Genomic DNA, 71,845 nt, shown 5'->3' on the forward strand with positions numbered 1-71,845 from the left:
GAGGCGGGGAATCAGAGCTGGGGAATCAGAGGTGGGGTATTAGAGTTGGGGAATCAGAGGCGGGGAATCAGATATGGGGAAACAGAGGTGGGGAATCAGAGGCGGGGAAACAGAGGCAGGGAATCAGATATGGGGAATCAGAGGTGGGGAATCAGAGATGGGGAATCAGAGGCGGTGAATCAGAGATGGGGAATCAGAGGCGGGGAATCAGAGGCAGGAAATCAGACACGGGGATTCAGAGGCTGGGAATCAGACGGGGGGAATCAAAGGCGGGGAATCAGAGCTGGGGAATCAGAGGCAGGGAATCAGAGGCGGGGAATCAGATATGGGGAATCAGAGGCTGGGATTCAGAGGCGGGGAATCAGAGGCAGGGAATCAGACACGGGGAATCAGAGGTGGGGAATCAGAGATGGGGAATCAGAGGCGGGGAATCAGAGGCAGGGAATCAGACGCGGGGAATCTGAGGCGGGGAATCAGAGCTGGGGAATCAGAGGTGGGGAATCAGAGTTGGGGAATCAGAGGCAGGGAATCGGATGTGCGGAATCAGAGATGGGGAATCAGATGTGGGGAATCAGAGGAATCAGAGATGGGGAATCAGAGGCAGGGAATCAGAGGCAGGAAATCAGACACGGGGATTCAGAGGCTGGGAATCAGACGGGGGGAATCAAAGGCGGGGAATCAGAGCTGGGGAATCAGAGGCAGGGAATCAGAGTTGGGGATTCAGAGACGGGGAATCAGATATGGGGAAACAGAGGCGGGGAATCAGAGGCGGGCAAACAGAGGCGGGGAATTAGATATGGGGAATCAGAGGTGGGGAATCAGAGGTGGTGAATCAGTGATGGGGAATCACAGGCGGGGAATCAGAGGCAGGGAATAGAACGCAGGGAATCAGACGCAGGTAATCAGAGCTGGGGAATCAGAGGCGGGGAATCATAGTTGGGAATCAGAGGCGGGGAATCAGATATGGGGAAACAGAGGCGTGGAATCAGAGGCGGGGAAACAGAGGCGGGGAATCAGATATGGGGAATCGGATTCGGGGAATCAGAGGCGGGGAATCAGAGCTGGGGAATCAGAGGCGGGGAATCAGAGTTGGGGCATCAGAGGTGGGGAATTAGATATAGGGAAACAGAGGCGGGGAATCAGAGGCGGGGAAGCAGAGGCGGGGAATCAGATATGGGGAATCAGAGGTGGGGAATCAGAGGCAGGGAATCAGATGTGCGGAATCAGAGATGGGGAATCAGAGGCAGGAAATCAGAATCAGAAGCGGGGAATCAGAGGCTGGGAATCAGAGGCCGGGAATCAGATGCTGGGAATAAGAGGCCGGGAATCAGAGGTGGGGAATCAGAGTCCGGGAATCAGAGATGGGGATTCAGAGGCGGGGAATGAGATATGGAGAATCAGAGGCGGGGAATCAGAGGCCGGGAAACAGAGGTGGGGAATCAGATATGGGGAATCAGAGGTGGCGAATCAAAGGCGGTGAATCAGAGATGGGGAATCAGAGGCGGGGAATCAGAGGCAGGGAATCAGATGCGGGGAATCAGAGGCGGGGAATCAGAGCTGGCGAATCAGAGGCGGGGAATCAGAGGTGGGCAATCAGAGGCGGGGAATCAGATATGGGGAATCAGAGGCGGGGAATCAGAGGCGGGGAAACAGAGGCGGGGAATCAAATATAGGGAATCAGAGGTGGGGAATCAGAGGTTGTGAATCAGAGATGGGGAATCAAGGCGGGGAATCAGAGGCAGGGAATCAGACACGGGGAATCAGAGGCGGGGATTCAGAGCTGGGGAATCAGAGGCGGGGAATCAGAGTTGGGGAATCAGAGGCAGGGAATCAGATATGGGGAATCAGAGGCGGGGAATCAGAGGCGGGGAAACAGAGGCGGGGAATCAGATATGGGGAATCAGAGGTGGGGAATCAGGGGCAGGGAATCAGTGGCAGGGAATCAGAGGCGGGGAATCAGAGGCGGGGAATCAGAGGCAGGGAATCAGACACGGGGAATCAGAGGCGGGGAATCAGAGGCGGGGAATCAGAGGCAGGGAATCAGACACGGGGATTCAGAGGCGGGGAATCAGATATGGGGAAACAGAGGCGGGGAATCAGAGACGGGCAAACAGAGGCGGGGAATTAGATATGGGGAAACAGAGGCGGGGAATCAGAGGCAGGGAATCGGACGCCGGGAATCAGAGGCAGGGAATCAGAGCTGGGGAAACGGAGGCGGGGAATCAGATATGGGGAATCAGAGGTGGGGAATCAGGGGCGGGGAATCAGTGGCAGGGAATCAGAGGCCGGGAATAAAAGGCGGGGAATCAGAGCTGGGGAATCAGAGGCGGGGAATCAGAGTTGGGGAATCAGAGGAGGGGAATCAGATATGGGGAAACAGAGGCCGGAAATCAGAGGCAGGGTAACAGAGGCGGGGAATCAGATATGGGGAATCAGAGGTGGGGAATTAGAGTTTGCGAATCAGAGGCGGGGAAACAGAGGTGGGCAATCAGAGGCGGGGAATCAGATATGGGGAATCAGAGGCGGGGAATCAGAGGCGGGGAAACAGAGGCGGGGAATCAAATATAGGGAATCAGAGGTGGGGAATCAGAGGTTGTGAATCAGAAATGGGGAATCAAGGCGGGGAATCAGAGGCAGGGAATCAGACACGGGGAATCAGAGGCGGGGATTCAGAGCTGGGGAATCAGAGGCGGGGAATCAGAGTTGGGGAATCAGAGGCAGGGAATCAGATATGGGGAATCAGAGGCGGGGAATCAGAGGCGGGGAAACAGAGGCGGGGAATCAGATATGGGGAATCAGAGGTGGGGAATCAGGGGCAGGGAATCAGTGGCAGGGAATCAGAGGCGGGGAATCAGAGGCGGGGAATCAGAGGCAGGGAATCAGACACGGGGAATCAGAGGCGGGGAATCAGAGATGGGGAATCAGAGGCGGGGAATCAGATATGGGGAAATAGAGGTGGGGAATCAGATATGGGGAATCAGAGGTGTGGAATCAGAGGTTGGGAATCAGAGGCAGGGAATCAGAGTCGGGGAAACAGAGGCGGGGAATCAGATATGGGGAATCAGAGGTGGCGAATCAAAGGCGGTGAAACAGAGATGGGGAATCAGGGCAGGGAATCAGAGGCAGGGAATCAAACACGGGGAATCAGAGCTGGGGAATCAGAGGCGGGGAATCAGAGTTGGGAATCAGAGGCGGGGAATCAGAGGCGGGGAAACAGAGGCGGGGAATCAGATATGGGGAATCAGAGGTGGGGAATCCGAGGTTGGGAATCAGAGGCAGGGAATCAGAGGCGGGGAATCAGAGGCGGGGAATCAGAGGAAGGGAATCAGATGTGCGGAATCGGAGATGGGGAATCAGAGGCAGGGAATCAGAGGCGGGGAATCAGAGGCGGGGAATCAGAGGCCGGGAATCAGATATGGGAAAACAGAGGCTGGGAATCCGAGGCGGGGAAACAGAGGCGGGGAATCAGATATGGGGAATCAGAGGTGGGGAATCAGAGGTTGGGAATCAGAGGCAGGGAATCAGAGGCTTGGAATCAGATGCAGGGAATCAGATGCGGGGAATCAGAGGCGGGGAATCAGAGCTGGGGAATCAGAGGTGGGGAATCAGATTTGGGGAATCAGAGGCGGGGACTTAGATATTGGGAAACAGAGGCGGGGAATGAGAGGCGGGGAAACCCAGGCGGGGAACCAGATATGGGGAATCAGAGGTGGGGAATCAGAGGCAAGGAATCAGATGTGCGGAATCAGAGATGGGGAATCAGAGGCAGGGAATCAGAATCAGAAGCAGGGAATCAGAGGCCGGGAATCAGAGGCCGGAATCAGATGCTGGGAATCAGAGGCCTGGAATCAGAGGCGGGGAATCAGAGGCAGGGAATCAGATGCGGGGAATCAGAGGCGGGGAATCAGAGGTGGGCAATCAGAGGCGGGGAATCAGATATGGGGAATCAGAGGCGGGGAATCAGAGGCGGGGAAACAGAGGCGGGGAATCAAATATAGGGAATCAGAGGTGGGGAATCAGAGGTTGTGAATCAGAGATGGGGAATCAAGGCGGGGAATCAGAGGCAGGGAATCAGACACGGGGAATCAGAGGCGGGGATTCAGAGCTGGGGAATCAGAGGCGGGGAATCAGAGTTGGGGAATCAGAGGCAGGGAATCAGATATGGGGAATCAGAGGCGGGGAATCAGAGGCGGGGAAACAGAGGCGGGGAATCAGATATGGGGAATCAGAGGTGGGGAATCAGGGGCAGGGAATCAGTGGCAGGGAATCAGAGGCGGGGAATCAGAGGCGGGGAATCAGAGGCAGGGAATCAGACACGGGGAATCAGAGGCGGGGAATCAGAGGCGGGGAATCAGAGGCAGGGAATCAGACACGGGGATTCAGAGGCGGGGAATCAGATATGGGGAAACAGAGGCGGGGAATCAGAGACGGGCAAACAGAGGCGGGGAATTAGATATGGGGAAACAGAGGCGGGGAATCAGAGGCGGGAAAACAGAGGCGGGGAATTAGATATGGGGAATCAGAGGTGGGGAATCAGAGGTGGTGAATCAGAGATGGGGAATCAGAGGCGGGGAATCAGAGGCAGGGAATCGGACGCCGGGAATCAGAGGCGGGGAATCAGAGCTGGGGAATCAGAGGCGGGGAATCAGAGGTGGTGAATCAGAGATGGGGAATAAGAGGCGGGGAATCAGAGGCAGGGAATCGGACGCCGGGAATCAGAGGCAGGGAATCAGAGCTGGGGAAACGGAGGCGGGGAATCAGATATGGGGAATCAGAGGTGGGGAATCAGGGGCGGGGAATCAGTGGCAGGGAATCAGAGGCCGGGAATAAAAGGCGGGGAATCAGAGCTGGGGAATCAGAGGCGGGGAATCAGAGTTGGGGAATCAGAGGAGGGGAATCAGATATGGGGAAACAGAGGCCGGAAATCAGAGGCAGGGTAACAGAGGCGGGGAATCAGATATGGGGAATCAGAGGTGGGGAATTAGAGTTTGCGAATCAGAGGCGGGGAAACAGAGGTGGGCAATCAGAGGCGGGGAATCAGATATGGGGAATCAGAGGCGGGGAATCAGAGGCGGGGAAACAGAGGCGGGGAATCAAATATAGGGAATCAGAGGTGGGGAATCAGAGGTTGTGAATCAGAGATGGGGAATCAAGGCGGGGAATCAGAGGCAGGGAATCAGACACGGGGAATCAGAGGCGGGGATTCAGAGCTGGGGAATCAGAGGCGGGGAATCAGAGTTGGGGAATCAGAGGCAGGGAATCAGATATGGGGAATCAGAGGCGGGGAATCAGAGGCGGGGAAACAGAGGCGGGGAATCAGATATGGGGAATCAGAGGTGGGGAATCAGGGGCAGGGAATCAGTGGCAGGGAATCAGAGGCGGGGAATCAGAGGCGGGGAATCAGAGGCAGGGAATCAGACACGGGGAATCAGAGGCGGGGAATCAGAGATGGGGAATCAGAGGCGGGGAATCAGATATGGGGAATCAGAGGCGGTGAATCAGAGATGGGGAATCAGAGGCGGGGAATCAGAGGCAGGAAATCAGACACGGGGATTCAGAGGCTGGGAATCAGACGGGGGGAATCAAAGGCGGGGAATCAGAGGTGGGGAATCAGAGGTTGTGAATCAGAGATGGGGAATCAAGGCGGGGAATCAGAGGCAGGGAATCAGACACGGGGAATCAGAGGCGGGGATTCAGAGCTGGGGAATCAGAGGCGGGGAATCAGAGTTGGGGAATCAGAGGCAGGGAATCAGATATGGGGAATCAGAGGCGGGGAATCAGAGGCGGGGAAACAGAGGCGGGGAATCAGATATGGGAAATCAGAGGTGGGGAATCAGGGGCAGGGAATCAGTGGCAGGGAATCAGAGGCGGGGAATCAGAGGCGGGGAATCAGAGGCAGGGAATCAGACACGGGGATTCAGAGGCGGGGAATCAGATATGGGGAAACAGAGGCGGGGAATCAGAGACGGGCAAACAGAGGCGGGGAATTAGATATGGGGAAACAGAGGCGGGGAATCAGAGGCGGGAAAACAGAGGCGGGGAATTAGATATGGGGAATCAGAGGTGGGGAATCAGAGGTGGTGAATCAGAGATGGGGAATCAGAGGCGGGGAATCAGAGGCAGGGAATCGGACGCCGGGAATCAGAGGCGGGGAATCAGAGCTGGGGAATCAGAGGCGGGGAATCAGAGGTGGTGAATCAGAGATGGGGAATAAGAGGCGGGGAATCAGAGGCAGGGAATCGGACGCCGGGAATCAGAGGCAGGGAATCAGAGCTGGGGAAACGGAGGCGGGGAATCAGATATGGGGAATCAGAGGTGGGGAATCAGGGGCGGGGAATCAGTGGCAGGGAATCAGAGGCCGGGAATAAAAGGTGGGGAATCAGAGCTGGGGAATCAGAGGCGGGGAATCAGAGTTGGGGAATCAGAGGAGGGGAATCAGATATGGGGAAACAGAGGCCGGAAATCAGAGGCAGGGTAACAGAGGCGGGGAATCAGATATGGGGAATCAGAGGTGGGGAATTAGAGTTTGCGAATCAGAGGCGGGGAAACAGAGGTGGGGAATCAAATATAGGGAATCAGAGGTGTGGAATCAGAGGTTGTGAATCAGAGATGGGGAATCAAGGCGGGGAATCAGAGGCAGGGAATCAGACGCGGGGAATCAGAGGCGGGGATTCAGAGGTTGGGAATCAGAGGCAGGGAATCAGAGGCTTGGAATCAGATGCAGGGAATCAGATGCGGGGAATCAGAGGCGGGGAATCAGAGCTGGGGAATCAGAGGTGGGGAATCAGATTTGGGGAATCAGAGGCGGGGACTTAGATATTGGGAAACAGAGGCGGGGAATGAGAGGCGGGGAAACCCAGGCGGGGAATCAGATATGGGGAATCAGAGGTGGGGAATCAGAGGCAAGGAATCAGATGTGCGGAATCAGAGATGGGGAATCAGAGGCAGGGAATCAGAATCAGAAGCAGGGAATCAGAGGCCGGGAATCAGAGGCCGGAATCAGATGCTGGGAATCAGAGGCCTGGAATCAGAGGCGGGGAATCAGAGGCAGGGAATCAGATGCGGGGAATCAGAGGCGGGGAATCAGAGCTGGGGAATCAGAGGTGGGGTATTAGAGTTGGGGAATCAGAGGCGGGGAATCAGATATGGGGAAACAGAGGTGGGGAATCAGAGGCGGGGAAACAGAGGCAGGGAATCAGATATGGGGAATCAGAGGTGGGAAATCAGAGATGGGGAATCAGAGGCGGTGAATCAGAGATGGGGAATCAGAGGCGGGGAATCAGAGGCAGGAAATCAGACACGGGGATTCAGAGGCTGGGAATCAGACGGGGGGAATCAAAGGCGGGGAATCAGAGCTGGGGAATCAGAGGCAGGGAATCAGAGGCGGGGAATCAGATATGGGGAATCAGAGGCTGGGATTCAGAGGCGTGGAATCAGAGGCAGGGAATCAGACACGGGGAATCAGAGGTGGGGAATCAGAGATGGGGAATCAGAGGCGGGGAATCAGAGGCAGGGAATCAGACGCGGGGAATCTGAGGCGGGTAATCAGAGCTGGGGAATCAGAGGTGGGGAATCAGAGTTGGGGAATCAGAGGCAGGGAATCGGATGTGCGGAATCAGAGATGGGGAATCAGATGTGGGGAATCAGAGGAATCAGAGATGGGGAATCAGAGGCGGGGAATCAGAGGCAGGAAATCAGACACGGGGATTCAGAGGCTGGGAATCAGACGGGGGGAATCAAAGGCGGGGAATCAGAGCTGGGGAATCAGAGGCAGGGAATCAGAGTTGGGGATTCAGAGACGGGGAATCAGATATGGGGAAACAGAGGCGGGGAATCAGAGGCGGGCAAACAGAGGCGGGGAATTAGATATGGGGAATCAGAGGTGGGGAATCAGAGGTGGTGAATCAGTGATGGGGAATCACAGGCGGGGAATCAGAGGCAGGGAATAGAACGCAGGGAATCAGACGCAGGTAATCAGAGCTGGGGAATCAGAGGCGGGGAATCATAGTTGGGAATCAGAGGCGGGGAATCAGATATGGGGAAACAGAGGCGTGGAATCAGAGGCGGGGAAACAGAGGCGGGGAATCAGATATGGGGAATCGGATGCGGGGAATCAGAGGCGGGGAATCAGAGCTGGGGAATCAGAGGCGGGGAATCAGAGTTGGGGCATCAGAGGTGGGGAATTAGATATAGGGAAACAGAGGCGGGGAATCAGAGGCGGGGAAACAGAGGCGGGGAATCAGATATGGGGAATCAGAGGTGGGGAATCAGAGGCAGGGAATCAGATGTGCGGAATCAGAGATGGGGAATCAGAGGCAGGAAATCAGAATCAGAAGCGGGGAATCAGAGGCTGGGAATCAGAGGCCGGGAATCAGATGCTGGGAATAAGAGGCCGGGAATCAGAGGTGGGGAATCAGAGTCCGGGAATCAGAGATGGGGATTCAGAGGCGGGGAATGAGATATGGAGAATCAGAGGCGGGGAATCAGAGGCCGGGAAACAGAGGTGGGGAATCAGATATGGGGAATCAGAGGTGGCGAATCAAAGGCGGTGAATCAGAGATGGGGAATCAGAGGCGGGGAATCAGAGGCAGGGAATCAGATGCGGGGAATCAGAGGCGGGGAATCAGAGCTGGCGAATCAGAGGCGGGGAATCAGAGGTGGGCAATCAGAGGCGCGGAATCAGATATGGGGAATCAGAGGCGGGGAATCAGAGGCGGGGAAACAGAGGCGGGGAATCAAATATAGGGAATCAGAGTTGGGGAATCAGAGGTTGTGAATCAGAGATGGGGAATCAAGGCGGGGAATCAGAGGCAGGGAATCAGACACGGGGAATCAGAGGCGGGGATTCAGAGCTGGGGAATCAGAGGCGGGGAATCAGAGTTGGGGAATCAGAGGCAGGGAATCAGATATGGGGAATCAGAGGCGGGGAATCAGAGGCGGGGAAACAGAGGCGGGGAATCAGATATGGGGAATCAGAGGTGGGGAATCAGGGGCAGGGAATCAGTGGCAGGGAATCAGAGGCGGGGAATCAGAGGCGGGGAATCAGAGGCAGGGAATCAGACACGGGGAATCAGAGGCGGGGAATCAGAGGCGGGGAATCAGAGGCAGGGAATCAGACACGGGGATTCAGAGGCGGGGAATCAGATATGGGGAAACAGAGGCGGGGAATCAGAGACGGGCATACAGAGGCGGGGAATTAGATATGGGGAAACAGAGGCGGGGAATCAGAGGCGGGAAAACAGAGGCGGGGAATTAGATATGGGGAATCAGAGGTGGGGAATCAGAGGTGGTGAATCAGAGATGGGGAATCAGAGGCGGGGAATCAGAGGCAGGGAATCGGACGCCGGGAATCAGAGGCGGGGAATCAGAGCTGGGGAATCAGAGGCGGGGAATCAGAGGTGGTGAATCAGAGATGGGGAATAAGAGGCGGGGAATCAGAGGCAGGGAATCGGACGCCGGGAATCAGAGGCGGGGAATCAGAGCTGGGGAAACGGAGGCGGGGAATCAGATATGGGGAATCAGAGGTGGGGAATCAGGGGCGGGGAATCAGTGGCAGGGAATCAGAGGCCGGGAATAAAAGGCGGGGAATCAGAGCTGGGGAATCAGAGGCGGGGAATCAGAGTTGGGGAATCAGAGGAGGGGAATCAGATATGGGGAAACAGAGGCCGGGAATCAGAGGCAGGGTAACAGAGGCGGGGAATCAGATATGGGGAATCAGAGGTGGGGAATTAGAGTTTGCGATTCAGAGGCGGGGAAACAGAGGTGGGGAATCAAATATAGGGAATCAGAGGTGGGGAATCAGAGGTTGTGAATCAGAGATGGGGAATCAAGGCGGGGAATCAGAGGCAGGGAATCAGACGCGGGGAATCAGAGGCGGGGATTCAGAGCTGGGGAATCAGAGGCGATGAATCAGAGTTGGGGAATCAGAGGCAGGGAATCAGATATGGGGAATCAGAGGCGGGGAATCAGAGGCGGGGAAACAGAGGCGGGGAATCAGATATGGGGAATCAGAATTGGGGAATCAGGGGCAGGGAATCAGTGGCAGGGAATCAGAGGCGGGGAATCAGAGGCGGGGAATCAGAGGCAGGGAATCAGACACGGGGAATCGGAGGCGGGGAATCAGAGATGGGGAATCAGAGGCGGGGAATCAGAGGCAGGGAATCGGACTCCGGGAATCAGAGTCGGGGAATCAGAGCTGGGGAATCAGAGGCGGGGAATCAGAGTTGGGGAATCAGAGGCGGGGAATCAGATATGGGGAAATAGAGGCGGGGAATCAGATATGGGGAATCAGAGGTGTGGAATCAGAGGTTGGGAATCAGAGGCAGGGAATCAGAGTCGGGGAAACAGAGGCGGGGAATCAGATATGGGGAATCAGAGGTGGCGAATCAAAGGCGGTGAAACAGAGATGGGGAATCAGGGCAGGGAATCAGAGGCAGGGAATCAAACACGGGGAATCAGAGCTGGGGAATCAGAGGCGGGGAATCAGAGTTGGGAATCAGAGGCGGGGAATCAGAGGCGGGGAAACAGAGGCGGGGAATCAGATATGGGGAATCAGAGGTGGGGAATCCGAGGTTGGGAATCAGATGTGCGGAATCGGAGATGGGGAATCAGAGGCAGGGAATCAGAGGCGGGGAATCAGAGGCGGGGAATCAGAGGCCGGGAATCAGATATGGGAAAACAGAGGCTGGGAATCCGAGGCGGGGAAACAGAGGCGGGGAATCAGATATGGGGAATCAGAGGTGGGGAATCAGAGGTTGGGAATCAGAGGCAGGGAATCAGAGGCTTGGAATCAGATGCAGGGAATCAGATGCGGGGAATCAGAGGCGGGGAATCAGAGCTGGGGAATCAGAGGTGGGGAATCAGATTTGGGGAATCAGAGGCGGGGACTTAGATATTGGGAAACAGAGGCGGGGAATGAGAGGCGGGGAAACCCAGGGGGGGAATCAGATATGGGGAATCAGAGGTGGGGAATCAGAGGCAAGGAATCAGATGTGCGGAATCAGAGATGGGGAATCAGAGGCAGGGAATCAGAATCAGAAGCAGGGAATCAGAGGCCGGGAATCAGAGGCCGGAATCAGATGCTGGGAATCAGAGGCCTGGAATCAGAGGCGGGGAATCAGAGGCAGGGAATCAGATGCGGGGAATCAGAGGCGGGGAATCAGAGCTGGGGAATCAGAGGTGGGGTATTAGAGTTGGGGAATCAGAGGCGGGGAATCAGATATGGGGAAACAGAGGTGGGGAATCAGAGGCGGGGAAACAGAGGCAGGGAATCAGATATGGGGAATCAGAGGTGGGGAATCAGAGATGGGGAATCAGAGGCGGTGAATCAGAGATGGGGAATCAGAGGTGGGGAATCAGAGGCAGGAAATCAGACACGGGGATTCAGAGGCTGGGAATCAGACGGGGGGAATCAAAGGCGGGGAATCAGAGCTGGGGAATCAGAGGCAGGGAATCAGAGGCGGGGAATCAGATATGGGGAATCAGAGGCTGGGATTCAGAGGCGGGGAATCAGAGGCAGGGAATCAGACACGGGGAATCAGAGGTGGGGAATCAGAGATGGGGAATCAGAGGCGGGGAATCAGAGGCAGGGAATCAGACGCGGGGAATCTGAGGCGGGGAATCAGAGCTGGGGAATCAGAGGTGGGGAATCAGAGTTGGGGAATCAGAAGCAGGGAATCGGATGTGCGGAATCAGAGATGGGGAATCAGATGTGGGGAATCAGAGGAATCAGAGATGGGAATCAGAGGCGGGGAATCAGAGGCAGGAAATCAGACACGGGGATTCAGAGGCTGGGAATCAGACGGGGGGAATCAAAGGCGGGGAATCAGAGCTGGGGAATCAGAGGCAGGGAATCAGAGTTGGGGATTCAGAGACGGGGAATCAGATATGGGGAAACAGAGGCGGGGAATCAGAGGCGGGCAAACAGAGGCGGGGAATTAGATATGGGGAATCAGAGGTGGGGAATCAGAGGTGGTGAATCAGTGATGGGGAATCACAGGCGGGGAATCAGAGGCAGGGAATAGAACGCAGGGAATCAGACGCAGGTAATCAGAGCTGGGGAATCAGAGGCGGGGAATCATAGTTGGGAATCAGAGGCGGGGAATCAGATATGGGGAAACAGAGGCGGGGAATCAGAGGCGGGGAAACAGAGGCGGGGAATCAGATATGGGGAATCGGATGCGGGGAATCAGAGGCGGGGAATCAGAGCTGGGGAATCAGAGGCCGGGAATCAGAGTTGGGGCATCAGAGGTGGGGAATTAGATATAGGGAAACAGAGGCGGGGAATCAGAGGCGGGGAAACAGAGGCGGGGAATCAGATATGGGGAATCAGAGATGGGGAATCAGAGGCAGGGAATCAGAATCAGAAGCGGGGAATCAGAGGCCGGGAATCAGAGGCCGGGAATCAGATGCTGGGAATAAGAGGCCGGGAATCAGAGGTGGGGAATCAGAGTCCGGGAATCAGAGATGGGGATTCAGAGGCGGGGAATGAGATATGGAGAATCAGAGGCGGGGAATCAGAGGCCGGGAAACAGAGGTGGGGAATCAGATATGGGGAATCAGAGGTGGCGAATCAAAGGCGGTGAATCAGAGATGGGGAATCAGAGGCGGGGAATCAGAGGCAGGGAATCAGATGCGGGGAATCAGAGGCGGGGAATCAGAGCTGGCGAATCAGAGGCGGGGAATCAGAGGTGGGCAATCAGAGGCGGGAAATCAGATAATGGGAATCAGAGGCGGGGAATCAGAGGCGGGGAAACAGAGGCGGGGAATCAAATATAGGGAATCAGAGGTGGGGAATCAGAGGTTGTGAATCAGAGATGGGGAATCAAGGCGGGGAATCAGAGGCAGGGAATCAGACACGGGGAATCAGAGGCGGGGATTCAGAGCTGGGGAATCAGAGGCGGGGAATCAGAGTTGGGGAATCAGAGGCAGGGAATCAGATATGGGGAATCAGAGGCGGGGAATCAGAGGCGGGGAAACAGAGGCGGGGAATCAGATATGGGGAATCAGAGGTGGGGAATCAGGGGCAGGGAATCAGTGGCAGGGAATCAGAGGCGGGGAATCAGAGGCGGGGAATCAGAGGCAGGGAATCAGACACGGGGAATCAGAGGCGGGGAATCAGAGATGGGGAATCAGAGGCGGGGAATCAGATATGGGGAAATAGAGGCGGGGAATCAGATATGGGGAATCAGAGGTGTGGAATCAGAGGTTGGGAATCAGAGGCAGGGAATCAGAGTCGGGGAAACAGAGGCGGGGAATCAGATATGGGGAATCAGAGGTGGCGAATCAAAGGCGGTGAAACAGAGATGGGGAATCAGGGCAGGGAATCAGAGGCAGGGAATCAAACACGGGGAATCAGAGCTGGGGAATCAGAGGCGGGGAATCAGAGTTGGGAATCAGAGGCGGGGAATCAGAGGCGGGGAAACAGAGGCGGGGAATCAGATATGGGGAATCAGAGGTGGGGAATCCGAGGTTGGGAATCAGAGGCAGGGAATCAGAGGCGGGGAATCAGAGGCGGGGAATCAGAGGAAGGGAATCAGATGTGCGGAATCGGAGATGGGGAATCAGAGGCAGGGAATCAGAGGCGGGGAATCAGAGGCGGGGAATCAGAGGCCGGGAATCAGATATGGGAAAACAGAGGCTGGGAATCCGAGGCGGGGAAACAGAGGCGGGGAATCAGATATGGGGAATCAGAGGTGGGGAATCAGAGGTTGGGAATCAGAGGCAGGGAATCAGAGGCTTGGAATCAGATGCAGGGAATCAGATGCGGGGAATCAGAGGCGGGGAATCAGAGCTGGGGAATCAGAGGTGGGGAATCAGATTTGGGGAATCAGAGGCGGGGACTTAGATATTGGGAAACAGAGGCGGGGAATGAGAGGCGGGGAAACCCAGGCGGGGAATCAGATATGGGGAATCAGAGGAGGGGAATCAGAGGCAAGGAATCAGATGTGCGGAATCAGAGATGGGGAATCAGAGGCAGGGAATCAGAATCAGAAGCAGGGAATCAGAGGCCGGGAATCAGAGGCCGGAATCAGATGCTGGGAATCAGAGGCCTGGAATCAGAGGCGGGGAATCAGAGGCAGGGAATCAGATGCGGGGAATCAGAGGCGGGGAATCAGAGCTGGGGAATCAGAGGTGGGGTATTAGAGTTGGGGAATCAGAGGCGGGGAATCAGATATGGGGAAACAGAGGTGGGGAATCAGAGGCGGGGAAACAGAGGCAGGGAATCAGATATGGGGAATCAGAGGTGGGGAATCAGAGATGGGGAATCAGAGGCGGTGAATCAGAGATGGGGAATCAGAGGCGGGGAATCAGAGGCAGGAAATCAGACACGGGGATTCAGAGGCTGGGAATCAGACGGGGGGAATCAAAGGCGGGGAATCAGAGCTGGGGAATCAGAGGCAGGGAATCAGAGGATGGGAATCAGATATGGGGAATCAGAGGCTGGGATTCAGAGGCGGGGAATCAGAGGCAGGGAATCAGACACGGGGAATCAGAGGTGGGGAATCAGAGATGGGGAATCAGAGGCGGGGAATCAGAGGCAGGGAATCAGACGCGGGGAATCTGAGGCGGGGAATCAGAGCTGGGGAATCAGAGGTGGGGAATCAGAGTTGGGGAATCAGAGGCAGGGAATCGGATGTGCGGAATCAGAGATGGGGAATCAGATGTGGGGAATCAGAGGAATCAGAGATGGGGAATCAGAGGCGGGGAATCAGAGGCAGGAAATCAGACACGGGGATTCAGAGGCTGGGAATCAGACGGGGGGAATCAAAGGCGGGGAATCAGAGCTGGGGAATCAGAGGCAGGGAATCAGAGTTGGGGATTCAGAGACGGGGAATCAGATATGGGGAAACAGAGGCGGGGAATCAGAGGCGGGCAAACAGAGGCGGGGAATTAGATATGGGGAATCAGAGGTGGGGAATCAGAGGTGGTGAATCAGTGATGGGGAATCACAGGCGGGGAATCAGAGGCAGGGAATAGAACGCAGGGAATCAGACGCAGGTAATCAGAGCTGGGGAATCAGAGGCGGGGAATCATAGTTGGGAATCAGAGGCGGGGAATCAGATATGGGGAAACAGAGGCGGGGAATCAGAGGCGGGGAAACAGAGGCGGGGAATCAGAGTTGGGGCATCAGAGGTGGGGAATTAGATATAGGGAAACAGAGGCGGGGAATCAGAGGCGGGGAAACAGAGGCGGGGAATCAGATATGGGGAATCAGAGGTGGGGAATCAGAGGCAGGGAATCAGATGTGCGGAATCAGAGATGGGGAATCAGAGGCAGTAAATCAGAATCAGAAGCGGGGAATCAGAGGCCGGGAATCAGAGGCCGGGAATCAGATGCTGGGAATAAGAGGCCGGGAATCAGAGGTGGGGAATCAGAGTCCGGGAATCAGAGATGGGGATTCAGAGGCGGGGAATGAGATATGGAGAATCAGAGGCGGGGAATCAGAGGCCGGGAAACAGAGGTGGGGAATCAGATATGGGGAATCAGAGGTGGCGAATCAAAGGCGGTGAATCAGAGATGGGGAATCAGAGGCGGGGAATCAGACGCAGGGAATCAGATGCGGGGAATCAGAGGCGGGGAATCAGAGCTGGGGAATCAGAGGCGGGGAATCAGAGTTGGGGAATCAGAGGCAGGGAATCAGATATGGGGAATCAGAGGCGGGGAATCAGAGGCGGGGAAACAGAGGCGGGGAATCAGATATGGGGAATCAGAGGTGGGGAATCAGGGGCAGGGAATCAGTGGCAGGGAATCAGAGGCGGGGAATCAGAGGCGGGGAATCAGAGGCAGGGAATCAGACACGGGGAATCAGAGGCGGGGAATCAGAAATGGGGAATCAGAGGCGGGGAATCAGAGGCAGGGAATCGGACGCCGGGAATCAGAGTCGGGGAATCAGAGCTGGGGAATCAGAGGCCGGGAATCAGAGTTGGGGAATCAGAGGCGGGGATTCAGATATGGGGAAATAGAGGCGGGGAATCAGATATGGGGAATCAGAGGTGTGGAATCAGAGTTTGGGAATCAGAGGAAGGGAATCAGAGTCGGGGAAACAGAGGCGGGGAATCAGATATGTGGAATCAGAGGTGGCGAATCAAAGGCGGTGAAACAGAGATGGGGAATCAGGGCAGGGAATCAGAGGCAGGGAATCAAACACGGGGAATCAGAGCTGGGGAATCAGAGGCGGGGAATCAGAGTTGGGAATCAGAGGCGGGGAATCAGAGGCAGGAAATCAGACACGGGGATTCAGAGGCTGGGAATCAGACGGGGGGAATCAAAGGCGGGGAATCAGAGCTGGGGAATCAGAGGCAGGGAATCAGAGTTGGGGATTCAGAGACGGGGAATCAGATATGGGGAAACAGAGGCGGGGAATCAGAGGCGGGCAAACAGAGGCGGGGAATTAGATATGGGGAATCAGAGGTGGGGAATCAGAGGTGGTGAATCAGTGATGGGGAATCACAGGCGGGGAATCAGAGGCAGGGAATAGAACGCAGGGAATCAGACGCAGGTAATCAGAGCTGGGGAATCAGAGGCGGGGAATCATAGTTGGGAATCAGAGGCGGGGAATCAGATATGGGGAAACAGAGGCGGGGAATCAGAGGCGGGGAAACAGAGGCGGGGAATCAGATATGGGGAATCGGATGCGGGGAATCAGAGGCGGGGAATCAGAGCTGGGGAATCAGAGGCGGGGAATCAGAGTTGGGGCATCAGAGGTGGGGAATTAGATATAGGGAAACAGAGGCGGGGAATCAGAGGCGGGGAAACAGAGGCGGGGAATCAGATATGGAGAATCAGAGATGGGGAATCAGAGGCAGGGAATCAGAATCAGAAGCGGGGAATCAGAGGCCGGGAATCAGAGGGCGGGAATCAGATGCTGGGAATAAGAGGCCGGGAATCAGAGGTGGGGAATCAGAGTCCGGGAATCAGAGATGGGGATTCAGAGGCGGGGAATGAGATATGGAGAATCAGAGGCGGGGAATCAGAGGCCGGGAAACAGAGGTGGGGAATCAGATATGGGGAATCAGAGGTGGCGAATCAAAGGCGGTGAATCAGAGATGGGGAATCAGAGGCGGGGAATCAGAGGCAGGGAATCAGATGCGGGGAATCAGAGGCGGGGAATCAGAGCTGGCGAATCAGAGGCGGGGAATCAGAGGTGGGCAATCAGAGGCGGGGAATCAGATATGGGGAATCAGAGGCGGGGAATCAGAGGCGGGGAAACAGAGGCGGGGAATCAAATATAGGGAATCAGAGGTGGGGAATCAGAGGTTGTGAATCAGAGATGGGGAATCAAGGCGGGGAATCAGAGGCAGGGAATCAGACACGGGGAATCAGAGGCGGGGATTCAGAGCTGGGGAATCAGAGGCGGGGAATCAGAGTTGGGGAATCAGAGGCAGGGAATCAGATATGGGGAATCAGAGGCGGGGAATCAGAGGCGGGGAAACAGAGGCGGGGAATCAGATATGGGGAATCAGAGGTGGGGAATCAGGGGCAGGGAATCAGTGGCAGGGAATCAGAGGTGGGGAATCAGAGGCGGGGAATGAGAGGCAGGGAATCAGACACGGGGAATCAGAGGCGGGGAATCAGAGATGGGGAATCAGAGGCGGGGAATCAGATATGGGGAAATAGAGGCGGGGAATCAGATATGGGGAATCAGAGGTGTGGAATCAGAGGTTGGGAATCAGAGGCAGGGAATCAGAGTCGGGGAAACAGAGGCGGGGAATCAGATATGGGGAATCAGAGGTGGCGAATCAAAGGCGGTGAAACAGAGATGGGGAATCAGGGCAGGGAATCAGAGGCAGGGAATCAAACACGGGGAATCAGAGCTGGGGAATCAGAGGCGGGGAATCAGAGTTGGGAATCAGAGGCGGGGAATCAGAGGCGGGGAAACAGAGGCGGGGAATCAGATATGGGGAATCAGAGGTGGGGAATCCGAGGTTGGGAATCAGAGGCAGTGAATCAGAGGCGGGGAATCAGAGGCGGGGAATCAGAGGAAGAGAATCAGATGTGCGGAATCGGAGATGGGGAATCAGAGGCAGGGAATCAGAGGCGGGGAATAAGAGGCGGGGAATCAGAGGCCGGGAATCAGATATGGGAAAACAGAGGCTGGGAATCCGAGGCGGGGAAACAGAGGCGGGGAATCAGATATGGGGAATCAGAGGTGGGGAATCAGAGGTTGGGAATCAGAGGCAGGGAATCAGAGGCTTGGAATCAGATGCAGGGAATCAGATGCGGGGAATCAGAGGCGGGGAATCAGAGCTGGGGAATCAGAGGTGGGGAATCAGATTTGGGGAATCAGAGGCGGGGACTTAGATATTGGGAAACAGAGGCGGGGAATGAGAGGCGGGGAAACCCAGGCGGGGAACCAGATATGGGGAATCAGAGGTGGGGAATCAGAGGCAAGGAATCAGATGTGCGGAATCAGAGATGGGGAATCAGAGGCAGGGAATCAGAATCAGAAGCAGGGAATCAGAGGCCGGGAATCAGAGGCCGGAATCAGATGCTGGGAATCAGAGGCCTGGAATCAGAGGCGGGGAATCAGAGGCAGGGAATCAGATGCGGGGAATCAGAGGCGGGGAATCAGAGGTGGGCAATCAGAGGCGGGGAATCAGATATGGGGAATCAGAGGCGGGGAATCAGAGGCGGGGAAACAGAGGCGGGGAATCAAATATAGGGAATCAGAGGTGGGGAATCAGAGGTTGTGAATCAGAGATGGGGAATCAAGGCGGGGAATCAGAGGCAGGGAATCAGACACGGGGAATCAGAGGCGGGGATTCAGAGCTGGGGAATCAGAGGCGGGGAATCAGAGTTGGGGAATCAGAGGCAGGGAATCAGATATGGGGAATCAGAGGCGGGGAATCAGAGGCGGGGAAACAGAGGCGGGGAATCAGATATGGGGAATCAGAGGTGGGGAATCAGGGGCAGGGAATCAGTGGCAGGGAATCAGAGGCGGGGAATCAGAGGCGGGGAATCAGAGGCAGGGAATCAGACACGGGGAATCAGAGGCGGGGAATCAGAGGCGGGGAATCAGAGGCAGGGAATCAGACACGGGGATTCAGAGGCGGGGAATCAGATATGGGGAAACAGAGGCGGGGAATCAGAGACGGGCAAACAGAGGCGGGGAATTAGATATGGGGAAACAGAGGCGGGGAATCAGAGGCGGGAAAACAGAGGCGGGGAATTAGATATGGGGAATCAGAGGTGGGGAATCAGAGGTGGTGAATCAGAGATGGGGAATCAGAGGCGGGGAATCAGAGGCAGGGAATCGGACGCCGGGAATCAGAGGCGGGGAATCAGAGCTGGGGAATCAGAGGCGGGGAATCAGAGGTGGTGAATCAGAGATGGGGAATAAGAGGCGGGGAATCAGAGGCAGGGAATCGGACGCCGGGAATCAGAGGCAGGGAATCAGAGCTGGGGAAACGGAGGCGGGGAATCAGATATGGGGAATCAGAGGTGGGGAATCAGGGGCGGGGAATCAGTGGCAGGGAATCAGAGGCCGGGAATAAAAGGCGGGGAATCAGAGCTGGGGAATCAGAGGCGGGGAATCAGAGTTGGGGAATCAGAGGAGGGGAATCAGATATGGGGAAACAGAGGCCGGAAATCAGAGGCAGGGTAACAGAGGCGGGGAATCAGATATGGGGAATCAGAGGTGGGGAATTAGAGTTTGCGAATCAGAGGCGGGGAAACAGAGGTGGGCAATCAGAGGCGGGGAATCAGATATGGGGAATCAGAGGCGGGGAATCAGAGGCGGGGAAACAGAGGCGGGGAATCAAATATAGGGAATCAGAGGTGGGGAATCAGAGGTTGTGAATCAGAGATGGGGAATCAAGGCGGGGAATCAGAGGCAGGGAATCAGACACGGGGAATCAGAGGCGGGGATTCAGAGCTGGGGAATCAGAGGCGGGGAATCAGAGTTGGGGAATCAGAGGCAGGGAATCAGATATGGGGAATCAGAGGCGGGGAATCAGAGGCGGGGAAACAGAGTCGGGGAATCAGATATGGGGAATCAGAGGTGGGGAATCAGGGGCAGGGAATCAGTGGCAGGGAATCAGAGGCGGGGAATCAGAGGCGGGGAATCAGAGGCAGGGAATCAGACACGGGGAATCAGAGGCGGGGAATCAGAGATGGGGAATCAGAGGCGGGGAATCAGATATGGGGAATCAGAGGCGGTGAATCAGAGATGGGGAATCAGAGGCGGGGAATCAGAGGCAGGAAATCAGACACGGGGATTCAGAGGCTGGGAATCAGACGGGGGGAATCAAAGGCGGGGAATCAGAGGTGGGGAATCAGAGGTTGTGAATCAGAGATGGGGAATCAAGGCGGGGAATCAGAGGCAGGGAATCAGACACGGGGAATCAGAGGCGGGGATTCAGAGCTGGGGAATCAGAGGCGGGGAATCAGAGTTGGGGAATCAGAGGCAGGGAATCAGATATGGGGAATCAGAGGCGGGGAATCAGAGGCGGGGAAACAGAGGCGGGGAATCAGATATGGGAAATCAGAGGTGGGGAATCAGGGGCAGGGAATCAGTGGCAGGGAATCAGAGGCGGGGAATCAGAGGCGTGGAATCAGAGGCAGGGAATCAGACACGGGGATTCAGAGGCGGGGAATCAGATATGGGGAAACAGAGGCGGGGAATCAGAGACGGGCAAACAGAGGCGGGGAATTAGATATGGGGAAACAGAGGCGGGGAATCAGAGGCGGGAAAACAGAGGCGGGGAATTAGATATGGGGAATCAGAGGTGGGGAATCAGAGGTGGTGAATCAGAGATGGGGAATCAGAGGCGGGGAATCAGAGGCAGGGAATCGGACGCCGGGAATCAGAGGCGGGGAATCAGAGCTGGGGAATCAGAGGCGGGGAATCAGAGGTGGTGAATCAGAGATGGGGAATAAGAGGCGGGGAATCAGAGGCAGGGAATCGGACGCCGGGAATCAGAGGCAGGGAATCAGAGCTGGGGAAACGGAGGCGGGGAATCAGATATGGGGAATCAGAGGTGGGGAATCAGGGGCGGGGAATCAGTGGCAGGGAATCAGAGGCCGGGAATAAAAGGTGGGGAATCAGAGCTGGGGAATCAGAGGCGGGGAATCAGAGTTGGGGAATCAGAGGAGGGGAATCAGATATGGGGAAACAGAGGCCGGAAATCAGAGGCAGGGTAACAGAGGCGGGGAATCAGATATGGGGAATCAGAGGTGGGGAATTAGAGTTTGCGAATCAGAGGCGGGGAAACAGAGGTGGGGAATCAAATATAGGGAATCAGAGGTGTGGAATCAGAGGTTGTGAATCAGAGATGGGGAATCAAGGCGGGGAATCAGAGGCAGGGAATCAGACGCGGGGAATCAGAGGCGGGGATTCAGAGGTTGGGAATCAGAGGCAGGGAATCAGAGGCTTGGAATCAGATGCAGGGAATCAGATGCGGGGAATCAGAGGCGGGGAATCAGAGCTGGGGAATCAGAGGTGGGGAATCAGATTTGGGGAATCAGAGGCGGGGACTTAGATATTGGGAAACAGAGGCGGGGAATGAGAGGCGGGGAAACCCAGGCGGGGAATCAGATATGGGGAATCAGAGGTGGGGAATCAGAGGCAAGGAATCAGATGTGCGGAATCAGAGATGGGGAATCAGAGGCAGGGAATCAGAATCAGAAGCAGGGAATCAGAGGCCGGGAATCAGAGGCCGGAATCAGATGCTGGGAATCAGAGGCCTGGAATCAGAGGCGGGGAATCAGAGGCAGGGAATCAGATGCGGGGAATCAGAGGCGGGGAATCAGAGCTGGGGAATCAGAGGTGGGGTATTAGAGTTGGGGAATCAGAGGCGGGGAATCAGATATGGGGAAACAGAGGTGGGGAATCAGAGGCGGGGAAACAGAGGCAGGGAATCAGATATGGGGAATCAGAGGTGGGAAATCAGAGATGGGGAATCAGAGGCGGTGAATCAGAGATGGGGAATCAGAGGCGGGGAATCAGAGGCAGGAAATCAGACACGGGGATTCAGAGGCTGGGAATCAGACGGGGGGAATCAAAGGCGGGGAATCAGAGCTGGGGAATCAGAGGCAGGGAATCAGAGGCGGGGAATCAGATATGGGGAATCAGAGGCTGGGATTCAGAGGCGTGGAATCAGAGGCAGGGAATCAGACACGGGGAATCAGAGGTGGGGAATCAGAGATGGGGAATCAGAGGCGGGGAATCAGAGGCAGGGAATCAGACGCGGGGAATCTGAGGCGGGTAATCAGAGCTGGGGAATCAGAGGTGGGGAATCAGAGTTGGGGAATCAGAGGCAGGGAATCGGATGTGCGGAATCAGAGATGGGGAATCAGATGTGGGGAATCAGAGGAATCAGAGATGGGGAATCAGAGGCGGGGAATCAGAGGCAGGAAATCAGACACGGGGATTCAGAGGCTGGGAATCAGACGGGGGGAATCAAAGGCGGGGAATCAGAGCTGGGGAATCAGAGGCAGGGAATCAGAGTTGGGGATTCAGAGACGGGGAATCAGATATGGGGAAACAGAGGCGGGGAATCAGAGGCGGGCAAACAGAGGCGGGGAATTAGATATGGGGAATCAGAGGTGGGGAATCAGAGGTGGTGAATCAGTGATGGGGAATCACAGGCGGGGAATCAGAGGCAGGGAATAGAACGCAGGGAATCAGACGCAGGTAATCAGAGCTGGGGAATCAGAGGCGGGGAATCATAGTTGGGAATCAGAGGCGGGGAATCAGATATGGGGAAACAGAGGCGTGGAATCAGAGGCGGGGAAACAGAGGCGGGGAATCAGATATGGGGAATCGGATGCGGGGAATCAGAGGCGGGGAATCAGAGCTGGGGAATCAGAGGCGGGGAATCAGAGTTGGGGCATCAGAGGTGGGGAATTAGATATAGGGAAACAGAGGCGGGGAATCAGAGGCGGGGAAACAGAGGCGGGGAATCAGATATGGGGAATCAGAGGTGGGGAATCAGAGGCAGGGAATCAGATGTGCGGAATCAGAGATGGGGAATCAGAGGCAGGAAATCAGAATCAGAAGCGGGGAATCAGAGGCTGGGAATCAGAGGCCGGGAATCAGATGCTGGGAATAAGAGGCCGGGAATCAGAGGTGGGGAATCAGAGTCCGGGAATCAGAGATGGGGATTCAGAGGCGGGGAATGAGATATGGAGAATCAGAGGCGGGGAATCAGAGGCCGGGAAACAGAGGTGGGGAATCAGATATGGGGAATCAGAGGTGGCGAATCAAAGGCGGTGAATCAGAGATGGGGAATCAGAGGCGGGGAATCAGAGGCAGGGAATCAGATGCGGGGAATCAGAGGCGGGGAATCAGAGCTGGCGAATCAGAGGCGGGGAATCAGAGGTGGGCAATCAGAGGCGCGGAATCAGATATGGGGAATCAGAGGCGGGGAATCAGAGGCGGGGAAACAGAGGCGGGGAATCAAATATAGGGAATCAGAGTTGGGGAATCAGAGGTTGTGAATCAGAGATGGGGAATCAAGGCGGGGAATCAGAGGCAGGGAATCAGACACGGGGAATCAGAGGCGGGGATTCAGAGCTGGGGAATCAGAGGCGGGGAATCAGAGTTGGGGAATCAGAGGCAGGGAATCAGATATGGGGAATCAGAGGCGGGGAATCAGAGGCGGGGAAACAGAGGCGGGGAATCAGATATGGGGAATCAGAGGTGGGGAATCAGGGGCAGGGAATCAGTGGCAGGGAATCAGAGGCGGGGAATCAGAGGCGGGGAATCAGAGGCAGGGAATCAGACACGGGGAATCAGAGGCGGGGAATCAGAGGCGGGGAATCAGAGGCAGGGAATCAGACACGGGGATTCAGAGGCGGGGAATCAGATATGGGGAAACAGAGGCGGGGAATCAGAGACGGGCATACAGAGGCGGGGAATTAGATATGGGGAAACAGAGGCGGGGAATCAGAGGCGGGAAAACAGAGGCGGGGAATTAGATATGGGGAATCAGAGGTGGGGAATCAGAGGTGGTGAATCAGAGATGGGGAATCAGAGGCGGGGAATCAGAGGCAGGGAATCGGACGCCGGGAATCAGAGGCGGGGAATCAGAGCTGGGGAATCAGAGGCGGGGAATCAGAGGTGGTGAATCAGAGATGGGGAATAAGAGGCGGGGAATCAGAGGCAGGGAATCGGACGCCGGGAATCAGAGGCGGGGAATCAGAGCTGGGGAAACGGAGGCGGGGAATCAGATATGGGGAATCAGAGGTGGGGAATCAGGGGCGGGGAATCAGTGGCAGGGAATCAGAGGCCGGGAATAAAAGGCGGGGAATCAGAGCTGGGGAATCAGAGGCGGGGAATCAGAGTTGGGGAATCAGAGGAGGGGAATCAGATATGGGGAAACAGAGGCCGGGAATCAGAGGCAGGGTAACAGAGGCGGGGAATCAGATATGGGGAATCAGAGGTGGGGAATTAGAGTTTGCGATTCAGAGGCGGGGAAACAGAGGTGGGGAATCAAATATAGGGAATCAGAGGTGGGGAATCAGAGGTTGTGAATCAGAGATGGGGAATCAAGGCGGGGAATCAGAGGCAGGGAATCAGACGCGGGGAATCAGAGGCGGGGATTCAGAGCTGGGGAATCAGAGGCGATGAATCAGAGTTGGGGAATCAGAGGCAGGGAATCAGATATGGGGAATCAGAGGCGGGGAATCAGAGGCGGGGAAACAGAGGCGGGGAATCAGATATGGGGAATCAGAATTGGGGAATCAGGGGCAGGGAATCAGTGGCAGGGAATCAGAGGCGGGGAATCAGAGGCGGGGAATCAGAGGCAGGGAATCAGACACGGGGAATCGGAGGCGGGGAATCAGAGATGGGGAATCAGAGGCGGGGAATCAGAGGCAGGGAATCGGACTCCGGGAATCAGAGTCGGGGAATCAGAGCTGGGGAATCAGAGGCGGGGAATCAGAGTTGGGGAATCAGAGGCGGGGAATCAGATATGGGGAAATAGAGGCGGGGAATCAGATATGGGGAATCAGAGGTGTGGAATCAGAGGTTGGGAATCAGAGGCAGGGAATCAGAGTCGGGGAAACAGAGGCGGGGAATCAGATATGGGGAATCAGAGGTGGCGAATCAAAGGCGGTGAAACAGAGATGGGGAATCAGGGCAGGGAATCAGAGGCAGGGAATCAAACACGGGGAATCAGAGCTGGGGAATCAGAGGCGAGGAATCAGAGTTGGGAATCAGAGGCGGGGAATCAGAGGCGGGGAAACAGAGGCGGGGAATCAGATATGGGGAATCAGAGGTGGGGAATCCGAGGTTGGGAATCAGATGTGCGGAATCGGAGATGGGGAATCAGAGGCAGGGAATCAGAGGCGGGGAATCAGAGGCGGGGAATCAGAGGCCGGGAATCAGATATGGGAAAACAGAGGCTGGGAATCCGAGGCGGGGAAACAGAGGCGGGGAATCAGATATGGGGAATCAGAGGTGGGGAATCAGAGGTTGGGAATCAGAGGCAGGGAATCAGAGGCTTGGAATCAGATGCAGGGAATCAGATGCGGGGAATCAGAGGCGGGGAATCAGAGCTGGGGAATCAGAGGTGGGGAATCAGATTTGGGGAATCAGAGGCGGGGACTTAGATATTGGGAAACAGAGGCGGGGAATGAGAGGCGGGGAAACCCAGGGGGGGAATCAGATATGGGGAATCAGAGGTGGGGAATCAGAGGCAAGGAATCAGATGTGCGGAATCAGAGATGGGGAATCAGAGGCAGGGAATCAGAATCAGAAGCAGGGAATCAGAGGCCGGGAATCAGAGGCCGGAATCAGATGCTGGGAATCAGAGGCCTGGAATCAGAGGCGGGGAATCAGAGGCAGGGAATCAGATGCGGGGAATCAGAGGCGGGGAATCAGAGCTGGGGAATCAGAGGTGGGGTATTAGAGTTGGGGAATCAGAGGCGGGGAATCAGATATGGGGAAACAGAGGTGGGGAATCAGAGGCGGGGAAACAGAGGCAGGGAATCAGATATGGGGAATCAGAGGTGGGGAATCAGAGATGGGGAATCAGAGGCGGTGAATCAGAGATGGGGAATCAGAGGCGGGGAATCAGAGGCAGGAAATCAGACACGGGGATTCAGAGGCTGGGAATCAGACGGGGGGAATCAAAGGCGGGGAATCAGAGCTGGGGAATCAGAGGCAGGGAATCAGAGGCGGGGAATCAGATATGGGGAATCAGAGGCTGGGATTCAGAGGCGGGGAATCAGAGGCAGGGAATCAGACACGGGGAATCAGAGGTGGGGAATCAGAGATGGGGAATCAGAGGCGGGGAATCAGAGGCAGGGAATCAGACGCGGGGAATCTGAGGCGGGGAATCAGAGCTGGGGAATCAGAGGTGGGGAATCAGAGTTGGGGAATCAGAAGCAGGGAATCGGATGTGCGGAATCAGAGATGGGGAATCAGATGTGGGGAATCAGAGGAATCAGAGATGGGAATCAGAGGCGGGGAATCAGAGGCAGGAAATCAGACACGGGGATTCAGAGGCTGGGAATCAGACGGGGGGAATCAAAGGCGGGGAATCAGAGCTGGGGAATCAGAGGCAGGGAATCAGAGTTGGGGATTCAGAGACGGGGAATCAGATATGGGGAAACAGAGGCGGGGAATCAGAGGCGGGCAAACAGAGGCGGGGAATTAGATATGGGGAATCAGAGGTGGGGAATCAGAGGTGGTGAATCAGTGATGGGGAATCACAGGCGGGGAATCAGAGGCAGGGAATAGAACGCAGGGAATCAGACGCAGGTAATCAGAGCTGGGGAATCAGAGGCGGGGAATCATAGTTGGGAATCAGAGGCGGGGAATCAGATATGGGGAAACAGAGGCGGGGAATCAGAGGCGGGGAAACAGAGGCGGGGAATCAGATATGGGGAATCGGATGCGGGGAATCAGAGGCGGGGAATCAGAGCTGGGGAATCAGAGGCCGGGAATCAGAGTTGGGGCATCAGAGGTGGGGAATTAGATATAGGGAAACAGAGGCGGGGAATCAGAGGCGGGGAAACAGAGGCGGGGAATCAGATATGGGGAATCAGAGATGGGGAATCAGAGGCAGGGAATCAGAATCAGAAGCGGGGAATCAGAGGCCGGGAATCAGAGGCCGGGAATCAGATGCTGGGAATAAGAGGCCGGGAATCAGAGGTGGGGAATCAGAGTCCGGGAATCAGAGATGGGGATTCAGAGGCGGGGAATGAGATATGGAGAATCAGAGGCGGGGAATCAGAGGCCGGGAAACAGAGGTGGGGAATCAGATATGGGGAATCAGAGGTGGCGAATCAAAGGCGGTGAATCAGAGATGGGGAATCAGAGGCGTGGAATCAGAGGCAGGGAATCAGATGCGGGGAATCAGAGGCGGGGAATCAGAGCTGGCGAATCAGAGGCGGGGAATCAGAGGTGGGCAATCAGAGGCGGGGAATCAGATAATGGGAATCAGAGGCGGGGAATCAGTGGCGGGGAAACAGAGGCGGGGAATCAAATATAGGGAATCAGAGGTGGGGAATCAGAGGTTGTGAATCAGAGATGGGGAATCAAGGCGGGGAATCAGAGGCAGGGAATCAGACACGGGGAATCAGAGGCGGGGATTCAGAGCTGGGGAATCAGAGGCGGGGAATCAGAGTTGGGGAATCAGAGGCAGGGAATCAGATATGGGGAATCAGAGGCGGGGAATCAGAGGCGGGGAAACAGAGGCGGGGAATCAGATATGGGGAATCAGAGGTGGGGAATCAGGGGCAGGGAATCAGTGGCAGGGAATCAGAGGCGGGGAATCAGAGGCGGGGAATCAGAGGCAGGGAATCAGACACGGGGAATCAGAGGCGGGGAATCAGAGATGGGGAATCAGAGGCGGGGAATCAGATATGGGGAAATAGAGGCGGGGAATCAGATATGGGGAATCAGAGGTGTGGAATCAGAGGTTGGGAATCAGAGGCAGGGAATCAGAGTCGGGGAAACAGAGGCGGGGAATCAGATATGAGGAATCAGAGGTGGCGAATCAAAGGCGGTGAAACAGAGATGGGGAATCAGGGCAGGGAATCAGAGGCAGGGAATCAAACACGGGGAATCAGAGCTGGGGAATCAGAGGCGGGGAATCAGAGTTGGGAATCAGAGGCGGGGAATCAGAGGCGGGGAAACAGAGGCGGGGAATCAGATATGGGGAATCAGAGGTGGGGAATCCGAGGTTGGGAATCAGAGGCAGGGAATCAGAGGCGGGGAATCAGAGGCGGGGAATCAGAGGAAGGGAATCAGATGTGCGGAATCGGAGATGGGGAATCAGAGGCAGGGAATCAGAGGCGGGGAATCAGAGGCGGGGAATCAGAGGCCGGGAATCAGATATGGGAAAACAGAGGCTGGGAATCCGAGGCGGGGAAACAGAGGCGGGGAATCAGATATGGGGAATCAGAGGTGGGGAATCAGAGGTTGGGAATCAGAGGCAGGGAATCAGAGGCTTGGAATCAGATGCAGGGAATCAGATGCGGGGAATCAGAGGCGGGGAATCAGAGCTGGGGAATCAGAGGTGGGGAATCAGATTTGGGGAATCAGAGGCGGGGACTTAGATATTGGGAAACAGAGGCGGGGAATGAGAGGCGGGGAAACCCAGGCGGGGAATCAGATATGGGGAATCAGAGGAGGGGAATCAGAGGCAAGGAATCAGATGTGCGGAATCAGAGATGGGGAATCAGAGGCAGGGAATCAGAATCAGAAGCAGGGAATCAGAGGCCGGGAATCAGAGGCCGGAATCAGATGCTGGGAATCAGAGGCCTGGAATCAGAGGCGGGGAATCAGAGGCAGGGAATCAGATGCGGGGAATCAGAGGCGGGGAATCAGAGCTGGGGAATCAGAGGTGGGGTATTAGAGTTGGGGAATCAGAGGCGGGGAATCAGATATGGGGAAACAGAGGTGGGGAATCAGAGGCGGGGAAACAGAGGCAGGGAATCAGATATGGGGAATCAGAGGTGGGGAATCAGAGATGGGGAATCAGAGGCGGTGAATCAGAGATGGGGAATCAGAGGCGGGGAATCAGAGGCAGGAAATCAGACACGGGGATTCAGAGGCTGGGAATCAGACGGGGGGAATCAAAGGCGGGGAATCAGAGCTGGGGAATCAGAGGCAGGGAATCAGAGGATGGGAATCAGATATGGGGAATCAGAGGCTGGGATTCAGAGGCGGGGAATCAGAGGCAGGGAATCAGACACGGGGAATCAGAGGTGGGGAATCAGAGATGGGGAATCAGAGGCGGGGAATCAGAGGCAGGGAATCAGACGCGGGGAATCTGAGGCGGGGAATCAGAGCTGGGGAATCAGAGGTGGGGAATCAGAGTTGGGGAATCAGAGGCAGGGAATCGGATGTGCGGAATCAGAGATGGGGAATCAGATGTGGGGAATCAGAGGAATCAGAGATGGGGAATCAGAGGCGGGGAATCAGAGGCAGGAAATCAGACACGGGGATTCAGAGGCTGGGAATCAGACGGGGGGAATCAAAGGCGGGGAATCAGAGCTGGGGAATCAGAGGCAGGGAATCAGAGTTGGGGATTCAGAGACGGGGAATCAGATATGGGGAAACAGAGGCGGGGAATCAGAGGCGGGCAAACAGAGGCGGGGAATTAGATATGGGGAATCAGAGGTGGGGAATCAGAGGTGGTGAATCAGTGATGGGGAATCACAGGCGGGGAATCAGAGGCAGGGAATAGAACGCAGGGAATCAGACGCAGGTAATCAGAGCTGGGGAATCAGAGGCGGGGAATCATAGTTGGGAATCAGAGGCGGGGAATCAGATATGGGGAAACAGAGGCGGGGAATCAGAGGCGGGGAAACAGAGGCGGGGAATCAGAGTTGGGGCATCAGAGGTGGGGAATTAGATATAGGGAAACAGAGGCGGGGAATCAGAGGCGGGGAAACAGAGGCGGGGAATCAGATATGGGGAATCAGAGGTGGGGAATCAGAGGCAGGGAATCAGATGTGCGGAATCAGAGATGGGGAATCAGAGGCAGTAAATCAGAATCAGAAGCGGGGAATCAGAGGCCGGGAATCAGAGGCCGGGAATCAGATGCTGGGAATAAGAGGCCGGGAATCAGAGGTGGGGAATCAGAGTCCGGGAATCAGAGATGGGGATTCAGAGGCGGGGAATGAGATATGGAGAATCAGAGGCGGGGAATCAGAGGCCGGGAAACAGAGGTGGGGAATCAGATATGGGGAATCAGAGGTGGCGAATCAAAGGCGGTGAATCAGAGATGGGGAATCAGAGGCGGGGAATCAGATGCAGGGAATCAGATGCGGGGAATCAGAGGCGGGGAATCAGAGCTGGCGAATCAGAGGCGGGGAATCAGAGGTGGGCAATCAGAGGCGGGGAATCAGATATGGGGAATCAGAGGCGGGGAATCAGAGGCGGGGAAACAGAGGCGGGGAATCAAATATAGGGAATCAGAGGTGGGGAATCAGAGGTTGTGAATCAGAGATGGGGAATCAAGGCGGGGAATCAGAGGCAGGGAATCAGACACGGGGAATCAGAGGCGGGGATTCAGAGCTGGGGAATCAGAGGCGGGGAATCAGAGTTGGGGAATCAGAGGCAGGGAATCAGATATGGGGAATCAGAGGCGGGGAATCAGAGGCGGGGAAACAGAGGCGGGGAATCAGATATGGGGAATCAGAGGTGGGGAATCAGGGGCAGGGAATCAGTGGCAGGGAATCAGAGGCGGGGAATCAGAGGCGGGGAATCAGAGGCAGGGAATCAGACACGGGGAATCAGAGGCGGGGAATCAGAAATGGGGAATCAGAGGCGGGGAATCAGAGGCAGGGAATCGGACGCCGGGAATCAGAGTCGGGGAATCAGAGCTGGGGAATCAGAGGCCGGGAATCAGAGTTGGGGAATCAGAGGCGGGGATTCAGATATGGGGAAATAGAGGCGGGGAATCAGATATGGGGAATCAGAGGTGTGGAATCAGAGTTTGGGAATCAGAGGAAGGGAATCAGAGTCGGGGAAACAGAGGCGGGGAATCAGATATGTGGAATCAGAGGTGGCGAATCAAAGGCGGTGAAACAGAGATGGGGAATCAGGGCAGGGAATCAGAGGCAGGGAATCAAACACGGGGAATCAGAGCTGGGGAATCAGAGGCGGGGAATCAGAGTTGGGAATCAGAGGCGGGGAATCAGAGGCAGGAAATCAGACACGGGGATTCAGAGGCTGGGAATCAGACGGGGGGAATCAAAGGCGGGGAATCAGAGCTGGGGAATCAGAGGCAGGGAATCTGAGTTGGGGATTCAGAGACGGGGAATCAGATATGGGGAAACAGAGGCGGGGAATCAGAGGCGGGCAAACAGAGGCGGGGAATTAGATATGGGGAATCAGAGGTGGGGAATCAGAGGTGGTGAATCAGTGATGGGGAATCACAGGCGGGGAATCAGAGGCAGGGAATAGAACGCAGGGAATCAGACGCAGGTAATCAGAGCTGGGGAATCAGAGGCGGGGAATCATAGTTGGGAATCAGAGGCGGGGAATCAGATATGGGGAAACAGAGGCGGGGAATCAGAGGCGGGGAAACAGAGGCGGGGAATCAGATATGGGGAATCGGATGCGGGGAATCAGAGGCGGGGAATCAGAGCTGGGGAATCAGAGGCGGGGAATCAGAGTTGGGGCATCAGAGGTGGGGAATTAGATATAGGGAAACAGAGGCGGGGAATCAGAGGCGGGGAAACAGAGGCGGGGAATCAGATATGGAGAATCAGAGATGGGGAATCAGAGGCAGGGAATCAGAATCAGAAGCGGGGAATCAGAGGCCGGGAATCAGAGGGCGGGAATCAGATGCTGGGAATAAGAGGCCGGGAATCAGAGGTGGGGAATCAGAGTCCGGGAATCAGAGATGGGGATTCAGAGGCGGGGAATGAGATATGGAGAATCAGAGGCGGGGAATCAGAGGCCGGGAAACAGAGGTGGGGAATCAGATATGGGGAATCAGAGGTGGCGAATCAAAGGCGGTGAATCAGAGATGGGGAATCAGAGGCGGGGAATCAGAGGCAGGGAATCAGATGCGGGGAATCAGAGGCGGGGAATCAGAGCTGGCGAATCAGAGGCGGGGAATCAGAGGTGGGCAATCAGAGGCGGGGAATCAGATATGGGGAATCAGAGGCGGGGAATCAGAGGCGGGGAAACAGAGGCGGGGAATCAAATATAGGGAATCAGAGGTGGGGAATCAGAGGTTGTGAATCAGAGATGGGGAATCAAGGCGGGGAATCAGAGGCAGGGAATCAGACACGGGGAATCAGAGGCGGGGATTCAGAGCTGGGGAATCAGAGGCGGGGAATCAGAGTTGGGGAATCAGAGGCAGGGAATCAGATATGGGGAATCAGAGGCGGGGAATCAGAGGCGGGGAAACAGAGGCGGGGAATCAGATATGGGGAATCAGAGGTGGGGAATCAGGGGCAGGGAATCAGTGGCAGGGAATCAGAGGCGGGGAATCAGAGGCGGGGAATGAGAGGCAGGGAATCAGACACGGGGAATCAGAGGCGGGGAATCAGAGATGGGGAATCAGAGGCGGGGAATCAGATATGGGGAAATAGAGGCGGGGAATCAGATATGGGGAATCAGAGGTGTGGAATCAGAGGTTGGGAATCAGAGGCAGGGAATCAGAGTCGGGGAAACAGAGGCGGGGAATCAGATATGGGGAATCAGAGGTGGCGAATCAAAGGCGGTGAAACAGAGATGGGGAATCAGGGCAGGGAATCAGAGGCAGGGAATCAAACACGGGGAATCAGAGCTGGGGAATCAGAGGCGGGGAATCAGAGTTGGGAATCAGAGGCGGGGAATCAGAGGCGGGGAAACAGAGGCGGGGAATCAGATATGGGGAATCAGAGGTGGGGAATCCGAGGTTGGGAATCAGAGGCAGTGAATCAGAGGCGGGGAATCAGAGGCGGGGAATCAGAGGAAGAGAATCAGATGTGCGGAATCGGAGATGGGGAATCAGAGGCAGGGAATCAGAGGCGGGGAATAAGAGGCGGGGAATCAGAGGCCGGGAATCAGATATGGGAAAACAGAGGCTGGGAATCCGAGGCGGGGAAACAGAGGCGGGGAATCAGATATGGGGAATCAGAGGTGGGGAATCAGAGGTTGGGAATCAGAGGCAGGGAATCAGAGGCTTGGAATCAGATGCAGGGAATCAGATGCGGGGAATCAGAGGCGGGGAATCAGAGCTGGGGAATCAGAGGTGGGGAATCAGATTTGGGGAATCAGAGGCGGGGACTTAGATATTGGGAAACAGAGGCGGGGAATGAGAGGCGGGGAAACCCAGGCGGGGAATCAGATATGGGGAATCAGAGGTGGGGAATCAGAGGCAAGGAATCAGATGTGCGGAATCAGAGATGGGGAATCAGAGGCAGGGAATCAGAATCAGAAGCAGGGAATCAGAGGCCGGGAATCAGAGGCCGGAATCAGATGCTGGGAATCAGAGGCCTGGAATCAGAGGCGGGGAATCAGAGGCAGGGAATCAGATGCGGGGAATCAGAGGCGGGGAATCAGAGCTGGGGAATCAGAGGTGGGGTATTAGAGTTGGGGAATCAGAGGCGGGGAATCAGATATGGGGAAACAGAGGTGGGGAATCAGAGGCGGGGAAACAGAGGCAGGGAATCAGATATGGGGAATCAGAGGTGGGGAATCAGAGATGGGGAATCAGAGGCGGTGAATCAGAGATGGGGAATCAGAGGCGGGGAATCAGAGGCAGGAAATCAGACACGGGGATTCAGAGGCTGGGAATCAGACGGGGGGAATCAAAGGCGGGGAATCAGAGCTGGGGAATCAGAGGCAGGGAATCAGAGGCGGGGAATCAGATATGGGGAATCAGAGGCTGGGATTCAGAGGCGGGTAATCAGAGGCAGGGAATCAGACACGGGGAATCAGAGGTGGGGAATCAGAGATGGGGAATCAGAGGCGGGGAATCAGAGGCAGGGAATCAGACACGGGGAATCAGAGGCGGGGAATCAGAGATGGGGAATCAGAGGCGGGGAATCAGATATGGGGAAATAGAGGCGGGGAATCAGATATGGGGAATCAGAGGTGTGGAATCAGGGGCAGGGAATCAGTGGCAGGGAATCAGAGGCGGGGAATCAGAGGCGGGGAATCAGAGGCAGGGAATCAGACACGGGGAATCAGAGGCGGGGAATCAGAGATGGGGAATCAGAGGCGGGGAATCAGATATGGGGAAATAGAGGCGGGGAATCAGATATGGGGAATCAGAGGTGTGGAATCAGAGGTTGGGAATCAGAGGCAGGGAATCAGAGTCGGGGAAACAGAGGCGGGGAATCAGATATGGGGAATCAGAGGTGGCGAATCAAAGGCGGTGAAACAGAGATGGGGAATCAGGGCAGGGAATCAGAGGCAGGGAATCAAACACGGGGAATCAGAGCTGGGGAATCAGAGGCGGCGAATCAGAGTTGGGAATCAGAGGCGGGGAATCAGAGGCGGGGAAACAGAGGCGGGGAATCAGATATGGGGAATCAGAGGTGGGGAATCCGAGGTTGGGAATCAGAGGCAGGGAATCAGAGGCGGGGAATCAGAGGCGGGGAATCAGAGGAAGGGAATCAGATGTGCGGAATCGGAGATGGGGAATCAGAGGCAGGGAATCAGAGGCGGGGAATCAGAGGCGGGGAATCAGAGGCCGGGAATCAGATATGGGAAAACAGAGGCTGGGAATCCGAGGCGGGGAAACAGAGGCGGGGAATCAGATATGGGGAATCAGAGGTGGGGAATCAGAGGTTGGGAATCAGAGGCAGGGAATCAGAGGCTTGGAATCAGATGCAGGGAATCAGATGCGGGGAATCAGAGGCGGGGAATCAGAGCTGGGGAATCAGAGGTGGGGAATCAGATTTGGGGAATCAGAGGCGGGGACTTAGATATTGGGAAACAGAGGCGGGGAATGAGAGGCGGGGAAACCCAGGCGGGGAATCAGATATGGGGAATCAGAGGAGGGGAATCAGAGGCAAGGAATCAGATGTGCGGAATCAGAGATGGGGAATCAGAGGCAGGGAATCAGAATCAGAAGCAGGGAATCAGAGGCCGGGAATCAGAGGCCGGAATCAGATGCTGGGAATCAGAGGCCTGGAATCAGAGGCGGGGAATCAGAGGCAGGGAATCAGATGCGGGGAATCAGAGGCGGGGAATCAGAGCTGGGGAATCAGAGGTGGGGTATTAGAGTTGGGGAATCAGAGGCGGGGAATCAGATATGGGGAAACAGAGGTGGGGAATCAGAGGCGGGGAAACAGAGGCAGGGAATCAGATATGGGGAATCAGAGGTGGGGAATCAGAGATGGGGAATCAGAGGCGGTGAATCAGAGATGGGGAATCAGAGGCGGGGAATCAGAGGCAGGAAATCAGACACGGGGATTCAGAGGCTGGGAATCAGACGGGGGGAATCAAAGGCGGGGAATCAGAGCTGGGGAATCAGAGGCAGGGAATCAGAGGATGGGAATCAGATATGGGGAATCAGAGGCTGGGATTCAGAGGCGGGGAATCAGAGGCAGGGAATCAGACACGGGGAATCAGAGGTGGGGAATCAGAGATGGGGAATCAGAGGCGGGGAATCAGAGGCAGGGAATCAGACGCGGGGAATCTGAGGCGGGGAATCAGAGCTGGGGAATCAGAGGTGGGGAATCAGAGTTGGGGAATCAGAGGCAGGGAATCGGATGTGCGGAATCAGAGATGGGGAATCAGATGTGGGGAATCAGAGGAATCAGAGATGGGGAATCAGAGGCGGGGAATCAGAGGCAGGAAATCAGACACGGGGATTCAGAGGCTGGGAATCAGACGGGGGGAATCAAAGGCGGGGAATCAGAGCTGGGGAATCAGAGGCAGGGAATCAGAGTTGGGGATTCAGAGACGGGGAATCAGATATGGGGAAACAGAGGCGGGGAATCAGAGGCGGGCAAACAGAGGCGGGGAATTAGATATGGGGAATCAGAGGTGGGGAATCAGAGGTGGTGAATCAGTGATGGGGAATCACAGGCGGGGAATCAGAGGCAGGGAATAGAACGCAGGGAATCAGACGCAGGTAATCAGAGCTGGGGAATCAGAGGCGGGGAATCATAGTTGGGAATCAGAGGCGGGGAATCAGATATGGGGAAACAGAGGCGGGGAATCAGAGGCGGGGAAACAGAGGCGGGGAATCAGAGTTGGGGCATCAGAGGTGGGGAATTAGATATAGGGAAACAGAGGCGGGGAATCAGAGGCGGGGAAACAGAGGCGGGGAATCAGATATGGGGAATCAGAGGTGGGGAATCAGAGGCAGGGAATCAGATGTGCGGAATCAGAGATGGGGAATCAGAGGCAGTAAATCAGAATCAGAAGCGGGGAATCAGAGGCCGGGAATCAGAGGCCGGGAATCAGATGCTGGGAATAAGAGGCCGGGAATCAGAGGTGGGGAATCAGAGTCCGGGAATCAGAGATGGGGATTCAGAGGCGGGGAATGAGATATGGAGAATCAGAGGCGGGGAATCAGAGGCCGGGAAACAGAGGTGGGGAATCAGATATGGGGAATCAGAGGTGGCGAATCAAAGGCGGTGAATCAGAGATGGGGAATCAGAGGCGGGGAATCAGACGCAGGGAATCAGATGCGGGGAATCAGAGGCGGGGAATCAGAGCTGGCGAATCAGAGGCGGGGAATCAGAGGTGGGCAATCAGAGGCGGGGAATCAGATATGGGGAATCAGAGGCGGGGAATCAGAGGCGGGGAAACAGAGGCGGGGAATCAAATATAGGGAATCAGAGGTGGGGAATCAGAGGTTGTGAATCAGAGATGGGGAATCAAGGCGGGGAATCAGAGGCAGGGAATCAGACACGGGGAATCAGAGGCGGGGATTCAGAGCTGGGGAATCAGAGGCGGGGAATCAGAGTTGGGGAATCAGAGGCAGGGAATCAGATATGGGGAATCAGAGGCGGGGAATCAGAGGCGGGGAAACAGAGGCGGGGAATCAGATATGGGGAATCAGAGGTGGGGAATCAGGGGCAGGGAATCAGTGGCAGGGAATCAGAGGCGGGGAATCAGAGGCGGGGAATCAGAGGCAGGGAATCAGACACGGGGAATCAGAGGCGGGGAATCAGAAATGGGGAATCAGAGGCGGGGAATCAGAGGCAGGGAATCGGACGCCGGGAATCAGAGTCGGGGAATCAGAGCTGGGGAATCAGAGGCCGGGAATCAGAGTTGGGGAATCAGAGGCGGGGATTCAGATATGGGGAAATAGAGGCGGGGAATCAGATATGGGGAATCAGAGGTGTGGAATCAGAGTTTGGGAATCAGAGGAAGGGAATCAGAGTCGGGGAAACAGAGGCGGGGAATCAGATATGTGGAATCAGAGGTGGCGAATCAAAGGCGGTGAAACAGAGATGGGGAATCAGGGCAGGGAATCAGAGGCAGGGAATCAAACACGGGGAATCAGAGCTGGGGAATCAGAGGCGGGGAATCAGAGTTGGGAATCAGAGGCGGGGAATCAGAGGCAGGAAATCAGACACGGGGATTCAGAGGCTGGGAATCAGACGGGGGGAATCAAAGGCGGGGAATCAGAGCTGGGGAATCAGAGGCAGGGAATCAGAGTTGGGGATTCAGAGACGGGGAATCAGATATGGGGAAACAGAGGCGGGGAATCAGAGGCGGGCAAACAGAGGCGGGGAATTAGATATGGGGAATCAGAGGTGGGGAATCAGAGGTGGTGAATCAGTGATGGGGAATCACAGGCGGGGAATCAGAGGCAGGGAATAGAACGCAGGGAATCAGACGCAGGTAATCAGAGCTGGGGAATCAGAGGCGGGGAATCATAGTTGGGAATCAGAGGCGGGGAATCAGATATGGGGAAACAGAGGCGGGGAATCAGAGGCGGGGAAACAGAGGCGGGGAATCAGATATGGGGAATCGGATGCGGGGAATCAGAGGCGGGGAATCAGAGCTGGGGAATCAGAGGCGGGGAATCAGAGTTGGGGCATCAGAGGTGGGGAATTAGATATAGGGAAACAGAGGCGGGGAATCAGAGGCGGGGAAACAGAGGCGGGGAATCAGATATGGAGAATCAGAGATGGGGAATCAGAGGCAGGGAATCAGAATCAGAAGCGGGGAATCAGAGGCCGGGAATCAGAGGGCGGGAATCAGATGCTGGGAATAAGAGGCCGGGAATCAGAGGTGGGGAATCAGAGTCCGGGAATCAGAGATGGGGATTCAGAGGCGGGGAATGAGATATGGAGAATCAGAGGCGGGGAATCAGAGGCCGGGAAACAGAGGTGGGGAATCAGATATGGGGAATCAGAGGTGGCGAATCAAAGGCGGTGAATCAGAGATGGGGAATCAGAGGCGGGGAATCAGAGGCAGGGAATCAGATGCGGGGAATCAGAGGCGGGGAATCAGAGCTGGCGAATCAGAGGCGGGGAATCAGAGGTGGGCAATCAGAGGCGGGGAATCAGATATGGGGAATCAGAGGCGGGGAATCAGAGGCGGGGAAACAGAGGCGGGGAATCAAATATAGGGAATCAGAGGTGGGGAATCAGAGGTTGTGAATCAGAGATGGGGAATCAAGGCGGGGAATCAGAGGCAGGGAATCAGACACGGGGAATCAGAGGCGGGGATTCAGAGCTGGGGAATCAGAGGCGGGGAATCAGAGTTGGGGAATCAGAGGCAGGGAATCAGATATGGGGAATCAGAGGCGGGGAATCAGAGGCGGGGAAACAGAGGCGGGGAATCAGATATGGGGAATCAGAGGTGGGGAATCAGGGGCAGGGAATCAGTGGCAGGGAATCAGAGGCGGGGAATCAGAGGCGGGGAATGAGAGGCAGGGAATCAGACACGGGGAATCAGAGGCGGGGAATCAGAGATGGGGAATCAGAGGCGGGGAATCAGATATGGGGAAATAGAGGCGGGGAATCAGATATGGGGAATCAGAGGTGTGGAATCAGAGGTTGGGAATCAGAGGCAGGGAATCAGAGTCGGGGAAACAGAGGCGGGGAATCAGATATGGGGAATCAGAGGTGGCGAATCAAAGGCGGTGAAACAGAGATGGGGAATCAGGGCAGGGAATCAGAGGCAGGGAATCAAACACGGGGAATCAGAGCTGGGGAATCAGAGGCGGGGAATCAGAGTTGGGAATCAGAGGCGGGGAATCAGAGGCGGGGAAACAGAGGCGGGGAATCAGATATGGGGAATCAGAGGTGGGGAATCCGAGGTTGGGAATCAGAGGCAGTGAATCAGAGGCGGGGAATCAGAGGCGGGGAATCAGAGGAAGAGAATCAGATGTGCGGAATCGGAGATGGGGAATCAGAGGCAGGGAATCAGAGGCGGGGAATAAGAGGCGGGGAATCAGAGGCCGGGAATCAGATATGGGAAAACAGAGGCTGGGAATCCGAGGCGGGGAAACAGAGGCGGGGAATCAGATATGGGGAATCAGAGGTGGGGAATCAGAGGTTGGGAATCAGAGGCAGGGAATCAGAGGCTTGGAATCAGATGCAGGGAATCAGATGCGGGGAATCAGAGGCGGGGAATCAGAGCTGGGGAATCAGAGGTGGGGAATCAGATTTGGGGAATCAGAGGCGGGGACTTAGATATTGGGAAACAGAGGCGGGGAATGAGAGGCGGGGAAACCCAGGCGGGGAATCAGATATGGGGAATCAGAGGTGGGGAATCAGAGGCAAGGAATCAGATGTGCGGAATCAGAGATGGGGAATCAGAGGCAGGGAATCAGAATCAGAAGCAGGGAATCAGAGGCCGGGAATCAGAGGCCGGAATCAGATGCTGGGAATCAGAGGCCTGGAATCAGAGGCGGGGAATCAGAGGCAGGGAATCAGATGCGGGGAATCAGAGGCGGGGAATCAGAGCTGGGGAATCAGAGGTGGGGTATTAGAGTTGGGGAATCAGAGGCGGGGAATCAGATATGGGGAAACAGAGGTGGGGAATCAGAGGCGGGGAAACAGAGGCAGGGAATCAGATATGGGGAATCAGAGGTGGGGAATCAGAGATGGGGAATCAGAGGCGGTGAATCAGAGATGGGGAATCAGAGGCGGGGAATCAGAGGCAGGAAATCAGACACGGGGATTCAGAGGCTGGGAATCAGACGGGGGGAATCAAAGGCGGGGAATCAGAGCTGGGGAATCAGAGGCAGGGAATCAGAGGCGGGGAATCAGATATGGGGAATCAGAGGCTGGGATTCAGAGGCGGGTAATCAGAGGCAGGGAATCAGACACGGGGAATCAGAGGTGGGGAATCAGAGATGGGGAATCAGAGGCGGGGAATCAGAGGCAGGGAATCAGACGCGGGGAATCTGAGGCGGGGAATCAGAGCTGGGGAATCAGAGGTGGGGAATCAGAGTTGGGGAATCAGAGGCAGGGAATCGGATGTGCGGAATCAGAGATGGGGAATCAGATGTGGGGAATCAGAGGAATCAGAGATGGGGAATCAGAGGCGGGGAATCAGAGGCAGGAAATCAGACACGGGGATTCAGAGGCTGGGAATCAGACGGGGGGAATCAAAGGCGGGGAATCAGAGCTGGGGAATCAGAGGCAGGGAATCAGAGCTGGGGAATCAGAGGCGGGGAATCAGAGTTGGGGCATCAGAGGTGGGGAATTAGACATAGGGAAACAGAGGCGGGGAATCAGAGGCGGGGAAACAGAGGCGGGGAATCAGATATGGAGAATCAGAGATGGGGAATCAGAGGCAGGGAATCAGAGGCTTGGAATCAGATGCAGGGAATCAGATGCGGGGAATCAGAGGCGGGGAATCAGAGCTGGGGAATCAGAGGTGGGGAATCAGATTTGGGGAATCAGAGGCGGGGACTTAGATATTGGGAAACAGAGGCGGGGAATGAGAGGCGGGGAAACCCAGGCGGGGAATCAGATATGGGGAATCAGAGGTGGGGAATCAGAGGCAAGGAATCAGATGTGTGGAATCAGAGATGGGGAATCAGAGGCAGGGAATCAGAATCAGAAGCAGGGAATCAGAGGCCGGGAATCAGAGGCCGGAATCAGATGCTGGGAATCAGAGGCCTGGAATCAGAGGCGGGGAATCAGAGGCAGGGAATCAGATGCGGGGAATCAGAGGCGGGGAATCAGAGCTGGGGAATCAGAGGTGGGGTATTAGAGTTGGGGAATCAGAGGCGGGGAATCAGATATGGGGAAACAGAGGTGGGGAATCAGAGGCGGGGAAACAGAGGCAGGGAATCAGATATGGGGAATCAGAGGTGGGGAATCAGAGATGGGGAATCAGAGGCGGTGAATCAGAGATGGGGAATCAGAGGCGGGGAATCAGAGGCAGGAAATCAGACACGGGGATTCAGAGGCTGGGAATCAGACGGGGGGAATCAAAGGCGGGGAATCAGAGCTGGGGAATCAGAGGCAGGGAATCAGAGGCGGGGAATCAGATATGGGGAATCAGAGGCTGGGATTCAGAGGCGGGTAATCAGAGGCAGGGAATCAGACACGGGGAATCAGAGGTGGGGAATCAGAGATGGGGAATCAGAGGCGGGGAATCAGAGGCAGGGAATCAGACGCGGGGAATCTGAGGCGGGGAATCAGAGCTGGGGAATCAGAGGTGGGGAATCAGAGTTGGGGAATCAGAGGCAGGGAATCGGATGTGCGGAATCAGAGATGGGGAATCAGATGTGGGGAATCAGAGGAATCAGAGATGGGGAATCAGAGGCGGGGAATCAGAGGCAGGAAATCAGACACGGGGATTCAGAGGCTGGGAATCAGACGGGGGGAATCAAAGGCGGGGAATCAGAGCTGGGGAATCAGAGGCAGGGAATCAGAGTTGGGGATTCAGAGACGGGGAATCAGATATGGTGAAACAGAGGCGGGGAATCAGAGGCGGGCAAACAGAGGCGGGAAATTAGATATGGGGAATCAGAGGTGGGGAATCAGAGGTGGTGAATCAGTGATGGGGAATCACAGGCGGGGAATCAGAGGCAGGGAATAGAACGCAGGGAATCAGACGCAGGTAATCAGAGCTGGGGAATCAGAGGCGGGGAATCATAGTTGGGAATCAGAGGCGGGGAATCAGATATGGGGAAACAGAGGCGGGGAATCAGAGGCGGGGAAACAGAGGCGGGGAATCAGATATGGTGAATCGGATGCGGGGAATCAGAGGCGGGGAATCAGAGCTGGGGAATCAGAGTCGGGGAATCAGAGTTGGGGCATCAGAGGTGGGGAATTAGATATAGGGAAACAGAGGCGGGGAATCAGAGGCGGGGAAACAGAGGCGGGGAATCAGATATGGGGAATCAGAGATGGGGAATCAGAGGCAGGGAATCAGAATCAGAAGCGGGGAATCAGAGGCCGGGAATCAGAGGCCGGGAATCAGATGCTGGGAATAAGAGGCCGGGAATCAGAGGTGGGGAATCAGAGTCCGGGAATCAGAGATGGGGATTCAGAGGCGGGGAATGAGATATGGAGAATCAGAGGCGGGGAATCAGAGGCCGGGAAACAGAGGTGGGGAATCAGATATGGGGAATCAGAGGTGGCGAATCAAAGGCGGTGAATCAGAGATGGGGAATCAGAGGCGGGGAATCAGAGGCAGGGAATCAGATGCGGGGAATCAGAGGCGGGGAATCAGAGCTGGCGAATCAGAGGCGGGGAATCAGAGGTGGGCAATCAGAGGCGGGGAATCAGATATGGGGAATCAGAGGCGGGGAATCAGAGGCGGGGAAACAGAGGCGGGGAATCAAATATAGGGAATCAGAGGTGGGGAATCAGAGGTTGTGAATCAGAGATGGGGAATCAAGGCGGGGAATCAGAGGCAGGGAATCAGACACGGGGAATCAGAGGCGGGGATTCAGAGCTGGGGAATCAGAGGCGGGGAATCAGAGTTGGGGAATCAGAGGCAGGGAATCAGATATGGGGAATCAGAGGCGGGGAATCAGAGGCGGGGAAACAGAGGCGGGGAATCAGATATGGGGAATCAGAGGTGGGGAATCAGGGGCAGGGAATCAGTGGCAGGGAATCAGAGGCGGGGAATCAGAGGCGGGGAATCAGAGGCAGGGAATCAGACACGGGGAATCAGAGGCGGGGAATCAGAGATAGGGAATCAGAGGCGGGGAATCAGATATGGGGAAATAGAGGCGGGGAATCAGATATGGGGAATCAGAGGTGTGGAATCAGAGGTTGGGAATCAGAGGCAGGGAATCAGAGTCGGGGAAACAGAGGCGGGGAATCAGATATGGGGAATCAGAGGTGGCGAATCAAAGGCGGTGAAACAGAGATGGGGAATCAGGGCAGGGAATCAGAGGCAGGGAATCAAACACGGGGAATCAGAGCTGGGGAATCCGAGGCGGGGAATCAGAGTTGGGAATCAGAGGCGGGGAATCAGAGGCGGGGAAACAGAGGCGGGGAATCAGATATGGGGAATCAGAGGTGGGGAATCCGAGGTTGGGAATCAGAGGCAGGGAATCAGAGGCGGGGAATCAGAGGCGGGGAATCAGAGGAAGGGAATCAGATGTGCGGAATCGGAGATGGGGAATCAGAGGCAGGGAATCAGAGGCGGGGAATCAGAGGCGGGGAATCAGAGGCCGGGAATCAGATATGGGAAAACAGAGGCTGGGAATCCGAGGCGGGGAAACAGAGGCGGGGAATCAGATATGGGGAATCAGAGGTGGGGAATCAGAGGTTGGGAATCAGAGGCAGGGAATCAGAGGCTTGGAATCAGATGCAGGGAATCAGATGCGGGGAATCAGAGGCGGGGAATCAGAGCTGGGGAATCAGAGGTGGGGAATCAGATTTGGGGAATCAGAGGCGGGGACTTAGATATTGGGAAACAGAGGCGGGGAATGAGAGGCGGGGAAACCCAGGCGGGGAATCAGATATGGGGAATCAGAGGTGGGGAATCAGAGGCAAGGAATCAGATGTGCGGAATCAGAGATGGGGAATCAGAGGCAGGGAATCAGAATCAGAAGCAGGGAATCAGAGGCCGGGAATCAGAGGCCGGAATCAGATGCTGGGAATCAGAGGCCTGGAATCAGAGGCGGGGAATCAGAGGCAGGGAATCAGATGTGGGGAATCAGAGGCGGGGAATCAGAGCTGGGGAATCAGAGGTGGGGTATTAGAGTTGGGGAATCAGAGGCGGGGAATCAGATATGGGGAAACAGAGGTGGGGAATCAGAGGCGGGGAAACAGAGGCAGGGAATCAGATATGGGGAATCAGAGGTGGGGAATCAGAGATGGGGAATCAGAGGCGGTGAATCAGAGATGGGGAATCAGAGGCGGGGAATCAGAGGCAGGAAATCAGACACGGGGATTCAGAGGCTGGGAATCAGACGGGGGGAATCAAAGGCGGGGAATCAGAGCTGGGGAATCAGAGGCAGGGAATCAGAGGCGGGGAATCAGATATGGGGAATCAGAGGCTGGGATTCAGAGGCGGGGAATCAGAGGCAGGGAATCAGACACGGGGAATCAGAGGTGGGGAATCAGAGATGGGGAATCAGAGGCGGGGAATCAGAGGCAGGGAATCAGACGCGGGGAATCTGAGGCGGGGAATCAGAGCTGGGGAATCAGAGGTGGGGAATCAGAGTTGGGGAATCAGAGGCAGGGAATCGGATGTGCGGAATCAGAGATGGGGAATCAGATGTGGGGAATCAGAGGAATCAGAGATGGGGAATCAGAGGCGGGGAATCAGAGATAGGGAATCAGAGGCGGGGAATCAGATATGGGGAAATAGAGGCGGGGAATCAGATATGGGGAATCAGAGGTGTGGAATCAGAGGTTGGGAATCAGAGGCAGGGAATCAGAGTCGGGGAAACAGAGGCGGGGAATCAGATATGGGGAATCAGAGGTGGCGAATCAAAGGCGGTGAAACAGAGATGGGGAATCAGGGCAGGGAATCAGAGGCAGGGAATCAAACACGGGGAATCAGAGCTGGGGAATCCGAGGCGGGGAATCAGAGTTGGGAATCAGAGGCGGGGAATCAGAGGCGGGGAAACAGAGGCGGGGAATCAGATATGGGGAATCAGAGGTGGGGAATCCGAGGTTGGGAATCAGAGGCAGGGAATCAGAGGCGGGGAATCAGAGGCGGGGAATCAGAGGAAGGGAATCAGATGTGCGGAATCGGAGATGGGGAATCAGAGGCAGGGAATCAGAGGCGGGGAATCAGAGGCGGGGAATCAGAGGCCGGGAATCAGATATGGGAAAACAGAGGCTGGGAATCCGAGGCGGGGAAACAGAGGCGGGGAATCAGATATGGGGAATCAGAGGTGGGGAATCAGAGGTTGGGAATCAGAGGCAGGGAATCAGAGGCTTGGAATCAGATGCAGGGAATCAGATGCGGGGAATCAGAGGCGGGGAATCAGAGCTGGGGAATCAGAGGTGGGGAATCAGATTTGGGGAATCAGAGGCGGGGACTTAGATATTGGGAAACAGAGGCGGGGAATGAGAGGCGGGGAAACCCAGGCGGGGAATCAGATATGGGGAATCAGAGGTGGGGAATCAGAGGCAAGGAATCAGATGTGCGGAATCAGAGATGGGGAATCAGAGGCAGGGAATCAGAATCAGAAGCAGGGAATCAGAGGCCGGGAATCAGAGGCCGGAATCAGATGCTGGGAATCAGAGGCCTGGAATCAGAGGCGGGGAATCAGAGGCAGGGAATCAGATGTGGGGAATCAGAGGCGGGGAATCAGAGCTGGGGAATCAGAGGTGGGGTATTAGAGTTGGGGAATCAGAGGCGGGGAATCAGATATGGGGAAACAGAGGTGGGGAATCAGAGGCGGGGAAACAGAGGCAGGGAATCAGATATGGGGAATCAGAGGTGGGGAATCAGAGATGGGGAATCAGAGGCGGTGAATCAGAGATGGGGAATCAGAGGCGGGGAATCAGAGGCAGGAAATCAGACACGGGGATTCAGAGGCTGGGAATCAGACGGGGGGAATCAAAGGCGGGGAATCAGAGCTGGGGAATCAGAGGCAGGGAATCAGAGGCGGGGAATCAGATATGGGGAATCAGAGGCTGGGATTCAGAGGCGGGGAATCAGAGGCAGGGAATCAGACACGGGGAATCAGAGGTGGGGAATCAGAGATGGGGAATCAGAGGCGGGGAATCAGAGGCAGGGAATCAGACGCGGGGAATCTGAGGCGGGGAATCAGAGCTGGGGAATCAGAGGTGGGGAATCAGAGTTGGGGAATCAGAGGCAGGGAATCGGATGTGCGGAATCAGAGATGGGGAATCAGATGTGGGGAATCAGAGGAATCAGAGATGGGGAATCAGAGGCGGGGAATCAGAGGCAGGAAATCAGACACGGGGATTCAGAGGCTGGGAATCAGACGGGGGGAATCAAAGGCGGGGAATCAGAGCTGGGGAATCAGAGGCAGGGAATCAGAGTTGGGGATTCAGAGACGGGGAATCAGATATGGGGAAACAGAGGCGGGGAATCAGAGGCGGGCAAACAGAGGCGGGGAATTAGATATGGGGAATCAGAGGTGGGGAATCAGAGGTGGTGAATCAGTGATGGGGAATCACAGGCGGGGAATCAGAGGTAGGGAATAGAACGCAGGGAATCAGACGCAGGTAATCAGAGCTGGGGAATCAGAGGCGGGGAATCATAGTTGGGAATCAGAGGCGGGGAATCAGATATGGGGAAACAGAGGCGGGGAATCAGAGGCGGGGAAACAGAGGCGGGGAATCAGATATGGGGAATCGGATGCGGGGAATCAGAGGCGGGGAATCAGAGCTGGGGAATCAGAGGCGGGGAATCAGAGTTGGGGCATCAGAGGTGGGGAATTAAATATAGGGAAACAGAGGCGGGGAATCAGAGGCGGGGAAACAGAGGCGGGGAATCAGATATGGGGAATCAGAGGTGGGGAATCAGAGGCAGGGAATCAGATGTGCGGAATCAGAGATGGGGAATCAGAGGCAGGAAATCAGAATCAGAAGCGGGGAATCAGAGGCCGGGAATCAGAGGCCGGGAATCAGATGCTGGGAATAAGAGGCCGGGAATCAGAGGTGGGGAATCAAAGTCCGGGAATCAGAGATGGGGATTCAGAGGCGGGGAATGAGATATGGAGAATCAGAGGCGGGGAATCAGAGGCCGGGAAACAGAGGTGGGGAATCAGATATGGGGAATCAGAGGTGGCGAATCAAAGGCGGTGAATCAGAGATGGGGAATCAGAGGCGGGGAATCAGAGGCAGGGAATCAGATGCGGGGAATCAGAGGCGGGGAATCAGAGCTGGCGAATCAGAGGCGGGGAATCAGAGGTGGGCAATCAGAGGCGGGGAATCAGATATGGGGAATCAGAGGCGGGGAATCAGAGGCGGGGAAACAGAGGCGGGGAATCAAATATAGGGAATCAGAGGTGGGGAATCAGAGGTTGTGAATCAGAGATGGGGAATCAAGGCGGGGAATCAGAGGCAGGGAATCAGACACGGGGAATCAGAGGCGGGGATTCAGAGCTGGGGAATCAGAGGCGGGGAATCAGAGTTGGGGAATCAGAGGCAGGGAATCAGATATGTGGAATCAGAGGCGGGGAATCAGAGGCGGGGAAACAGAGGCGGGGAATCAGATATGGGGAATCAGAGGTGGGGAATCAGGGGCAGGGAATCAGTGGCAGGGAATCAGAGGCGGGGAATCAGAGGCGGGGAATCAGAGGCAGGGAATCAGACACGGGGAATCAGAGGCGGGGAATCAGAGATGGGGAATCAGAGGCGGGGAATCAGAGGCAGGGAATCGGACGCCGGGAATCAGAGTCGGGAAATCAGAGCTGGGGAATCAGAGGCCGGGAATCAGATTTGGGTAATCAGAGGCGGGGATTCAGATATGGGGAAATAGAGGCGGGGAATCAGATATGGGGAATCAGAGGTGTGGAATCAGAGTTTGGGAATCAGAGGAAGGGAATCAGAGTCGGGGAAACAGAGGCGGGGAATCAGATATGTGGAATCAGAGGTGGCGAATCAAAGGCGGTGAAACAGAGATGGGGAATCAGGGCAGGGAATCAGAGGCAGGGAATCAAACACGGGGAATCAGAGCTGGGGAATCAGAGGCGGGGAATCAGAGTTGGGAATCAGAGGCGGGGAATCAGAGGCGGGGAAACAGAGGCGGGGAATCAGATATGGGGAATCAGAGGTGGGGAATCAGAGGTTGGGAATCAGAGTTGGGGATTCAGAGGCGGGGAATCAGATATGGGGAAACAGAGGCGGGGAATCAGAGGCGGGCAAACAGAGGCGGGGAATTATATATGGGGAAACAGAGGCGGGGAATCAGAGGCGGGAAAACAGAGGCGGGGAATTAGATATGGGGAATCAGAGGTGGGGAATCAGAGGTGGTGAATCAGAGATGGGGAATCAGAGGCGGGGAATCAGAGGCAGGGAATCGGACGCCGGGAATCAGAGGCGGGGAATCAGAGCTGGGGAATCAGAGGCGGGGAATCAGAGGTGGTGAATCAGAGATGGGGAATAAGAGGCGGGGAATCAGAGGCAGGGAATCGGACGCCGGGAATCAGAGGCGGGGAATCAGAGCTGGGGAAACAGAGGCGGGGAATCAGATATGGGGAATCAGAGGTGGGGAATCAGGGGCGGGGAATCAGTGGCAGGGAATCAGAGGCCGGGAATAAAAGGCGGGGAATCAGAGCTGGGGAATCAGAGGCGGGGAATCAGAGTTGGGGAATCAGAGGAGGGGAATCAGATATGGGGAAACAAGAGGCCGGGAATCAGAGGCAGGGTAACAGAGGCGGGGAATCAGATATGGGGAATCAGAGGTGGGGAATTAGAGTTTGCGAATCAGAGGCGGGGAAACAGAGGTGGGGAATCAAATATAGGGAATCAGAGGTGGGGAATCAGAGGTTGTGAATCAGAGATGGGGAATCAAGGCGGGGAATCAGAGGCAGGGAATCAGACGCGGGGAATCAGAGGCGGCGATTCAGAGCTGGGGAATCAGAGGCGATGAATCAGAGTTGGGGAATCAGAGGCAGGGAATCAGATATGGGGAATCAGAGGCGGGGAATCAGAGGCGGGGAAACAGAGGCGGGGAATCAGATATGGGGAATCAGAATTGGGGAATCAGGGGCAGGGAATCAGTGGCAGGGAATCAGAGGCGGGGAATCAGAGGCGGGGAATCAGAGGCAGGGAATCAGACACGGGGAATCGGAGGCGGGGAATCAGAGATGGGGAATCAGAGGCGGGGAATCAGAGGCAGGGAATCGGACTCCGGGAATCAGAGTCGGGGAATCAGAGCTGGGGAATCAGAGGCGGGGAATCAGAGTTGGGGAATCAGAGGTGTGGAATCAGAGGTTGGGAATCAGAGGCAGGGAATCAGAGTCGGGGAAACAGAGGCGGGGAATCAGATATGGGGAATCAGAGGTGGCGAATCAAAGGCGGTGAAACAGAGATGGGGAATCAGGGCAGGGAATCAGAGGCAGGGAATCAAACACGGGGAATCAGAGCTGGGGAATCAGAGGCGGGGAATCAGAGTTGGGAATCAGAGGCGGGGAATCAGAGGCGGGGAAACAGAGGCGGGGAATCAGATATGGGGAATCAGAGGTGGGGAATCCGAGGTTGGGAATCAGAGGCAGGGAATCAGAGGCGGGGAATCAGAGGCGGGGAATCAGAGGAAGGGAATCAGATGTGCGGAATCGGAGATGGGGAATCAGAGGCAGGGAATCAGAGGCGGGGAATCAGAGGCGGGGAATCAGAGGCCGGGAATCAGATATGGGAAAACAGAGGCTGGGAATCCGAGGCGGGGAAACAGAGGCGGGGAATCAGATATGGGGAATCAGAGGTGGGGAATCAGAGGTTGGGAATCAGAGGCAGGGAATCAGAGGCTTGGAATCAGATGCAGGGAATCAGATGCGGGGAATCAGAGGCGGGGAATCAGAGCTGGGGAATCAGAGGTGGGGAATCAGATTTGGGGAATCAGAGGCGGGGACTTAGATATTGGGAAACAGAGGTGGGGAATCAGAGGCAAGGAATCAGATGTGCGGAATCAGAGATGGGGAATCAGAGGCAGGGAATCAGAATCAGAAGCAGGGAATCAGAGGCCGGGAATCAGAGGCCGGAATCAGATGCTGGGAATCAGAGGCCTGGAATCAGAGGCGGGGAATCAGAGGCAGGGAATCAGATGCGGGGAATCAGAGGCGGGGAATCAGAGCTGGGGAATCAGAGGTGGGGTATTAGAGTTGGGGAATCAGAGGCGGGGAATCAGATATGGGGAAACAGAGGTGGGGAATCAGAGGCGGGGAAACAGAGGCAGGGAATCAGATATGGGGAATCAGAGGTGGGGAATCAGAGATGGGGAATCAGAGGCGGTGAATCAGAGATGGGGAATCAGAGGCGGGGAATCAGAGGCAGGAAATCAGACACGGGGATTCAGAGGCTGGGAATCAGACGGGGGGAATCAAAGGCGGGGAATCAGAGCTGGGGAATCAGAGGCAGGGAATCAGAGGCGGGGAATCAGATATGGGGAATCAGAGGCTGGGATTCAGAGGCGGGTAATCAGAGGCAGGGAATCAGACACGGGGAATCAGAGGTGGGGAATCAGAGATGGGGAATCAGAGGCGGGGAATCAGAGGCAGGGAATCAGACGCGGGGAATCTGAGGCGGGGAATCAGAGCTGGGGAATCAGAGGTGGGGAATCAGAGTTGGGGAATCAGAGGCAGGGAATCGGATGTGCGGAATCAGAGATGGGGAATCAGATGTGGGGAATCAGAGGAATCAGAGATGGGGAATCAGAGGCGGGGAATCAGAGGCAGGAAATCAGACACGGGGATTCAGAGACGGGGAATCAGATATGGGGAAACAGAGGCGGGGAATCAGAGGCGGGCAAACAGAGGCGGGGAATTAGATATGGGGAATCAGAGGTGGGGAATCAGAGGTGGTGAATCAGTGATGGGGAATCACAGGCGGGGAATCAGAGGCAGGGAATAGAACGCAGGGAATCAGACGCAGGTAATCAGAGCTGGGGAATCAGAGGCGGGGAATCATAGTTGGGAATCAGAGGCGGGGAATCAGATATGGGGAAACAGAGGCGGGGAATCAGAGGAGGGGAAACAGAGGCGGGGAATCAGATATGGTGAATCGGATGCGGGGAATCAGAGGCGGGGAATCAGAGCTGGGGAATCAGAGGCGGGGAATCAGAGTTGGGGCATCAGAGGTGGGGAATTAGATATAGGGAAACAGAGGCGGGGAATCAGAGGCGGGGAAACAGAGGCGGGGAATCAGATATGGGGAATCAGAGATGGGGAATCAGAGGCAGGGAATCAGAATCAGAAGCGGGGAATCAGAGGCCGGGAATCAGAGGCCGGGAATCAGATGCTGGGAATAAGAGGCCGGGAATCAGAGGTGGGGAATCAGAGTCCGGGAATCAGAGATGGGGATTCAGAGGCGGGGAATGAGATATGGAGAATCAGAGGCGGGGAATCAGAGGCCGGGAAACAGAGGTGGGGAATCAGATATGGGGAATCAGAGGTGGCGAATCAAAGGCGGTGAATCAGAGATGGGGAATCAGAGGCGGGGAATCAGAGGCAGGGAATCAGATGCGGGGAATCAGAGGCGGGGAATCAGAGCTGGCGAATCAGAGGCGGGGAATCAGAGGTGGGCAATCAGAGGCGGGGAATCAGATATGGGGAATCAGAGGCGGGGAATCAGAGGCGGGGAAACAGAGGCGGGGAATCAAATATAGGGAATCAGAGGTGGGGAATCAGAGGTTGTGAATAAGAGATGGGGAATCAAGGCGGGGAATCAGAGGCAGGGAATCAGACACGGGGAATCAGAGGCGGGGATTCAGAGCTGGGGAATCAGAGGCGGGGAATCAGAGTTGGGGAATCAGAGGCAGGGAATCAGATATGGGGAATCAGAGGCGGGGAATCAGAGGCGGGGAAACAGAGGCGGGGAATCAGATATGGGGAATCAGAGGTGGGGAATCAGGGGCAGGGAATCAGTGGCAGGGAATCAGAGGCGGGGAATCAGAGGCGGGGAATCAGAGGCAGGGAATCAGACACGGGGAATCAGAGGCGGGGAATCGGAGATAGGGAATCAGAGGCGGGGAATCAGATATGGGGAAATAGAGGCGGGGAATCAGATATGGGGAATCAGAGGTGTGGAATCAGAGGTTGGGAATCAGAGGCAGGGAATCAGAGTCGGGGAAACAGAGGCGGGGAATCAGATATGGGGAATCAGAGGTGGCGAATCAAAGGCGGTGAAACAGAGATGGGGAATCAGGGCAGGGAATCAGAGGCAGGGAATCAAACACGGGGAATCAGAGCTGGGGAATCCGAGGCGGGGAATCAGAGTTGGGAATCAGAGGCGGGGAATCAGAGGCGGGGAAACAGAGGCGGGGAATCAGATATGGGGAATCAGAGGTGGGGAATCCGAGGTTGGGAATCAGAGGCAGGGAATCAGAGGCGGGGAATCAGAGGCGGGGAATCAGAGGAAGGGAATCAGATGTGCGGAATCGGAGATGGGGAATCAGAGGCAGGGAATCAGAGGCGGGGAATCAGAGGCGGGGAATCAGAGGCCGGGAATCAGATATGGGAAAACAGAGGCTGGGAATCCGAGGCGGGGAAACAGAGGCGGGGAATCAGATATGGGGAATCAGAGGTGGGGAATCAGAGGTTGGGAATCAGAGGCAGGGAATCAGAGGCTTGGAATCAGATGCAGGGAATCAGATGCGGGGAATCAGAGGCGGGGAATCAGTGCTGGGGAATCAGAGGTGGGGAATCAGATTTGGGGAATCAGAGGCGGGGACTTAGATATTGGGAAACAGAGGCGGGGAATGAGAGGCGGGGAAACCCAGGCGGGGAATCAGATATGGGGAATCAGAGGTGGGGAATCAGAGGCAAGGAATCAGATGGGCCGAATCAGAGATGGGGAATCAGAGGCAGGGAATCAGAATCAGAAGCAGGGAATCAGAGGCCGGGAATCAGAGGCCGGAATCAGATGCTGAGAATCAGAGGCCTGGAATCAGAGGCGGGGAATCAGAGGCAGGGAATCAGATGCGGGGAATCAGAGGCGGGGAATCAGAGCTGGGGAATCAGAGGTGGGGTATTAGAGTTGGGGAATCAGAGGCGGGGAATCAGATATGGGGAAACAGAGGTGGGGAATCAGAGGCGGGGAAACAGAGGCAGGGAATCAGATATGGGGAATCAGAGGTGGGGAATCAGAGATGGGGAATCAGAGGCGGTGAATCAGAGATGGGGAATCAGAGGCGGGGAATCAGAGGCAGGAAATCAGACACGGGGATTGAGAGGCTGGGAATCAGACGGGGGGAATCAAAGGCGGGGAATCAGAGCTGGGGAATCAGAGGCAGGGAATCAGAGGCGGGGAATCAGATATGGGGAATCAGAGGCTGGGATTCAGAGGCGGGGAATCAGAGGCAGGGAATCAGACACGGGGAATCAGAGGTGGGGAATCAGAGATGGGGAATCAGAGGCGGGGAATCAGAGGCAGGGAATCAGACGCGGGGAATCTGAGGCGGGGAATCAGAGCTGGGGAATCAGAGGTGGGGAATCAGAGTTGGGGAATCAGAGGCAGGGAATCGGATGTGCGGAATCAGAGATGGGGAATCAGATGTGGGGAATCAGAGAAATCAGAGATGGGGAATCAGAGGCGGGGAATCAGAGGCAGGAAATCAGACACGGGGATTCAGAGGCTGGGAATCAGACGGGGGGAATCAAAGGCGGGGAATCAGAGCTGGGGAATCAGAGGCAGGGAATCAGAGTTGCGGATTCAGAGACGGGGAATCAGATATGGGGAAACAGAGGCGGGGAATCAGAGGCGGGCAAACAGAGGCGGGGAATTAGATATGGGGAATCAGAGGTGGGGAATCAGAGGTGGTGAATCAGTGATGGGGAATCACAGGCGGGGAATCAGAGGCAGGGAATAGAACGCAGGGAATCAGACGCAGGTAATCAGAGCTGGGGAATCAGAGGCGGGGAATCATAGTTGGGAATCAGAGGCGGGGAATCAGATATGGGGAAACAGAGGCGGGGAATCAGAGGCGGGGAAACAGAGGTGGGGAATCAGATATGGGGAATCGGATGCGGGGAATCAGAGGCGGGGAATCAGAGCTGGGGAATCAGAGGCGGGGAATCAGAGTTGGGGCATCAGAGGTGGGGAATTAAATATAGGGAAACAGAGGCGGGGAATCAGAGGCGGGGAAACAGAGGCGGGGAATCAGATATGGGGAATCAGAGGTGGGGAATCAGAGGCAGGGAATCAGATGTGCAGAATCAGAGATGGGGAATCAGAGGCAGGAAATCAGAATCAGAAGCGGGGAATCAGAGGCCGGGAATCAGAGGCCGGGAATCAGATGCTGGGAATAAGAGGCCGGGAATCAGAGGTGGGGAATCAAAGTCCGGGAATCAGAGATGGGGATTCAGAGGCGGGGAATGAGATATGGAGAATCAGAGGCGGGGAATCAGAGGCCGGGAAACAGAGGTGGGGAATCAGATATGGGGAATCAGAGGTGGCGAATCAAAGGCGGTGAATCAGAGATGGGGAATCAGAGGCGGGGAATCAGAGGCAGGGAATCAGATGCGGGGAATCAGAGGCGGGGAATCAGAGCTGGCGAATCAGAGGCGGGGAATCAGAGGTGGGCAATCAGAGGCGGGGAATCAGATATGGGGAATCAGAGGCGGGGAATCAGAGGCGGGGAAACAGAGGTGGGGAATCAAATATAGGGAATCAGAGGTGGGGAATCACAGGTTGTGAATCAGAGATGGGGAATCAAGGCGGGGAATCAGAGGCAGGGAATCAGACACGGGGAATCAGAGGCGGGGATTCAGAGCTGGGGAATCAGAGGCGGGGAATCAGAGTTGGGGAATCAGAGGCAGGGAATCAGATATGTGGAATCAGAGGCGGGGAATCAGAGGCGGGGAAACAGAGGCTGGGAATCAGATATGGGGAATCAGAGGTGGGGAATCAGGGGCAGGGAATCAGTGGCAGGGAATCAGAGGCGGGGAATCAGAGGCGGGGAATCAGAGGCAGGGAATCAGACACGGGGAATCAGAGGCGGGGAATCAGAGATGGGGAATCAGAGGCGGGGAATCAGAGGCAGGGAATCGGACGCCGGGAATCAGAGTCGGGGAATCAGAGCTGGGGAATCAGAGGCCGGGAATCAGATTTGGGGAATCAGAGGCGGGGATTCAGATATGGGGAAATAGAGGCGGGGAATCAGATATGGGGAATCAGAGGTGTGGAATCAGAGTTTGGGAATCAGAGGAAGGAAATCAGAGTCGGGGAAACAGAGGCGGGGAATCAGATATGTGGAATCAGAAGTGGCGAATCAAAGGCGGTGAAACAGAGATGGGGAATCAGGGCAGGGAATCAGAGGCAGGGAATCAAACACGGGGAATCAGAGCTGGGGAATCAGAGGCGGGGAATCAGAGTTGGGAATCAGAGGCGGGGAATCAGAGGCGGGGAAACAGAGGCGGGGAATCAGATATGGGGAATCAGAGGTGGGGAATCAGAGGTTGGGAATCAGAGTTGGGGATTCAGAGGCGGGGAATCAGATATGGGGAAACAGAGGCGGGGAATCAGAGGCGGGCAAACAGAGGCGGGGAATTATATATGGGGAAACAGAGGCGGGGTATCAGAGGCGGGAAAACAGAGGCGGGGAATTAGATATGGGGAATCAGAGGTGGGGAATCAGAGGTGGTGAATCAGAGATGGGGAATCAGAGGCGGGGAATCAGAGGCAGGGAATCGGACGCCGGGAATCAGAGGCGGGGAATCAGAGCTGGGGAATCAGAGGCGGGGAATCAGAGGTGGTGAATCAGAGATGGGGAATAAGAGGCGGGGAATCAGAGGCAGGGAATCGGACGCCGGGAATCAGAGGCGGGGAATCAGAGCTGGGGAAACAGAGGCGGGGAATCAGATATGGGGAATCAGAGGTGGGGAATCAGGGGCGGGGAATCAGTGGCAGGGAATCAGAGGCCGGGAATAAAAGGCGGGGAATCAGAGATGGGGAATCAGAGGCGGGGAATCAGAGTTGGGGAATCAGAGGAGGGGAATCAGATATGGGGAAACAGAGGCCGGGAATCAGAGGCAGGGTAACAGAGGCGGGGAATCAGATATGGGGAATCAGAGGTGGGGAATTAGAGTTTGCGAATCAGAGGCGGGGAAACAGAGGTGGGGAATCAAATATAGGGAATCAGAGGTGGGGAATCAGAGGTTGTGAATCAGAGATGGGGAATCAAGGCGGGGAATCAGAGGCAGGGAATCAGACGCGGGGAATCAGAGGCGGGGATTCAGAGCTGGGGAATCAGAGGCGATGAATCAGAGTTGGGGAATCAGAGGCAGGGAATCAGATATGGGGAATCAGAGGCGGGGAATCAGAGGCGGGGAAACAGAGGCGGGGAATCAGATATGGGGAATCAGAATTGGGGAATCAGGGGCAGGGAATCAGTGGCAGGGAATCAGAGGCGGGGAATCAGAGGCGGGGAATCAGAGGCAGGGAATCAGACACGGGGAATCGGAGGCGGGGAATCAGAGATGGGGAATCAGAGGCGGGGAATCAGAGGCAGGGAATCGGACTCCGGGAATCAGAGTCGGGGAATCAGAGCTGGGGAATCAGAGGCGGGGAATAAGAGTTGGGGAATCAGAGGTGGGGAATCAGATATGGGGAAATAGAGGCGGGGAATCAGATATGGGGAATCAGAGGTGTGGAATCAGAGGTTGGGAATCAGAGGCAGGGAATCAGAGTCGGGGAAACAGAGGCGGGGAATCAGATATGGGGAATCAGAGGTGGCGAATCAAAGGCGGTGAAACAGAGATGGGGAATCAGGGCAGGGAATCAGAGGCAGGGAATCAAACACGGGGAATCAGAGCTGGGGAATCAGAGGCGGGGAATCAGAGTTGGGAATCAGAGGCGGGGAATCAGAGGCGGGGAAACAGAGGCGGGGAATCAGATATGGGGAATCAGAGGTGGGGAATCCGAGGTTGGGAATCAGAGGCAGGGAATCAGAGGCGGGGAATCAGAGGCGGGGAATCAGAGGAAGGGAATCAGATGTGCGGAATCGGAGATGGGGAATCAGAGGCAGGGAATCAGAGGCGGGGAATCAGAGGCGGGGAATCAGAGGCCGGGAATCAGATATGGGAAAACAGAGGCTGGGAATCCGAGGCGGGGAAACAGAGGCGGGGAATCAGATATGGGGAATCAGAGGTGGGGAATCAGAGGTTGGGAATCAGAGGCAGGGAATCAGAGGCTTGGAATCAGATGCAGGGAATCAGATGCGGGGAATCAGAGGCGGGGAATCAGAGCTGGGGAATCAGAGGTGGGGAATCAGATTTGGGGAATCAGAGGCGGGGACTTAGATATTGGGAAACAGAGGTGGGGAAACAGAGGCAAGGAATCAGATGTGCGGAATCAGAGATGGGGAATCAGAGGCAGGGAATCAGAATCAGAAGCAGGGAATCAGAGGCCGGGAATCAGAGGCCGGAATCAGATGCTGGGAATCAGAGGCCTGGAATCAGAGGCGGGGAATCAGAGGCAGGGAATCAGATGCGGGGAATCAGAGGCGGGGAATCAGAGCTGGGGAATCAGAGGTGGGGTATTAGAGTTGGGGAATCAGAGGCGGGGAATCAGATATGGGGAAACAGAGGTGGGGAATCAGAGGCGGGGAAACAGAGGCAGGGAATCAGATATGGGGAATCAGAGGTTGGGAATCAGAGATGGGGAATCAGAGGCGGTGAATCAGAGATGGGGAATCAGAGGCGGGGAATCAGAGGCCGGAAATCAGACACGGGGATTCAGAGGCTGGGAATCAGACGGGGGGAATCAAAGGCGGGGAATCAGAGCTGGGGAATCAGAGGCAGGGAATCAGAGGCGGGGAATCAAATATGGGGAATCAGAGGCTGGGATTCAGAGGCGGGGAATCAGAGGCAGGGAATCAGACACGGGGAATCAGAGGTGGGGAATCAGAGATGGGGAATCAGAGGCGGGGAATCAGAGGCAGGGAATCAGACGCGGGGAATCTGAGGCGGGGAATCAGAGCTGGGGAATCAGAGGTGGGGAATCAGAGTTGGGGAATCAGAGGCAGGGAATCGGATGTGCGGAATCAGAGATGGGGAATCAGATGTGGGGAATCAGAGGAATCAGAGATGGGGAATCAGAGGTGGGGAATCAGAGGCAGGAAATCAGACACGGGGATTCAGAGGCTGGGAATCAGACGGGGGGAATCAAAGGCGGGGAATCAGAGCTGGGGAATCAGAGGCAGGGAATCAGAGTTGGGGATTCAGAGACGGGGAATCAGATATGGGGAAACAGAGGCGGGGAATCAGAGGCGGGCAAACAGAGGTGGGGAATTAGATATGGGGAATCAGAGGTGGGGAATCAGAGGTGGTGAAGCAGTGATGGGGAATCACAGGCGGGGAATCAGAAGCAGGGAATAGAACGCAGGGAATCAGACGCAGGTAATCAGAGCTGGGGAATCAGAGGCGGGGAATCATAGTTGGGAATCAGAGGCGGGGAATCAGATATGGGGAAACAGAGGCGGGGAATCAGAGGCGGGGAAACAGAGGCGGGGAATCAGATATGGGGAATCGGATGCGGGGAATCAGAGGCGGGGAATCAGAGCTGGGGAATCAGAGGCGGGGAATCAGAGTTGGGGCATCAGAGGTGGGGAATTAGATATAGGGAAACAGAGGCGGGGAATCAGAGGCGGGGAAACAGAGGCGGGGAATCAGATATGGGGAATCAGAGATGGGGAATCAGAGGCAGGGAATCAGAATCAGAAGCGGGGAATCAGAGGCCGGGAATCAGAGGCCGGGAATCAGATGCTGGGAATAAGAGGCCGGGAATCAGAGGTGGGGAATCAGAGTCCGGGAATCAGAGATGGGGATTCAGAGGCGGGGAATGAGATATGGAGAATCAGAGGCGGGGAATCAGAGGCCGGGAAACAGAGGTGGGGAATCAGATATGGGGAATCAGAGGTGGCGAATCAAAGGCGGTGAATCAGAGATGGGGAATCAGAGGCGGGGAATCAGAGGCAGGGAATCAGATGCGGGGAATCAGAGGCGGGGAATCAAAGCTGGCGAATCAGAGGCGGGGAATCAGAGGTGGGCAATCAGAGGCGGGGAATCAGATATGGGGAATCAGAGGCGGGGAATCAGAGGCGGGGAAACAGAGGCGGGGAATCAAATATAGGGAATCAGAGGTGGGGAATCAGAGGTTGTGAATCAGAGATGGGGAATCAAGGCGGGGAATCAGAGGCAGGGAATCAGACACGGGGAATCAGAGGCGGGGATTCAGAGCTGGGGAATCAGAGGCGGGGAATCAGAGTTGGGGAATCAGAGGCAGGGAATCAGATATGGGGAATCAGAGGCGGGGAATCAGAGGCGGGGAAACAGAGGCGGGGAATCAGATATGGGGAATCAGAGGTGGGGAATCAGGGGCAGGGAATCAGTGGCAGGGAATCAGAGGCGGGGAATCAGAGGCGGGGAATCAGAGGCAGGGAATCAGACACGGGGAATCAGAGGCGGGGAATCAGAGATGGGGAATCAGAGGCGGGGAATCAGATATGGGGAAATAGAGGCGGGGAATCAGATATGGGGAATCAGAGGTGTGGAATCAGAGGTTGGGAATCAGAGGCAGGGAATCAGAGTCGGGGAAACAGAGGCGGGGAATCAGATATGGGGAATCAGAGGTGGCGAATCAAAGGCGGTGAAACAGAGATGGGGAATCAGGGCAGGGAATCAGAGGCAGGGAATCAAACACGGGGAATCAGAGCTGGGGAATCAGAGGCGGGGAATCAGAGTTGGGAATCAGAGGCGGGGAATCAGAGGCGGGGAAACAGAGGCGGGGAATCAGATATGGGGAATCAGAGGTGGGGAATCCGAGGTTGGGAATCAGAGGCAGGGAATCAGAGGCGGGGAATCAGAGGCGGGGAATCAGAGGAAGGGAATCAGATGTGCGGAATCGGAGATGGGGAATCAGAGGCAGGGAATCAGAGGCGGGGAATCAGAGGCGGGGAATCAGAGGCCGGGAATCAGATATGGGAAAACAGAGGCTGGGAATCCGAGGCGGGGAAACAGAGGCGGGGAATCAGATATGGGGAATCAGAGGTGGGGAATCAGAGGTTGGGAATCAGAGGCAGGGAATCAGAGGCTTGGAATCAGATGCAGGGAATCAGATGCGGGGAATCAGAGGCGGGGAATCAGAGCTGGGGAATCAGAGGTGGGGAATCAGATTTGGGGAATCAGAGGCGGGGACTTAGATATTGGGAAACAGAGGCGGGGAATGAGAGGCGGGGAAACCCAGGCGGGGAATCAGATATGGGGAATCAGAGGTGGGGAATCAGAGGCAAGGAATCAGATGTGCGGAATCAGAGATGGGGAATCAGAGGCAGGGAATCAGAATCAGAAGCAGGGAATCAGAGGCCGGGAATCAGAGGCCGGAATCAGATGCTGGGAATCAGAGGCCTGGAATCAGAGGCGGGGAATCAGAGGCAGGGAATCAGATGCGGGGAATCAGAGGCGGGGAATCAGAGCTGGGGAATCAGAGGTGGGGTATTAGAGTTGGGGAATCAGAGGCGGGGAATCAGATATGGGGAAACAGAGGTGGGGAATCAGAGGCGGGGAAACAGAGGCAGGGAATCAGATATGGGGAATCAGAGGTGGGGAATCAGAGATGGGGAATCAGAGGCGGTGAATCAGAGATGGGGAATCAGAGGCGGGGAATCAGAGGCAGGAAATCAGACACGGGGATTCAGAGGCTGGGAATCAGACGGGGGGAATCAAAGGCGGGGAATCAGAGCTGGGGAATCAGAGGCAGGGAATCAGAGGCGGGGAATCAGATATGGGGAATCAGAGGCTGGGATTCAGAGGCGGGGAATCAGAGGCAGGGAATCAGACACGGGGAATCAGAGGTGGGGAATCAGAGATGGGGAATCAGAGGCGGGGAATCAGAGGCAGGGAATCAGATGCGGGGAATCTGAGGCGGGGAATCAGAGCTGGGGAATCAGAGGTGGGGAATCAGAGTTGGGGAATCAGAGGCAGGGAATCGGATGTGCGGAATCAGAGATGGGGAATCAGATGTGGGGAATCAGAGGAATCAGAGATGGGGAATCAGAGGCGGGGAATCAGAGGCAGGAAATCAGACACGGGGATTCAGAGGCTGGGAATCAGACGGGGGGAATCAAAGGCGGGGAATCAGAGCTGGGGAATCAGAGGCAGGGAATCAGAGTTGGGGATTCAGAGACGGGGAATCAGATATGGGGAAACAGAGGCGGGGAATCAGAGGCGGGCAAACAGAGGCGGGGAATTAGATATGGGGAATCAGAGGTGGGGAATCAGAGGTGGTGAATCAGTGATGGGGAATCACAGGCGGGGAATCAGAGGCAGGGAATAGAACGCAGGGAATCAGACGCAGGTAATCAGAGCTGGGGAATCAGAGGTGGGGAATCATAGTTGGGAATCAGAGGCGGGGAATCAGATATGGGGAAACAGAGGCGGGGAATCAGAGGCGGGGAAACAGAGGCGGGGAATCAGATATAGGGAATCGGATGCGGGGAATCAGAGGCGGGGAATCAGAGCTGGGGAATCAGAGGCGGGGAATCAGAGTTGGGGCATCAGAGGTGGGGAATTAAATATAGGGAAACAGAGGCGGGGAATCAGAGGCGGGGAAACAGAGGCGGGGAATCAGATATGGGGAATCAGAGGTGGGGAATCAGAGGCAGGGAATCAGATGTGCGGAATCAGAGATGGGGAATCAGAGGCAGGAAATCAGAATCAGAAGCGGGGAATCAGAGGCCGGGAATCAGAGGCCGGGAATCAGATGCTGGGAATAAGAGGCCGGGAATCAGAGGTGGGGAATCAAAGTCCGGGAATCAGAGATGGGGATTCAGAGGCGGGGAATGAGATATGGAGAATCAGAGGCGGGGAATCAGAGGCCGGGAAACAGAGGTGGGGAATCAGATATGGGGAATCAGAGGTGGCGAATCAAAGGCGGTGAATCAGAGATGGGGAATCAGAGGCGGGGAATCAGAGGCAGGGAATCAGATGCGGGGAATCAGAGGCGGGGAATCAGAGCTGGCGAATCAGAGGCGGGGAATCAGAGGTGGGCAATCAGAGGCGGGGAATCAGATATGGGGAATCAGAGGCGGGGAATCAGAGGCGGGGAAACAGAGGCGGGGAATCAAATATAGGGAATCAGAGGTGGGGAATCAGAGGTTGTGAATCAGAGATGGGGAATCAAGGCGGGGAATCAGAGGCAGGGAATCAGACACGGGGAATCAGAGGCGGGGATTCAGAGCTGGGGAATCAGAGGCGGGGAATCAGAGTTGGGGAATCAGAGGCAGGGAATCAGATATGTGGAATCAGAGGCGGGGAATCAGAGGCGGGGAAACAGAGGCGGGGAATCAGATATGGGGAATCAGAGGTGGGGAATCAGGGGCAGGGAATCAGTGGCAGGGAATCAGAGGAGGGGAATCAGAGGCGGGGAATCAGAGGCAGGGAATCAGACACGGGGAATCAGAGGCGGGGAATCAGAGATGGGGAATCAGAGGCGGGGAATCATAGGCAGGGAATCGGACGCCGGGAATCAGAGTCGGGGAATCAGAGCTGGGGAATCAGAGGCCGGGAATCAGATTTGGGGAATCAGAGGCAGGGATTCAGATATGGGGAAATAGAGGCGGGGAATCAGATATGGGGAATCAGAGGTGTGGAATCAGAGTTTGGGAATCAGAGGAAGGGAATCAGAGTCGGGGAAACAGAGGCGGGGAATCAGATATGTGGAATCAGAGGTGGCGAATCAAAGGCGGTGAAACAGAGATGGGGAATCAGGGCAGGGAATCAGAGGCAGGGAATCAAACACGGGGAATCAGAGCTGGGGAATCAGAGGCGGGGAATCAGAGTTGGGAATCAGAGGCGGGGAATCAGAGGCGGGGAAACAGAGGCGGGGAATCAGATATGGGGAATCAGAGGTGGGGAATCAGAGGTTGGGAATCAGAGTTGGGGATTCAGAGGCGGGGAATCAGATATGGGGAAACAGAGGCGGGGAATGAGAGGCGGGGAAACCCAGGCGGGGAATCAGATATGGGGAATCAGAGGTGGGGAATCAGAGGCAAGGAATCAGATGTGCCGAATCAGAGATGGGGAATCAGAGGCAGGGAATCAGAATCAGAAGCAGGGAATCAGAGGCCGGGAATCAGAGGCCGGAATCAGATGCTGGGAATCAGAGGCCTGGAATCAGAGGCGGGGAATCAGAGGCAGGGAATCAGATGCGGGGAATCAGAGGCGGGGAATCAGAGCTGGGGAATCAGAGGTGGGGTATTAGAGTTGGGGAATCAGAGGCGGGGAATCAGATATGGGGAAACAGAGGTGGGGAATCAGAGGCGGGGAAACAGAGGCAGGGAATCAGATATGGGGAATCAGAGGTGGGGAATCAGAGATGGGGAATCAGAGGCGGTGAATCAGAGATGGGGAATCAGAGGCGGGGAATCAGAGGCAGGAAATCAGACACGGGGATTCAGAGGCTGGGAATCAGACGGGGGGAATCAAAGGCGGGGAATCAGAGCTGGGGAATCAGAGGCAGGGAATCAGAGGCGGGGAATCAGATATGGGGAATCAGAGGCTGGGATTCAGAGGCGGGGAATCAGAGGCAGGGAATCAGACACGGGGAATCAGAGGTGGGGAATCAGAGATGGGGAATCAGAGGCGGGGAATCAGAGGCAGGGAATCAGACGCGGGGAATCTGAGGCGGGGAATCAGAGCTGGGGAATCAGAGGTGGGGAATCAGAGTTGGGGAATCAGAGGCAGGGAATCGGATGTGCGGAATCAGAGATGGGGAATCAGATGTGGGGAATCAGAGAAATCAGAGATGGGGAATCAGAGGCGGGGAATCAGAGGCAGGAAATCAGACACGGGGATTCAGAGGCTGGGAATCAGACGGGGGGAATCAAAGGCGGGGAATCAGAGCTGGGGAATCAGAGGCAGGGAATCAGAGTTGGGGATTCAGAGACGGGGAATCAGATATGGGGAAACAGAGGCGGGGAATCAGAGGCGGGCAAACAGAGGCGGGGAATTAGATATGGGGAATCAGAGGTGGGGAATCAGAGGTGGTGAATCAGTGATGGGGAATCACAGGCGGGGAATCAGAGGCAGGGAATAGAACGCAGGGAATCAGACGCAGGTAATCAGAGCTGGGGAATCAGAGGCGGGGAATCATAGTTGGGAATCAGAGGCGGGGAATCAGATATGGGGAAACAGAGGCGGGGAATCAGAGGCGGGGAAACAGAGGTGGGGAATCAGATATGGGGAATCGGATGCGGGGAATCAGAGGCGGGGAATCAGAGCTGGGGAATCAGAGGCGGGGAATCAGAGTTGGGGCATCAGAGGTGGGGAATTAAATATAGGGAAACAGAGGCGGGGAATCAGAGGCGGGGAAACAGAGGCGGGGAATCAGATATGGGGAATCAGAGGTGGGGAATCAGAGGCAGGGAATCAGATGTGCAGAATCAGAGATGGGGAATCAGAGGCAGGAAATCAGAATCAGAAGCGGGGAATCAGAGGCCGGGAATCAGAGGCCGGGAATCAGATGCTGGGAATAAGAGGCCGGGAATCAGAGGTGGGGAATCAAAGTCCGGGAATCAGAGATGGGGATTCAGAGGCGGGGAATGAGATATGGAGAATCAGAGGCGGGGAATCAGAGGCCGGGAAACAGAGGTGGGGAATCAGATATGGGGAATCAGAGGTGGCGAATCAAAGGCGGTGAATCAGAGATGGGGAATCAGAGGCGGGGAATCAGAGGCAGGGAATCAGATGCGGGGAATCAGAGGCGGGGAATCAGAGCTGGCGAATCAGAGGCGGGGAATCAGAGGTGGGCAATCAGAGGCGGGGAATCAGATATGGGGAATCAGAGGCGGGGAATCAGAGGCGGGGAAACAGAGGTGGGGAATCAAATATAGGGAATCAGAGGTGGGGAATCAGAGGTTGTGAATCAGAGATGGGGAATCAAGGCGGGGAATCAGAGGCAGGGAATCAGACACGGGGAATCAGAGGCGGGGATTCAGAGCTGGGGAATCAGAGGCGGGGAATCAGAGTTGGGGAATCAGAGGCAGGGAATCAGATATGTGGAATCAGAGGCGGGGAATCAGAGGCGGGGAAACAGAGGCGGGGAATCAGATATGGGGAATCAGAGGTGGGGAATCAGGGGCAGGGAATCAGTGGCAGGGAATCAGAGGCGGGGAATCAGAGGCGGGGAATCAGAGGCAGGGAATCAGACACGGGGAATCAGAGGCGGGGAATCAGAGATGGGGAATCAGAGGCGGGGAATCAGAGGCAGGGAATCGGACGCCGGGAATCAGAGTCGGGGAATCAGAGCTGGGGAATCAGAGGCCGGGAATCAGATTTGGGGAATCAGAGGCGGGGATTCAGATATGGGGAAATAGAGGCGGGGAATCAGATATGGGGAATCAGAGGTGTGGAATCAGAGTTTGGGAATCAGAGGAAGGAAATCAGAGTCGGGGAAACAGAGGCGGGGAATCAGATATGTGGAATCAGAGGTGGCGAATCAAAGGCGGTGAAACAGAGATGGGGAATCAGGGCAGGGAATCAGAGGCAGGGAATCAAACACGGGGAATCAGAGCTGGGGAATCAGAGGCGGGGAATCAGAGTTGGGAATCAGAGGCGGGGAATCAGAGGCGGGGAAACAGAGGCGGGGAATCTGATATGGGGAATCAGAGGTGGGGAATCAGAGGTTGGGAATCAGAGTTGGGGATTCAGAGGCGGGGAATCAGATATGGGGAAACAGAGGCGGGGAATCAGAGGCGGGCAAACAGAGGCGGGGAATTATATATGGGGAAACAGAGGCGGGGTATCAGAGGCGGGAAAACAGAGGCGGGGAATTAGATATGGGGAATCAGAGGTGGGGAATCAGAGGTGGTGAATCAGAGATGGGGAATCAGAGGCGGGGAATCAGAGGCAGGGAATCGGACGCCGGGAATCAGAGGCGGGGAATCAGAGCTGGGGAATCAGAGGCGGGGAATCAGAGGTGGTGAATCAGAGATGGGGAATAAGAGGCGGGGAATCAGAGGCAGGGAATCGGACGCCGGGAATCAGAGGCGGGGAATCAGAGCTGGGGAAACAGAGGCGGGGAATCAGATATGGGGAATCAGAGGTGGGGAATCAGGGGCGGGGAATCAGTGGCAGGGAATCAGAGGCCGGGAATAAAAGGCGGGGAATCAGAGATGGGGAATCAGAGGCGGGGAATCAGAGTTGGGGAATCAGAGGAGGGGAATCAGATATGGGGAAACAGAGGCCGGGAATCAGAGGCAGGGTAACAGAGGCGGGGAATCAGATATGGGGAATCAGAGGTGGGGAATTAGAGTTTGCGAATCAGAGGCGGGGAAACAGAGGTGGGGAATCAAATATAGGGAATCAGAGGTGGGGAATCAGAGGTTGTGAATCAGAGATGGGGAATCAAGGCGGGGAATCAGAGGCAGGGAATCAGACGCGGGGAATCAGAGGCGGGGATTCAGAGCTGGGGAATCAGAGGCGATGAATCAGAGTTGGGGAATCAGAGGCAGGGAATCAGATATGGGGAATCAGAGGCGGGGAATCAGAGGCGGGGAAACAGAGGCGGGGAATCAGATATGGGGAATCAGAATTGGGGAATCAGGGGCAGGGAATCAGTGGCAGGGAATCAGAGGCGGGGAATCAGAGGCGGGGAATCAGAGGCAGGGAATCAGACACGGGGAATCGGAGGCGGGGAATCAGAGATGGGGAATCAGAGGCGGGGAATCAGAGGCAGGGAATCGGACTCCGGGAATCAGAGTCGGGGAATCAGAGCTGGGGAATCAGAGGCGGGGAATCAGAGTTGGGGAATCAGAGGTGGGGAATCAGATATGGGGAAATAGAGGCGGGGAATCAGATATGGGGAATCAGAGGTGTGGAATCAGAGGTTGGGAATCAGAGGCAGGGAATCAGAGTCGGGGAAACAGAGGCGGGGAATCAGATATGGGGAATCAGAGGTGGCGAATCAAAGGCGGTGAAACAGAGATGGGGAATCAGGGCAGGGAATCAGAGGCAGGGAATCAAACACGGGGAATCAGAGCTGGGGAATCAGAGGCGGGGAATCAGAGTTGGGAATCAGAGGCGGGGAATCAAAGGCGGGGAAACAGAGGCGGGGAATCAGATATGGGGAATCAGAGGTGGGGAATCCGAGGTTGGGAATCAGAGGCAGGGAATCAGAGGCGGGGAATCAGAGGCGGGGAATCAGAGGAAGGGAATCAGATGTGCGGAATCGGAGATGGGGAATCAGAGGCAGGGAATCAGAGGCGGGGAATCAGAGGCGGGGAATCAGAGGCCGGGAATCAGATATGGGAAAACAGAGGCTGGGAATCCGAGGCGGGGAAACAGAGGCGGGGAATCAGATATGGGGAATCAGAGGTGGGGAATCAGAGGTTGGGAATCAGAGGCAGGGAATCAGAGGCTTGGAATCAGATGCAGGGAATCAGATGCGGGGAATCAGAGGCGGGGAATCAGAGCTGGGGAATCAGAGGTGGGGAATCAGATTTGGGGAATCAGAGGCGGGGACTTAGATATTGGGAAACAGAGGTGGGGAATCAGAGGCAAGGAATCAGATGTGCGGAATCAGAGATGGGGAATCAGAGGCAGGGAATCAGAATCAGAAGCAGGGAATCAGAGGCCGGGAATCAGAGGCCGGAATCAGATGCTGGGAATCAGAGGCCTGGAATCAGAGGCGGGGAATCAGAGGCAGGGAATCAGATGCGGGGAATCAGAGGCGGGGAATCAGAGCTGGGGAATCAGAGGTGGGGTATTAGAGTTGGGGAATCAGAGGCGGGGAATCAGATATGGGGAAACAGAGGTGGGGAATCAGAGGCGGGGAAACAGAGGCAGGGAATCAGATATGGGGAATCAGAGGTTGGGAATCAGAGATGGGGAATCAGAGGCGGTGAATCAGAGATGGGGAATCAGAGGCGGGGAATCAGAGGCAGGAAATCAGACACGGGGATTCAGAGGCTGGGAATCAGACGGGGGGAATCAAAGGCGGGGAATCAGAGCTGGGGAATCAGAGGCAGGGAATCAGAGGCGGGGAATCAGATATGGGGAATCAGAGGCTGGGATTCAGAGGCGGGGAATCAGAGGCAGGGAATCAGACACGGGGAATCAGAGGTGGGGAATCAGAGATGGGGAATCAGAGGCGGGGAATCAGAGGCAGGGAATCAGACGCGGGGAATCTGAGGCGGGGAATCAGAGCTGGGGAATCAGAGGTGGGGAATCAGAGTTGGGGAATCAGAGGCAGGGAATCGGATGTGCGGAATCAGAGATGGGGAATCAGATGTGGGGAATCAGAGGAATCAGAGATGGGGAATCAGAGGTGGGGAATCAGAGGCAGGAAATCAGACACGGGGATTCAGAGGCTGGGAATCAGACGGGGGGAATCAAAGGCGGGGAATCAGAGCTGGGGAATCAGAGGCAGGGAATCAGAGTTGGGGATTCAGAGACGGGGAATCAGATATGGGGAAACAGAGGCGGGGAATCAGAGGCGGGCAAACAGAGGTGGGGAATTAGATATGGGGAATCAGAGGTGGGGAATCAGAGGTGGTGAATCAGTGATGGGGAATCACAGGCGGGGAATCAGAAGCAGGGAATAGAACGCAGGGAATCAGACGCAGGTAATCAGAGCTGGGGAATCAGAGGCGGGGAATCATAGTTGGGAATCAGAGGCGGGGAATCAGATATGGGGAAACAGAGGCGGGGAATCAGAGGCGGGGAAACAGAGGCGGGGAATCAGATATGGGGAATCGGATGCGGGGAATCAGAGGCGGGGAATCAGAGCTGGGGAATCAGAGGCGGGGAATCAGAGTTGGGGCATCAGAGGTGGGGAATTAGATATAGGGAAACAGAGGCGGGGAATCAGAGGCGGGGAAACAGAGGCGGGGAATCAGATATGGGGAATCAGAGATGGGGAATCAGAGGCAGGGAATCAGAATCAGAAGCGGGGAATCAGAGGCCGGGAATCAGAGGCCGGGAATCAGATGCTGGGAATAAGAGGCCGGGAATCAGAGGTGGGGAATCAGAGTCCGGGAATCAGAGATGGGGATTCAGAGGCGGGGAATGAGATATGGAGAATCAGAGGCGGGGAATCAGAGGCCGGGAAACAGAGGTGGGGAATCAGATATGGGGAATCAGAGGTGGCGAATCAAAGGCGGTGAATCAGAGATGGGGAATCAGAGGCGGGGAATCAGAGGCAGGGAATCAGATGCGGGGAATCAGAGGCGGGGAATCAAAGCTGGCGAATCAGAGGCGGGGAATCAGAGGTGGGCAATCAGAGGCGGGGAATCAGATATGGGGAATCAGAGGCGGGGAATCAGAGGCGGGGAAACAGAGGCGGGGAATCAAATATAGGGAATCAGAGGTGGGGAATCAGAGGTTGTGAATCAGAGATGGGGAATCAAGGCGGGGAATCAGAGGCAGGGAATCAGACACGGGGAATCAGAGGCGGGGATTCAGAGCTGGGGAATCAGAGGCGGGGAATCAGAGTTGGGGAATCAGAGGCAGGGAATCAGATATGGGGAATCAGAGGCGGGGAATCAGAGGCGGGGAAACAGAGGCGGGGAATCAGATATGGGGAATCAGAGGTGGGGAATCAGGGGCAGGGAATCAGTGGCAGGGAATCAGAGGCGGGGAATCAGAGGCGGGGAATCAGAGGCAGGGAATCAGACACGGGGAATCAGAGGCGGGGAATCAGAGATGGGGAATCAGAGGCGGGGAATCAGATATGGGGAAATAGAGGCGGGGAATCAGATATGGGGAATCAGAGGTGTGGAATCAGAGGTTGGGAATCAGAGGCAGGGAATCAGAGTCGGGGAAACAGAGGCGGGGAATCAGATATGGGGAATCAGAGGTGGCGAATCAAAGGCGGTGAAACAGAGATGGGGAATCAGGGCAGGGAATCAGAGGCAGGGAATCAAACACGGGGAATCAGAGCTGGGGAATCAGAGGCGGGGAATCAGAGTTGGGAATCAGAGGCGGGGAATCAGAGGCGGGGAAACAGAGGCGGGGAATCAGATATGGGGAATCAGAGGTGGGGAATCCGAGGTTGGGAATCAGAGGCAGGGAATCAGAGGCGGGGAATCAGAGGCGGGGAATCAGAGGAAGGGAATCAGATGTGCGGAATCGGAGATGGGGAATCAGAGGCAGGGAATCAGAGGCGGGGAATCAGAGGCGGGGAATCAGAGGCCGGGAATCAGATATGGGAAAACAGAGGCTGGGAATCCGAGGCGGGGAAACAGAGGCGGGGAATCAGATATGGGGAATCAGAGGTGGGGAATCAGAGGTTGGGAATCAGAGGCAGGGAATCAGAGGCTTGGAATCAGATGCAGGGAATCAGATGCGGGGAATCAGAGGCGGGGAATCAGAGCTGGGGAATCAGAGGTGGGGAATCAGATTTGGGGAATCAGAGGCGGGGACTTAGATATTGGGAAACAGAGGCGGGGAATGAGAGGCGGGGAAACCCAGGCGGGGAATCAGATATGGGGAATCAGAGGTGGGGAATCAGAGGCAAGGAATCAGATGTGCGGAATCAGAGATGGGGAATCAGAGGCAGGGAATCAGAATCAGAAGCAGGGAATCAGAGGCCGGGAATCAGAGGCCGGAATCAGATGCTGGGAATCAGAGGCCTGGAATCAGAGGCGGGGAATCAGAGGCAGGGAATCAGATGCGGGGAATCAGAGGCGGGGAATCAGAGCTGGGGAATCAGAGGTGGGGTATTAGAGTTGGGGAATCAGAGGCGGGGAATCAGATATGGGGAAACAGAGGTGGGGAATCAGAGGCGGGGAAACAGAGGCAGGGAATCAGATATGGGGAATCAGAGGTGGGGAATCAGAGATGGGGAATCAGAGGCGGTGAATCAGAGATGGGGAATCAGAGGCGGGGAATCAGAGGCAGGAAATCAGACACGGGGATTCAGAGGCTGGGAATCAGACGGGGGGAATCAAAGGCGGGGAATCAGAGCTGGGGAATCAGAGGCAGGGAATCAGAGGCGGGGAATCAGATATGGGGAATCAGAGGCTGGGATTCAGAGGCGGGGAATCAGAGGCAGGGAATCAGACACGGGGAATCAGAGGTGGGGAATCAGAGATGGGGAATCAGAGGCGGGGAATCAGAGGCAGGGAATCAGACGCGGGGAATCTGAGGCGGGGAATCAGAGCTGGGGAATCAGAGGTGGGGAATCAGAGTTGGGGAATCAGAGGCAGGGAATCGGATGTGCGGAATCAGAGATGGGGAATCAGATGTGGGGAATCAGAGGAATCAGAGATGGGGAATCAGAGGCGGGGAATCAGAGGCAGGAAATCAGACACGGGGATTCAGAGGCTGGGAATCAGACGGGGGGAATCAAAGGCGGGGAATCAGAGCTGGGGAATCAGAGGCAGGGAATCAGAGTTGGGGATTCAGAGACGGGGAATCAGATATGGGGAAACAGAGGCGGGGAATCAGAGGCGGGCAAACAGAGGCGGGGAATTAGATATGGGGAATCAGAGGTGGGGAATCAGAGGTGGTGAATCAGTGATGGGGAATCACAGGCGGGGAATCAGAGGCAGGGAATAGAACGCAGGGAATCAGACGCAGGTAATCAGAGCTGGGGAATCAGAGGTGGGGAATCATAGTTGGGAATCAGAGGCGGGGAATCAGATATGGGGAAACAGAGGCGGGGAATCAGAGGCGGGGAAACAGAGGCGGGGAATCAGATATAGGGAATCGGATGCGGGGAATCAGAGGCGGGGAATCAGAGCTGGGGAATCAGAGGCGGGGAATCAGAGTTGGGGCATCAGAGGTGGGGAATTAAATATAGGGAAACAGAGGCGGGGAATCAGAGGCGGGGAAACAGAGGCGGGGAATCAGATATGGGGAATCAGAGGTGGGGAATCAGAGGCAGGGAATCAGATGTGCGGAATCAGAGATGGGGAATCAGAGGCAGGAAATCAGAATCAGAAGCGGGGAATCAGAGGCCGGGA

This window comes from Narcine bancroftii, chromosome 4 (genome assembly GCF_036971445.1).
Source record: "Narcine bancroftii isolate sNarBan1 chromosome 4, sNarBan1.hap1, whole genome shotgun sequence".
NCBI lineage: Eukaryota > Metazoa > Chordata > Chondrichthyes > Torpediniformes > Narcinidae > Narcine > Narcine bancroftii.